This window comes from Strongylocentrotus purpuratus, unplaced genomic scaffold (assembly GCF_000002235.5).
Source record: "Strongylocentrotus purpuratus isolate Spur 01 unplaced genomic scaffold, Spur_5.0 spur5_scaffold_19, whole genome shotgun sequence".
NCBI lineage: Eukaryota > Metazoa > Echinodermata > Echinoidea > Camarodonta > Strongylocentrotidae > Strongylocentrotus > Strongylocentrotus purpuratus.
Genome location: NW_022145604.1, coordinates 6,197,789 through 6,250,628, shown reverse-complemented (window position 1 = coordinate 6,250,628; position 52,840 = coordinate 6,197,789). Strand labels below are relative to the sequence as shown.

The window sequence follows — 52,840 nt, the reverse complement described above, 5'->3', positions numbered from 1 at the left end:
TTAGAAAAATCTGAAAATTCCCGTCCATCATGAATCTTCACGACAAATACATTTTGTAACTTCTCTATGAAATATTTATAAACCTTCCTCGATAATACATCTCTAAGGAGCTTCACATTACTGTTAAACTGCATTAAAATATCATACTCTTTTACATCCACTAAACTCCAGTTATTCTTTTTCCGCTTCTCAAAATAGCTTCACCAATATTCCATACATCAACAATTTTGTTTCCTTTTAACCCCAAATGTTAAAAATGAGATATTGCCCGCATGCCATTTTCAGCAAAAATATCTTGTATTGAAATTATATTGCGTGTAAACAACGCCTCATCAAAAATCATTTTCTTTTTCGATAAGAAATCTTTATTGTTAAAATAATTGGATTATTCTTTTCTTCAAAATTCCTACAACCTTCTAACTCTTCCAATGCTTTGATCATTTCTAAATAGAACTTAGGTACTTTTACGTTTTCGATTTGTTTAGACCATTTCAATTCTTCATCTTTCAAAAGTCCTAAGCATTCGGTGAATTGAACTCTTTTGATCAAATTGCCATTTAATGTAATGGTGAAAGATTCAATTTTCTTGAGATTAGCAACGAGAGCCTATTAACATGACACAAGTTTTTTCAGTGTTAAGAACAAGACGATTTTCCTTAATCCATGCCATGACTCTGTTTAATGCAACAGTTAATTTTTCTTCCACAACAGTTGTATCATATGCACTTACGGTAAGTGTCGTATCGTCAGCATACATAATTTATCTATGATACCTTCGGTAGTACATTCAGGTAGACTATTAACATATATTGAAAATAAAAGGGGACCAAGAATTGAACCTTGTGGCACACCTAACTTGATGGTTGATGGATACGACTTGGCTCCTTTAAATTGCCAGTGGGTGACTTGTTGTCGATCCCCTAAATATGATTTGAACCAATAAATAGTCCTATTACTACAACCTATACAAGCTAGTTTATGTAGAAGTAGCTCATGGTCAACAGTATCAAAAGCCTTACGAAGATCTATGACGGCAACTCCAGAAATTTCTTTGTTATCAATATTCATTTCAATATTCAACGGTATAGCTTCCATCTCATAGATTTTTCTCCGTACAATAGTCTTTTTCACCCACATTACACGTTGGGTTTTTACAAACGAATCAAAATTAGTCATTCGTAACACTCCTTCCTTATAACCTTGACACCATAATCTCAGTCATATAGTCACACACACCCACCTACACAAACTCTCCCAAAACCACTTTGGGTAGGATTAAGGTTAACCTCTAAGTTAAGTAGACGAGCCTATATAGCAGATGAACAGGGGGCGCGACTTTCATGAATTTCTTTGTTACTCAGCCAAATCTTGGATATTGACTTTTTTACATCACAAATGCACGGGACCGAGCGCCTCTTCCCCTAAACATAAATACACCCTAGATTATACAAGCACAATCGTATCAATCAAAATTGTTCTTAATATAGAGACGGAATTTTGAGAATGAGTCGGTACCCTATGCATGGCGTGCATGATTGCATGCATGGTTTTGATCTGAACATGCAAACACGCCAATGTTAAAGGGCTACTCTAACTCACATAGCATAGCCTTTAAAACATGAATACACCTCTACTTATTGATATTCAAGTCTCTGATTTTTCCAGAAAATCTTTAAATTGACCAAAAAATAAAAATAACCATCCACTTTTCACAAATCTCACGCTTGCTGGGCTACGCCCCTCGAAAAGGGGCTAATACGGTCACGTGGCTTGATGACACATTGCGGGCATGTCCGATTTGTCCTACAACTAAAGATCTCACAATCTCATTGTAATTCATAAATGAAACGTACCGGGATTATCAAGTGCATATTATTTTTCGGATAAACGTCTTTTTTTCCCAATTAATATCATAGTTTGCCCTTTTAAAGACATTTTAATGCCGAAATCACCCTCATTTTCACTGGAGAGGCTCCTCCAGTGTTGTCATAAACTGTTGCGCAATACAGCTCCGAAACTGGGCTTTTTTTTCTGAGCGTTCTGAGTCGTCATTTTTAAAGCTAGATTCCAGAATTATTGATGATTTCTAAGAAAAATCATTGTCATGTTGGGAATCTCCGTCAAAAATTGTTCTACATGTCTGTTTTCCCCTCCATCTTTTAGCCCGTTTTTGGTTAGAGTGGCCCTTTAAGGCTGCTACGCAGCAGAAGCCTTTACATTGGAGCTTCCCTGCAGAGTATGACCTCTAGAATGTTACTTTCGATTGCACGATCTGATCTATTTTGTCACATACTGTATGGGACGAATTAGCTTAGACCTTTGGCAATTCATAGCCAATGTAAAGTTTCAGTATGATGATCACTGTACAAAGCTAATAGCCTTAATAGAGCTTGAATCAGATAAAAACATCTAGTGAAATGATACGTTTATGTGAAATGACCTTAACAGTGTCATTAATACAATTTTGTGATACAATCGGTCAGGTATGGGAAATACTTTGGACGTGAATTTGAGCACCATGGAGGCTAATTATTGACCAATCGATACATGGCTTTCAGTTGTTTTTGATGATCTACTTAGAATAGACCTTACTTAATAAGCAGAGAGTTGGGATGGATATTATTCAAACTTATGCCCACTGCACGCTAAGCATCTTTTTCGATTGTGTTGAAACCTATACGGTAATCGAGCCTATGAAAGGCCTCGCATAAAATAGGCCTCGCGCGGAATCCAAGTCCGCTCGGGTTCCTTGCGAGCCCTATACGCGGTGTTTAATGTTTTCCTTGGTTTTTGTCATTCTCCTTATATTAACCGTTTGCATATAGAATGTCAGTTACTACGGTTGCAGGCGCGTACGCAGGGGGGGGGGGGGGGGGGGGAATGTGGAGGAATGGGCTGGCTGGGCGGCTGGCTGAGTCGTTGCGAAATTTTCGGCGCGATTTTAAAATTTTAACCCCCCCCCCCCCCTTTCGAAAAAAAATCCTGCGTACGCGCCTGTACGGTTCTATAAGTATAAGGTTGATTTTATAGATTCTGGCGATACACACATTTTCAGGTAATTGGTACAATTTAAACCCGACGTTGGAATAATTTTTTTTTATAAAGGATAAAAGGATACGGGGCCTAATATTTTTTCGCAATCATTTTTTTATTAATTACCAGGACGTGTGCTTTTCGATCTCCTGTTTATAGACAAAAAGTACAGGTACAGGTGATTTTCTTTCCCTCATTTTTTTAAAAAGAAAAATAACTTCTTCGATATTCGGAGCTAAGACACAGACGAAGGGGGAAAACAGATCACTCGGGAAATGTCAATCTGGCCACTTTATTCTCTTTATTTATGGTCAGACTTCATCAGTGATTTGATTACAAAAAAGAGAAACATTGACAGAAATACATACTGGCAAATGTACTATATTAGACAGTCTTTCAAAGAAAAAATTAATTTCAAAACTTTACTTTAACTGTCATAGGGTTGTATTTTTTAGATAAATTATTATGATTCATTTATACATAATCTAATTTGTAAACAGGCATGGAAATCATCCTTTTCTTTAGTTTCATTTCATTACGATTTTAATTTTTATTGAGTCGGTTATACTTTCTCATTATTCTTCTATTTCCATATATATATATATATATATACATATATTGCATTTAACTCATTTAAAAGTAGACATAATACACCACGAAATCTTTACACTTATTACGTATAGACTGTGCTTACATCTTCCCAAACGAGTTAAAATAACCCAGACAGTGGCGTACGCAGGATTTTTTCAAGGGGGTTGGGGGGGGGGTTAACATTTTCAAATCGGGCCGAAAATTTCGCAACGACTCAGCCAGCCGCTGAATAAGCGGGGGGGGGGGGGGGTAAGAGGACATTTTTTTCCTTTTTTTGGTCCCCAAAAATTGGTCCCCAAAAAATCGCAACGACCCAGCCAGCTGCTGAATAAGCAGGGGGGGGGGGGGGGGGGGGGTAAGAGGACACGATTTTTTTTTTTTGGAAATTTGACATTTTTCTTTGTTTGGGGGGGGGGGGGTAAGGTTACCTTTTTTAGGTCAGTCATGGGCATGATTTTTTTTTTTTTTTTTATAATTAAAAAAACAAAACAAAAACAAAGGGGGGGGGGGTTAGCTAAAAATACTCACATAAAAATATCAAAGGGGGGGGGGTTTAAACCCCCTCCCCCCTGCGTATGCCATGAATATTACCCCCTTCGATTGCCAGGTACTCATGCAAACCTGAGTAAAGAGTGGGAAATGTGCATTAATATCTTTCCAAAAGACGTTAGTGCCGGGCTGGGATTTGAACGCGGTGCCTACCCATACGCCATTGTACGCCAGCCTACGCATAGCCTACGCAGGGACTACGCCGAAGCAACATTTTTGTTCATGAATACGCAGCCTAATTTCGGCGTAGTCGGTACGCCACACTACGCAACTCTACGCAAATCCAGTGTGAAAGGGGCTTAAGTCTTTGTGAAACAACCGTCTGGAGATGGAGTTGTACAATGAACAGTAAACCAGGGCATGGGTGTCGATCCCGGGGGGATGGGGGGGGGGGGATATATCCCCCCAATATTTCAGGTGGGGGGGGGGGGGTAGGCCTGTACAATCATCCCCTCAATAATTCACCATCAATAAAAAAAAAAATGAAGAGAAAAATTAAGGAAGAGAGTCCGATGAGAGTAGTTAATGGTTATTACTCGCAAGATGACCATCAATATACACATTTTGCTATCTCATTTTCATAATACATACATATATGCGAAGTAAATAAGACAACCGTATATGAGACAAGGATAAATTGAATTCTCGCTCATACGGCTTCATCAGGAATTGATGAATTTATTCAATTTGTTCAATCAACAGCATCATAGAAATGCAGTGCGCCAAATGCAAAGACGCAGCGTCAAAAAGCAACGAGCTAAATGTTAAGCGCGAAGCGCAAAAATAGCAATCTAAAATGCACATCAGACAATCCTGGACAGTGTAAACATAGATGAACTCTGTGACGATTTCGTGATGAGATCGGAGACAAGGAGAAAGATTTTCGGACATTAGTATGACTTATAAAATAGTTCTCTAGTTGTTATGTTGTTTCCGTTCACCCTTTTTAAAATTCACGTCATTGTACATGTGTGTATCTTTATTTTTGTTTTTTTCACTCATTTTATTTCCTGATATTTCCTAGAAGATTTTTCAGTGGGGAAACTGAATTCAGACAAGGATTAATATAGAGAACAGTACGACGAATCGTCTTCTTTCTCTAATAATTCAGTAAAAAAGGGTAAAGCTGTTAGGGGAAACTAAATTCAAACATGGATTAAGCGTAATGATCAAATAAAAAGGTCAAAGTACACGATACAACAAAGCGTCTTCTTTTACGAATAATTTAATGAATCCTGAAAGCTTCCGCGCTAAGCGCGGAATGGGCGAAAATGAATACAGACAAGGATTAAGAGTAATAATTTATTGAAACGTTAAAGCTCCCGCGCTTCGCGCGGTAGGGGGGAACTGAGTTCATGAAGGACACGATACAACAAATCGTCTTCCTTCTCTAATGTGAAAGCTTCCGCTCTTCGCGCAGGAATGGGCGAAAATGAATTCAGACAAGGATTAAGAGACGAGAATGGTACATAGGATCGTCTTCTTTCTTTAATAATCTAATGAAACGTCAGAAGGGGAAGGTGAACTTGATTCAAACATAAAGGAATAAGAGTTGAGAATGGTACATCGAATCGTCTTCTGTCTTTAATAATCTAATGAAACGTCAGAGCTTCCGCGCTACGCGCGGAGGAAGGGGAACTTAATTCAAACAAGGATTAAGAGTCGAGAACGGTCCAACGAATCGTCTTCTTTCTCTAATAATTTAGTGAAACGTCAAAGCTTCCGCGCTTCGCGGGGGGGGGGGGACTCCCCCTCCCTGCACGCAACCCCCTAAGGACCGCGCTTCGCGTGCTCACTATACCGCCCCCTAAAATGAAATCCTGGCTACGCGCTTGGGAGGGGTGCAACTTGCCACACGCTTCTACCTCTTGATTGCTTTGATCCATTGCCGAAAATATTTTGGCACCTATCATCCCCCCCCCCCAACCACGGATACAAATCGACACCCTTGAACCAGGGGGATGTTTCACGAAACTTGTCATCAGTGACAAATGACAGTTTTTGTTATAAGCTACTGAAATCCTTGCTTCTGATTGGTTATCAGCAGATTTGTCACTGATTTTTGTCATTTGTCATTTAAAAAAGGCTTTGTGAAACGGGTTCCAGGACAGAAATTTCATCAGTTCAGTATCGCTTTGAACAATGTATTCCACAAATAATAATACTTTTTGTGGGCAAACTTTTAATACATATGTATTCAATGTTTTGTTTCTTTTTCTTTCTTCCTTTTAATCTTTAAAAAAAAAATCAAATCAAATTCAGCAAAATAAATGTATTCCTGTAATCGTTATACAACTCAAGGGAGGGTGTGATAAAGAGAGGGATACGGAGTTGCTAGAAAATAGATGTGTTTCGAGGGAAAACGAGAGGAAGAGTAGTAACGAGATACATATAGAATACAAATAAGAGAAAAAGAAGGGTTGAAGAGTGAGTAGAATAGAGGAAGAGTAACATGTTTGGGTGGGGTGGCGATATTATGTTGTGTTTGTTCGCTCTGCCTTGAGAGCCAAATATCGATCACGTGACAAAATGAGTATGGTTTCTAAGCAACGGCACGAAGTAACGGATGCAGTCCCGAACAACGTAAGTATTTGAATTTTACGTAAGACTACGACCATCAATTATGCATTTTGAAAATTGAATTAGAGAATTTTTATCTAGTGACGGGGTACAATAGATTATGGACGTTAACATAATGCATCACTTTCCCTTTTGTTTACGCTCATGCTTAATTTATTCGACCTTGTAGGTTAAGTAATACGATGTCATGCTTGATTATCGATCGATGTTGGCATCAGTTGAATTACGTCACGACTCACGACTGAAGGGACAAGTACATCTCGCGATGCATGCAGCACATTTTTTTTTTAAAGTAAGTTTTATGCAATCATTGATTTAAGGCATAGGTGTCGTGGTCTAACGGATACGTCGTCTGACTTTGGATTACAAGGTCCGCGGTTCAAGTCCCGACGCGGCACTAATGCCCTTTGGCAATATATTAATCTACAATTGCCACTCTCCACCCAGGTCTTTACCGGTAGGAAGGAATTCATTAGTTATTGTGAGTATCGAAATCGATAGCCCAAGAGAGCTGGGATAATAATGGAGCGCCTTGAGCACCTTGCGTGGTCGATAAGTGCGCTTTGAAAATGTCCAATAATGTTATTATTATATAATAATGTATGACATCTCTATTAAAAAAACATATGATCAAAATATAAAGGCTTATAATACATGAAAAACCTATCAGTTTTAAAAGGATGATTTGAGTCTTGCAAAAGTTGCACCAATATGCTCAAGCACGAATACAAATTACTTGTTTCAACAAAAAGAATTCGCTGGCATCATGAACATGATCAAGCATTTTTGCTTGTTTACATACTAATGGTCGCTGGTAGCTTGGCTGTTGCTTGGCTTTAATTCGACACGAAAGATCAAACGTTATTTGACTCTATTTTCTTTCGAGGCTTCTCGATAGCTTACATTCTCTTCAATTGCCAGACTTTCATCATCAAATATTTGCTTGTTTCTTCTTTCAAAGTCATGTCATGGGAGCTTATGCTTTTATTGAAATGTCTAAGATCACCTGTTACTGATGTCCTCTTTTTTAAAATTTGATTTATATTTTTCATATAATATGGATAAACAGAGCTGTTGATCACACAATATCCGTTTGCTTAGGTTTATAACAATAACAACTGGTATTTCTTGTGTTACCACAAAAACGAACAAGCAAATCAGCGATTTTGTTTGAAAGTTTTTGATCACTTTTGATCTCAATACAAGAATCTTAACCTCCGAATTTTTCAGTGAGTCACTCGGTTCGAACTTTCTGACGTAGTTGCCAATAATCGGGTCGTAGAAATTCATAAATTCATAGCCCCCCCCCCCCATCCCCTCTCTTTGTTGAGAGAAGATCGGGGATGCGTTTCACAAAGCCTTTTTTCGATGATAAATGACAAAAATCAGTGACTTATCTGCTGATAACCAATCAGGAGCAAGGATTTCACTAGCTTATAACAAATTTCGTCGTTTGTCACTGATGACAAGTTTTGTGAAATTGGACCCTAGAGACTCTATAACGATCTTTGGCTAATTTGATATTGACATATTTTCCCCTCCATACCCCATGAAAAATGAATTATCACAACAAACTGTTAACAAACTAACAAAAAAATCATTAGGATAGAATTAGTTTTCATCAATCTAATCTGTTATGTACATCTCTAAAACACAAAACATTGTTTATGCGGTAGAAAGTGGGACTCACGTGCATAAAAGGTTATTAAATGCTAATACAATAATTTCAATGTATAATTTCTTAACGAATATCACTTATTATATTCCGTACTATGGCCTCATCATATGACAAATGTGGGAAAATTTGACCTTTATGTGATCATTATATTGCTACATTTTGTTCAGTCGTGCAGTATCTTGTCATTTTCAACATTTTACTTGATTTGTTTCTAGCGTTATGATTCTACTTTGGTAGTTTTTAATCAATACCATGCCAATTTCGACGTCTAGTTCCATGTAAATCGTACTTCATTTCAATTAGTTTTAATTTTATTATATATATATATATATAGTATACATTTAAATTGTTATAAAAATCGATGCCTTTGAAAAAAGATTAACTCAATCTTGCCTCAGAGGCAAATGTTCATGTAATTTGATTAAGTGGTTGAAATGATTTATTCTCTAGTTCACATTAACATCTATTTATCCCCTGTGTAGGTGGAGATAATGTTCAATATTTAGTCAGCAAAATTGTAGGATAAAAATTGAAAGCAAAGATTTTCTTAGTTTGAGCATACACAGATTTTACACAGATCAAAGATATTTATTTGCCATATATTTGGGGTGTACGTACGTGAATGCGTGTATGTGCATATCATATGAATTGCCTTATAGCAGAAAATGAACACACGTTTGATAGTCGAAGAAAACAAACTATGCAGTAATGGTCATCCACAACACAGTATTAAAATCAAGAAGTGTTCACAATTGAATTTAAGAACTGTCAATGTTATTAGATGTGCGAATCTGTTTACACCAAGCAAGGAATGTGGTCCAGTCAATGTATTCAAACACTAGTCTTTGTCGACCTGCAGAGGTGCTTACAGTTCCCTGGACCGGATGCAACTCTCAGACAATAGCGTTGACATAGACCTTGCCCTTCGTGGTCAGATTGTAGTCCTTTCCAAACAGGGACGACCTAACAGTCCTGGACCCGAAGAACAGGTCTTTGACGGCCAGTCTAAATTCCGGGTAGTGGATGGCGTAAATGAGCGGGTTGGCACACGTGTTAAAGTACGCCATCACGACGAGGACATGATAGACCGGACTGTAGAGGTAGGACCGTTCCACCCATCTCATATTGTAGGCTAGAAGAGCGACGCTATCTGCCGCCCAACAGACGATAAAAATGATGATGACCACGAACATAAGCTTGATAACCTTGTTCCGAGCGACTAGAAGCCTGTCCGATGGACCAGAAACGTTGCTGCTACTCTGGACGCCCTTTTGGAGCTTGTAGAGCCTGGACCGCAAGCGGAGGCTGCGTGCGATCAGAGAGTAAGACACGAGCATGATGAGAGTGGGGATGATGAATAGGACCAGGAACACCATGATTCCAGAAAATGTCTGAACGCCCGGGACGTTATATTTATGCATACATTTCCCATGCTCGCTGTCGACCCAGGTTGTTCCAAAAGTGCGACTGTTTATCGCGATCGCTGCTAGCCCGATAATAAGAAACCAAACTATTATCTTTCTAGGTGTAACCCAATGCTTGAACTGGAACGGGTGGACCACAGCGATATAGCGTTCTATTGCGATAGCGGTTAGAGTGAACACAGAACAGCTTATCGATATCCACAAGAAGACGGATGAATATATCAGTTTGCATGCAATCTCGCCCAAGATAGTATCGGGAACACCCGATAGCTTCGGTTGAGGAATCATAAAGATCGAGGTGATGAAATCGGCGACTGCGAGACCACCGATTAAAATATCAGTAGGTTTCCGGTATTTTCGACGCTGGAATAAAACTAGAATGACTAAAAGATTACCCGAGATACCCAAGATAGCCAAAACTAATTGGATAATTAACCACCAGGACCACGTGATCGGTGTCCACGACCAATCAGAAGTATTGGTTGAATTAACGTCATCTACGGCCGATGAAATCTCTATAGATTCGGAATGTTGCTCCATTGCGGCTTTGTTATGATTATGATTTATTCAATCTGCTCTGCTCTCGGAAAATCCTGTCCTTTTTAGCAACAAATTTTACGAACTCTCGAGTGCCCTGCGATTCAATCCTCGAAATATTGGATTGTGCGCGGCGTCCTGGCTTTTATATAGCGCTCCCCATTATGCTGGCCGTGCAAACGGGCCTCCTAGGTATTGATGATCTCCTTCAAAAAGACTAATTGAGCAGGCATCACATGCAAGAGATCTATTTTTTAACAGATAGATCTTCAAGAAGTTTAGTATAACTTAACTGTAGCCTAGGTAGAAAGCAGGTGGACTCACAACTCCAGGGGGCGTCTAACGAAAACCATAACCACGTGAACAGTAAAAGTCTTCTTACTCGAATTGCGTCGTCTCAACAATAGAACCTGTTCTAGTCACCCCTTTATAACACCTTCCCTTTCGGTCTATTCCAATTCGCCTTCCTGCACCTGGTGGAATGAAAGTGCAAAAGTTATAATGATGGATTCCTTACACAAACATATCATATTTCAGAATACACCCCTGTACCTTTTAGACAGAAATGCAAATATATAGAAGATACAATATATATTTTGCAAATGAAATTATACCGTTGACGAAAGGATGTTTGGGTTTATGTGTTTATACGTGCGTTATATTTACCCACCGCATTAATACAAGCACTGAGAGAGAAAAATAATCTGCTAGCCATACCGGATGAGTAAATTGATTGGAGTCATCCGTTAAGAAGGGCTTTGGCGGGGAAAATGAAGAAGACTTCTTGTACTATGACGATAGTCGCAAAGGCGCCACCATTCCTGCACTGTTTGACTAATTGATTATTTCATCTTTGTCATAAGGAACAATATGCTTGCCTATGTATGAAGCGAAAAGAGAGCAAACACCTTTTGGGAAAAGGGAAAAGCTAAATTTCACACTAGTACGTGAGTTCTTCGGCTTTACATCAATATTCTTGTTATTTCTATCAATTAGCGACTACCCTCCAACAGGGATGTGGGGGATTCGAAATTTCAAAAAAGTTGCTTTTAACTCTGTTGATTACAATTACAGTGATAGTAATGCCCTTTATGATTACAATAATATGTAGCGACGAGGGTAATGATGATGATAATAATTGTAAGATTTCAATTATAACTGCAACAGCAACATATATTCATTTAACAACAAAATACACACAAAAACAATAATTGGATTACTTTCATATCATTTTTCTTTCCCTCAGCCATAAGTTGGGATGATTGTACGGATCCCCCACCCCCCCCCCTCCCCCAGGGAGGAATTATTCCCCTAAACCCTCGGCTCTACGCAAATGCAAAATGCGATTTTATCGCGTGTTGTATAATGCAATAAAACATTTAAACGGTTCGTCTTTACAAATGTGTTTTCTCGCAACGTTTTATCCGCGCAAATTGTGATTGACAATATACCATTCAGCCTCGAGTGTTTCAATTCTCGATACCCTCAACTTTCCTTGCTCTGAAATGTCAATACTTCTGAGGTACAGATACAAGGTGAACAAATGTCCACCACGGATCTTCTTTAAATACTCAACCCTAGTGTCCATGAATACATAGTGTGAGAAAGAAGAAATAACGGTGTTTTTTCAATCATCATAGGAGTTAACTGAAACTTCAAACGAATTTCATTCCAAAATCTGCTATCGTTGTGCAAGCCCTATGAAATTACCATTAATGAGCGTTTGTATAATTTAGAAAGCTTAGGGTGTCAAGGAATCGATGATTGATTTCTTGCTTTTCCTTCAATCACTGTTTAGTCCATATTAGCAATTCTATAATACACCTCAACATTTATTTTGTGCCCCTCAAGCTTTGTCGATAATGCCTTTACTTCATCTTGAGAATTCGCAGAATGAGCAATCAAGGCCCTTTTTAAGGACAATGTATGTTTTTCACAAATATTTGAATTGATGGCTAATATTAGTGCTCCTAAAAAAGGTAATTGAATGATTAATTTTGAAGTAAATACAATGTGTTACAAAATAATAGATAATGGATTATTGAGTTGTAGTTTTGACAAATATAATAAATAAATACAATATAGGCCCATTACAAAAACTATTAAAAGGTTTATTTTTTTCTACAACCCTTGAATACCTCTTACCGATTTAGGCCCATGCTTAACACATCACAACAAAAAGTCATTCTCAATTTTCATTTATAATGTTTACCTGCATTTTCGATAATTTATAGAATTAGCGATTAATGCTTATTTTGATGGGCCACCCTGTATATTCCAATGACTATTTGGATTGATGGGTAGTGTTAGTGTTCCAGAAGAGATAATTGGATGATTGATGCCAGTCGTCGATGAAACTGCGGCAATTCAAGGAATGCATATGATAGAATTCAGGAGTGATGTCAACATTAATAAAATCACGGCACAGATTGTGAAAGATATTAAAGTGGTCGTAAATATCTAGCAAAGGAAGTCTTGTAAGGTAATATATTCGGGGATAATAGCAGAGGTAATGGTGAAAAATTGTTTCTTTATCGCGTAAACGTTACAGGATAACAGGCAGAGATGATGACCGTGATGTCTTCCTAGACTTCATGAGTATATGAAGAAGATGTATCCTTTGTTAAGACCCTATGACTGAAAATAGGGTAATTTCCCCTTTCACTTGTTTGTACTAAGTCAATGAGTTTATGTTGAGTTTGATATTATGTTACACCATTTGCAAAAAAACGATGGGTATTCGTTTCATCTTTGATTTCGTGACAGAATCGTGATGCCATTTGCGATTGAAACATAGAAGTACTGCACTTTTGCTGAGCTAAAGACAGACGATCGCAACTACATATTTTCAATAAAATAATCTGCTATTATACATGTTTCTTCATTTCGACGCAGATATTCGCAATTTTTCATTCAACACTTTTTTTCGTAGGCCTATTTCCTCCTTTTTCACCATTGATTCGTTTTATTTTAAGGCAAGGGGCGGGCCAGTTATAATAACCATGGGAACTAGATTATAGGATGTAATTTCATGATGCCCTCTGTATCCCAAAGATAAAATGCAGATACAATTATAGGATATGTCGTTGTTCAATTACGCACTTATCTTGAAAATATCAACGATTAAATACATAAGGACTAATCATGAGCTCTAATAACTTCACCAAAAAAACTCTCACAATTTGCTACTGGGTAAATTTCTTGAAGAAGTATTTTTCGATGAGGCAACTTTTAGATTTATGTTATATCCCGTAAAGTATGTACTGGTTTTAGATTACCTCATGAAGTGACACCATTATGTATTCATAAATGAAAATAACTACAACCGATAAGATACCCAAGGCGCTTCGGTGTCTCTTAGACTCTTACTCCTGTAAGCAATCATCGTTTCATTTATTCGAGAAACGATTTATTCAGACGTTCCTTCAAAGCTAACCTGGATCCCATACCTGTCTGAAGTGATTTCCTTCCAGGATTAATTTTATTGTTTACAAATGGCGAACACACCCAGTAACAAGACGTGTGAGAGCAATTTTAAACAGAAATTCATTAGAGCAAGAGGTTGTGTTAGCACTGGGTACTTCGTGGGTGCTACCGCTTCGTTTTAAAATCGATTAAGGGATTGAAACAAAAGAACATTTAGGATGACAGGGGGTCATCTTTGAAGTGGATGGTAGAATCAGAGTTGCCATAACCCTCTTGTCTTACAATTCTAAGCGAGTCGTCAAGATCCTACTATGGAACATGTTTATTGTGTACAATATATAAAGCTTCTCATTTTTTGAGAGAAGAACATAGTACATGAACGTATCTTAAATTAAATCCTAATTGTATTTTTGTCTTTAAAATAGTTCTTTAACAATTCACTTTGAATGTTTTTCAAAGTATTTATATTGATCATCATTTATTCTAGAACGCCCTTTTTTGTGAGGGGGGGGGGGCTAGTTTAAAATTCCTGACAAAGTTATGAATTGAAGAAGAAAAAAACAGAGGCAAGTGATTATTATCCGTTTAAGAAAAAACGTTATAGAAGGGGAAAAAGAAATGATAGCGTAAGGAAAGATAGGAAGCGAAAATAAATTGAATTTTCGTTTAAAATTTTGCTTGAATCCGTGAAGTTTTATTTTTATCATAATAGAACTCAGGATTACCTTCAAATCTTTAAATCCTCCAATAGTTTTTTGAAATATACATGATGATAACGCACGAACTCGTAAGCTTCTACGTTCTTGTTTTCGTAAATTAGCTTCGCTTGAATGGATGAAATCTTATTTTCCATCATGATGGAGTTCAAGATTGCCTTTAAATCTTAAAATCTGAAGTACAATGTGAGACTCGACAACTAATTTCCATACCCATTTTCGTAAATTAACTTTAAATCCGTTAATAAATAATACCCTGACGAATTCTTTTTTTCTTTTACACTAAATAATTAACACAGTTTTTCCATATAATACCCAGGGGGCGAAGCAGAGTTTTGAGACATGGAATTAATATGTAAATGGTTGTTTTTCAAAATACTGCTCAATTAAAATGGAGGTAATTGTTTTTTTGTTGCCAAAACAATTTTGAGCCAAAAATCATTCATTTCCTTTTAACAGAAAATGAATAGCGCAATATTACGTATTTCTCTATATTTCAAAAGTTATCATGAATAATGACTTGAAACCTTTCAGAGAACTGCCTATATACATGGATGCTCATTTTGATCCCAAAATTGAAAATTGGCTATTTTTAACAGAAAACTAAAGGTACTCTAAAGTTAACAACTTTATATGAGCTAAAATTGCACATTTAGTTGCTAAGGTCTACTTTTCATTAGCAACGTTAACATTATGAGATGTGTATTATATATCATAAGGCATTTAATTTAATAATGGCGCTTTGTGGCGAATATTTTTCAAGCTGAGTTGTCAAGTGGTATTTAGAACTGGAAACGTGATCGAATTTGATCTTTGAGAAAAATGTGATAATGATGATACTAATTATAATTATAATGATAATAATATCAACAATAAAAAATAAATATTGATAACACCAACATTAATAATACTTTTGGATCTTATAACGCATGGTGTCTCTCTGTACTGACCATAAGTTTAAATCAAAATATAGTTAATACGTATAATATAATTATTTGATAATTTTGACAAATTAATATATAACCTCAGCTCTCTTTCATCCCTATGTTTCCTAACATCGTGATTATTCGGGGGAACAAAACTTAATGTAACATATCTAAAACTAAATTTCCTGTCTACGGCTTAAATCTTCAAAATTTAGATAAGTTTGACCCGGACTATATATAGTTTTCATTTAGACAATTTTGGTTGGTATCTTCGCTAGTTTGATCCATAAATCTACTATTCTGTATACCATTTTCAAATTCGAACTAAAAAGGTAATTAATTTTACTTACTGCACTTTTCGTCATTTCTTAAAGAATAAGAATCTCAATATTTAAATGAACATACAGGTATTGTGTAATCCTGCTCGATTTATGAAAATACATTTCTTCGAGACAAGCAAATGATATTCATTCTAAAGGAAAACACGATTTCCACATGATTTCAGATTGAAATCATGAAAAAGGGAATACTGAACAACGAATATGCTGCATGAGCATAATCAGATAATCTGAGTATAATATTCATAGCATAAATATAGCTCGTGAAAATACCCATGTACATGCATGTATCTAAGAGTTTGTTGTGGATGCATAAGAAAATATCTTTGATAGAATACAATCTTTTAGTAAAAGTAAAAGGGTTCGTAAAGTTCTACTCACCATGCTTGTCGTGTGATAATGTTATACGAACACTGTAGAAACCACCATCACCGCAGATAGATAATCGTAGCTTGCTAGAATGTGTATGATGAGGGGAGGAGGGCCGGGAGGACTATTTCGATTTCCTCGGCAGCTAAGCAAACTGCTTATAGCTCATCGTAATCACGGTAATTGTACTGAGAACCACGGGAATGATCTTAACAAGCCCTGATAAGACACACGAATGAGAGGAGATGAGTGGTAAGAGGATGTAGACATGCGGGGGAAATGGTGATAGAGATGGAGAGAGAGAGAGAGAGAGAGGGAGGGAGGGGGAAAGAGAGACAGAGACACAGAGATTCGAGGAGGAGAGGCGTAGCTCGGATGTTTACGGCGGGGTGTGATGGGGACTTTCCGCCACCTAAGGTAAAGGAAAAAAAGCACCAAGAAAACCGAAGCGTATTCAAAGAAAGAAAATCGACAAGGAATTAAAGAGCTTACCTATTTAACAACTTACAACTTGCGATTAAAGGAAATAAATGTATTTGCATACGAAATTGCATCCCCCTTCTTCAGTAGATCGATGCCAATGGATAGGGGAAGTAGAAAGGGAGAGCGAGAGACAGAGAAAGGTTGTGGGTTGCGTGCGTGTGTGTGTGTGTGTGTGTGTGCGCGCGCGTGTGTGTGCGGGTGTGAGTTTGTGTAAGGGAGAGAGATGAGAGAAGGAGGGAGAAAGAGAACTAGAGAGAAAGGGTGTGTGTCTGTTTAGGTTTGGGTGTGAGGGAGGGAGATCGAGACATAAAATGTATCGTATTGTTTGTTTTTTTGGTGAGTGAGTGTTTGAGCAAGAGGTGGAGGGGGCGTGGAGTTCCTCAGGGAATTGTTATCGAGGAAGGTTTTATGAATATTTTATAGAGAAGTTACAAAATGTAATTGTTTTGAAGATTCAGGATGGACGATGATTTTCAGATTTTTCAAATGAGGTATATACGGTGGACACAATAACATGTCACCTTTACAGTTACTTTCAAAGTTATACCACGTTATGTTGCTACACACACACACACATACACACACGCAATTTCTCTCTCTCTCTCTCTCTCTCTCTCTCTCTAGTTATTCTGGTTCACGCCGTTTACCTTCCTTGGTTAATTTATTGTCTTTTTTATTAGTATTTAGTCAAGGTTTATCGATTTTAAACTTGCTACCATATTCTTTCTTTTCGTGTACGGCATCTGCCTGTATCTATCAAGAAAGTATCACAATGTATAAACATATTGGCCCGAATTCACAAAGCAAGGTTTGAGCTCAGACCAAGGTTTGAGCTCAAACCTCCTTTTATTTCGCCAAACCTCCTTTTGTTATTTACAAATAACAAAAGGAGGTTTGGCGAAACAAAAGGAGGTTTGACCTCAAACCTTGGTCTGAGCTCAAACCTTGCTTTGTGAATTCGGGCCAAACAGTTTGGCTTTTATCCCAAGAAATGTTTGCATTTTTAAATTAAATGGATTTTAGAAACCAAACTTATCAGAATAAATTATGAAGCCGTCTTCATTGCTGCTGACTTTAATTGCACACATTCATGTTTCCTTTTTTCTGTTATGTTTTTAAAAGTTTAGTAAAGATTGAAATACAGTTATATTGCCATTTCACTCATGGTCATGATAATGTATTCAATTATTAAAGTCAGTACACGTAAGCCCATATCAACAAAATGCTTACACACTTTTGAACATAGGTGAGATGTCCCGTTTGTTCCTGAGGTGTGTTACACCCACGTAGCTAGGATTTTATTTTAGGGGGCGGTAGTGAGCACGCAAAGCGTACGAATCACTTACAGAGCGCGCTCCCTAGGGGGGGGGGTGCGGAGAGGGGGAGTTCGTCCTCCTTTTGCGAAACGCGGAAGCTTTGACGATTCATTAAATTATTAGAGAAAGAAGATTCGTTGCACCGTTCCCGACTCAAAATGATATTTCATTCATTTGTATAACAGTTATACAAATTTTTTTTTTTAAGGATAACTTCAGAAATATGGATCATGCCTGTGTTAACTATATTGACGTTTAAATCAACAATCATCAAACAAAAATCATTTAATCACAAGATTTCAACAGTTGCGTGCGGGAAATATTTTAGTCATTATTTGCCACATTATTTGGACTCATTTCCTGTTTATTTCTGATATGAGAGCGAGGTTTATCTTCATACTGGCTAGCAATTCATTATATACTCTCCTCAGCTGCTCAAAATAGAATCTCTCTTTTCTCTTCTCTCCCTTTCTGTTTTGGCTGGCGTGTTTTTGTTTTTTTTTTGGGGGGGGGGCGACCACCCCACCCCACCCCCCCCCCCCCCCCATGGCTACGTGCCTGGTGTGTCAGCATTATCGTTTAATTAATAATAACAAGTCCTTGGGTTTGGCTTCATGATGATTGTTTTCGCTTTTGATTACAACCTGAAAATAAAATAATTGTGTCTCTTTACACATTTAGCATTGTTAATGACTTATGAGGAAAAATTGCAATAATAATAATAATAATAATGGGTCCTTGTAAGCGCTCATGTCATGTGTATCTAAATAAAAGGCTCTTCATCTTAGTGTAAAGAGACAAAATTATTCTATTTTTAGCTTGATTTCTTTCTGGTTGTAATTATTTTTAAACAAATCATCATAAAGCCAAACCAAAGGACTTGTTATTAATAATTAAACGAGGAAAACTTACAATGTATTGTGTATCTTCATTTCAGTTTCATTCAAGTCTTTATTACAACTTATCAATTACATGTATCATTTGCCATCTTAAAAACAAATGTAATATGTTGGATTATTCACCTAAATTTAGTTCTATGAAGGTTGAATCCTTGAATTTTATAATAGTCAAATCGGTCACAAATAAAAAATGATACTGAAAACCGTACAATTTTTTTTTTTTTTCATGTCCTGTTAATTTCATGAGACATAGGAGATACGGGAGAGTTGATGTTTCTTTTTTTTTTCCTTTTTGGATTTTAAGTTATAAGAGTGCAGCTACCGTTTTGTAATATAGGCTAGTAATTCAATTTCTAGATCATTGTGTATGGATGTATTACAAAAACATTACGATTGTAAACATCAGCCTGTTTATGTGGAGGAAAAACAACTGATGTTAGACACTACAAAAAAGAAAGTGGCTTCAAGTGTACCTAACCATATGCACCAGTCCTTCATAGTTTCAGGTGGCGGTTCAACTCCCATGAACTTCTGGCGTAATGTTGTTAAATTTGTTTTCAAAACCGTCTGTACTATTTCTACAGGTTTGGAGAAATACTATTACCAGGTGATTGAATTTGTTTTCATATTTAGCATGAGCAGGTGTCTATGTGGACTTACTTAAAATGATAAACTACAATATAATGTACATTTAATCGTTTTAATGAATTATGAGGAGAGATGCAATGTATTTGGTGTCTTCCATCTCAGCTATATTCAAATGTGTGTACCATTTTACGGTGATTACAGCATTGGTATTAATGCATAATAACCATGTCAAATTGGATATAATTTAGTATAATTTTTAGTTTATTTTTAAAGAAACACATATGTTGAATGATGAAAAGTAGTGTCTGATTGCAGTGATGTTAGGTAAAAATAATGGTAATGTACCATGTGCTAGAGTGTGCTCTGTTGTATAGGTTCCCTTCCTCATGTTGGCTATAAAGTCTCACCTCCCTGGTGGAACTATACCAAGCATGCAGGGAGGGAGTCTTACTGTAAGTATTAAAGTTACACTCCGTGGCCACATTAAGAATCTATAAGTGTAGATGTGATGACATACACTTTGAGCTAGCGCAAGCCGAGCTAGCAAACCTTTAGGTGCTGGCTGTTTTGTAGATTAATACCCCTCTACGATTTTAAATGTCAATACGTCATACCATTTCATGCAATTTACAGTGGATTAACATTGAGGACCATTTTATAAATCTGTATCCATATTGACACACGGACTTAGCACTACAATGTAATGGATGAGGGCGGCCAGACCACCATGCAGGCATGCATAGCGCATTATGCCAATATTTTAATGCTCAACCCGTCTCAACGCAGTTGGCCCTATATTCCAAATTTAGATCAAAACTGAAAGTGCATTGAATTTTTTTTTTTTTTTTTTTACAAAAATATTGAGAAAAAAAGAAATAACAAAATGTTTGACAGAGAGAGAGAAAACATTTCAGACTAGAAAAAAGGGCAGATAGCGTTAACAAAAAAGGTAAGGAAAGTCTGACAGAGAAAGAGGGGTTGATGCTATTCTAAGAAAGTGTATCAGATTTAAACAATCGGAAACAGATGACTGAGTTAATAAAAACCAATCACAGAACGGTTTCATAAACGCAGAGCGGGGAGGATTAATGGGAGGATGCGGGGAGGAAAAGAATGACACAAAAAGGATGAAGATGGTAGTGGAAATACGGACGATAAAGTAACCCTAGGGACGGGATGAAACAAATAAACGAATCTCAAAGTGGAAAATGGATAATGTGATAAAGGCTGGATCACTTGTGAAAGAAGTAGACAGAACACTTGAACAGTTAGGTTGAAAATTAGTAAAACGGTTGAAACAAGGGAGAAAGGGAGAGAGAGAGAGAGAGAGAGAGAGAACGAGAGCGGGAGAGGGAAAAGGAGAAAGAGAGAGAGAGGGAGAGAGAGAGTGATACCTAGAAACAGACAAATTGAGAATTCAAAGGCAGACTTCTAGAATGACGTCACAATCTTGTCATGTGTTATTTGAGATGTCCGGTGGATATCCTACTAGGAAAGTGTACGGTAACGATTCATCAATTACTCCAGGAGATCGATGATAACGTAATGAGTACAATGCAAACACTGGGCAATGCGCTGTGGTGCGCTTTATTCGACGCAGTGGAGGGGAAGCACAGTGCAGAATACCTAATGCTCATAATGTATTGGATAGATGAACTAGAGAGTCATGTTCTCTAGTTCTTTCAAAACGTCAAATTTAGCTTCTCAGAATCTGTGAAGCAAAGTAAACTGGTCACGAATTTCGGTCACGTTTGGAAAAACAATGCTTTACATGCTTATACATGTAGAGATAACAATTTATTATGTCGAGTATGAGTTTATTTCCGAAACAAACGGACGATTGTTTGAACAAACATCTTAGAAATCCCATCGGCCGTATTCTACTTGTTCATGATCTTCCTCCTGCTTTTACTGCACTTGTTAGTATCTTTGATGAAATCATTCTTTTAAAAGGTTTATTGGGATAGAGTACGAAAAGAACCATCGTCATCCTGTTTCAAAACCCTCTTTCTGCCTGGCCCTTCATCGCTTTAATAATAATAATAATAATAATGATGATAATGATGATGATGATGATGATGATGATGATAATTATAATAATAATAATAATAATAATAATAATAATAATAATAATAATGAAGATAACAAAAATGACAATGATGACAATAACGATATCAACAATGCTATAAATAATAATCATAATATTAATGATGATATTGATAACAATAATTATAATTGTTTAACCTGGGAAGCCTCATCAGCATCAATGCTGTTCTTTCTGAGGAACCTGCCGTGGAGAGTTTCAAATGTGAATGTATGTTTTGCCAAAGGTCAATAGCCATGCTAGCTCCGAGCTATGATTCGAACCACGGACCTACTACGATGTTCGAACCATCGGTGTTGCGCAAGGTGTTCACCAGTCCAGCCTCTGAACCGTTTCAGTGTTGCGCGCCCAATCAGCTGATAGTACAACGTTTACAGTAGACCTTGTCATTCTTCTCATTAGGGACTTTTAGATATGCACGTCGACATAGTGGACTGCTGCGTGTGACTTTCTTGTAAGGCAATGTGCGTCCAGTCCAGTATGTCGGCGTGCACATCTAAAAGTCCCTATCTGTAACCCCGATTGGGGGATCACGTGATGAGTGGAGGCACCGCGTGGGATCGATGTGTTTGGTAAAATAATTAAAATAAAAACACGGACAGAAGCTGGACTACATGTTTATCAAGCTTCTGGTCCAGTACTCGCCCCTCACAAACCGTAATATGGAACAAATTAATTATCTTAAGTGTGATTTTCGTTTATTTTTCGATGCTCAATAAATTGTATTGAACCTATGCTAACACCACTTGTAATCTTGATTTCATTTTCGTGATAGGCTGTATAGCCCTTTGACGATATATATATATATATATATATATATATATATATATATATATATATATATATATATAGGGAGGAGAATAAGGAGAAGACGACGAAGAAGAAGAAGAAGACGAAGAAGAAGAACTTGAAGAAGAAGAAGAAAAAAAGAAGAAAAAAGGGGGAGAAGTAAGGATGAGGAGGAGATGTTTGGAGATTGCAACAATTATTGATTCATACGGACGCATTGTTTATCATACAAAGATTCATTTATTCATTTATTCATTTATTCATTCAAAGTATTTATATGTCAAATGTAGGTTTAACATGAAATTTTGTTCGCTCCCCAAAATAATAAAGACTCAGACTTTGTTGGCGAAGAACGTAAATAGAATACAAATAAAATATTTATTTTGATGACGAAATAGTAATCATACATACTTGATTTTCGTTTGGATATGGCTTGTTTAGTTTCCTTAGATAACGTAATTTAGCTGTTTTCATGCATATTTCTAAATACTTTTTTTAACCACTATACAGGTAAACACAAATGAGGGTTTTTTTTAAACTGTATTGAAGTAAACCGGAATAAATTTGATAAACGAGAAAATAAAAAAATTGGTCAGTGAATTGTGACGTAGTCGCGAATAACTCTCCCATTCGTCGCGTACCAAATTATGATTAATTATGTATCTCCTAAATGCCTTTTCCCTTGGGGCAATACTCAAATATAATAATGGATATCATATTTCAGAGGTCCTCTATAGACTCTCTTGGACATTTTAGTCATTTTGTTTGTTGAAACAATGATTGTTTGATTGATTTGTATTCGCCAAGCTTCCAACATACAATATACACGAATAACAGCTCATAATTAAGTCAGCTTGAACAGGATAACGCACGAAAGCTCATGAGCTTATTTCCAGTGAGGAAAGTTGTCCGCCACTAAATCACAGAGACATTACTGATTCAGTCAATTTGAAGAGCCCATACCTATATTGATTACAACATTCAAGAATTCGTAACTTTTTTTTTTTCGATTTCATTTCAAACTGTCACTAGTCTACTTGTACGATTTTTCTGCTATCATCCAAAGTAGTTTGCTATCAAGGTCGGATTTCCCTTTGAAGGGATAGTTGAGTTTTTGTTTTAGACCGCAAGTGCATGGTTATTGCTCTTATTCTTAATTATGACATTTCTAGTGTCCTTTTAGGACCTAAAATTCCTTATGAAGGTAATGTTAGGCCCCAAAATGTGTAAAATTTAACCAATACGATCATACCAATTTAACTCCACTTTCAACAAATATGGTGACCGTTCATTAATGAATTGATAAATAATAACAATACTTGGGCCGGCTGGTTGTGTGTATTATAACCAACACGAAAAAGCCAACATCGGCATTGGCTGGAATAAAACGTAAAAGGCGCTATTTCTTTTTTTCAACGGCTGGTTCAAATTATCAAATATTTGTGGTGAAACACAAATATTATAAATGGTTATATTATAGATATTTCAACCGTCTCTAAACCGATTTGGAACAAAAACAAAGATGATTTTTGTCATTTATTTTGAGAATCAGTTCTTCCTTTTCTCACAAAAAAAATATTTTGTGTAGCGCCCTCTGCAACATAACTCAACTTTCCCTCAACTATCCTTGATATTTGATTTCAAGGAAAAACACATGTGGTCAGATCGCTTTCTGTCATCATGCTAATGCTCTTTCACATTATTATGCTACATCAAAAATAAGCGTACTTCGCTTTCTGCATTTTATAACATGCAGACAACATTTTTTTAATATTACGGTAAATAACTTAATTTTCATGCTATTTTTGAGAACTAAGGCTATCGCACTACCTATTTCTTTGACATATATACGCAGTTGATACAACTAAGTATGTTATCTTACAAAATGTATAAAGATTCACCTGGGCGTTAAAGGTAAAGACCAGTATTGGAAACGCCCAAATTTCAAAAAATGAAATGGAAGCTCTCATTACCAATCATGTGAAAGAATATGTTTTGACTAATACATGATGATAACAAATTTGCCGGGAAACCGCCTACTTATTCATAATTTGGTAAATTTGTTTCTCTCATGGTCTGTGAGAGATATAGGGTAGTCCCATATACATCTTTCTGTGTATAGTGCTTGTAACTTTACGAAGAATGGGCCAAATTTCTTATCATTTTGATGATTCCAGAACCTTGCAGATGCTAGATGCTAGATGATCAACCTTTTCTGATCGATTCCACAACGTTTCTTTCACAATGCAATCGCATGACCATAACTGGTCTTTACCTTTAATTTACATGTTATTAAAAACTTGTCTGGATCGTACCATTCTATAGGCCTATAGCAGTAATGATAATAATAAAACGCGCTTTATTTACATTCCATTTCATTGATATGCATGTATACATAAACCTACAAAATTATGTAGCGAGGAAAACCAGTCGAGAAAGTGAATGATCAGTCTAATGCTATTGACTCTATATCCAATCTACTATAAGTCCAACTCCAAATACACTAGCTAGGAAATGGATTTGACTGACAGATTTCTATGTACGCCTCCTAGCATGACATGAAGAACGAGGAGAAAGACCCACAACTTCAATTCATTGTTGTCTGGTCAAGCTGGTTAATGAAAAATGATATGATATTAATGGCCATAAAATGGGCCTATGTAGGAAAAGCGGGTATTTGATTCGAGGAAATCGAGGCTAAGGCTAAGGCTAATCAGAAAACAACAGTGACCTTCATAAATATTCTACATTAATAAGGCTGATAATTATTATGCGACCTGTCCTTAAACGAGAGTTTAATTCGTGTGATCTCTCAAGAGGTTCAAGTTTCTCGAGAGGTTTCTCTTGAATGAACATCAAAGTAATACATTTTTAATCACCGTTGAAGAACCTCTTTCGAAACATGAATTTAAGTGCGCTAAGAAAGACAGATTCCTTTCTTTAGGCAAAACCCCTTTGCTGAGATTAATTCATCTTTAGAAAGACGAATAAACTGCTTAGTTTATGAACAACTATGACTCTAAGTCACTATGAGAGATAGGAATTACAGTGTATTTGAAGAGATTGAATGATAGATTGATGTTCATATGTTGTCTATATACATCATCACAAACATATGAGTTTTATTTAACATGGCTACATAAAATCATACATAGAACATGGGGTCGTCATAAACAAAGCTTGAACGGGCGTCCTCGTCGTAAGTATAACATCTTCATACCAATTATATACAACATATCGAGGGTTCAGTGACCACAAAGACGTAACTCCATATTTTGCCAAAATGAGTATTTGATATCAAAATGTTCAGAAAAATGTGGGCTTTCCAGGAAACACAAATATTTAGCTCCACCCAACACCCCATTGACGTCAACGGCTAGTGAAACATAGACTTAACTCCTTAAGGCCCAAGTGCTCAGTGACACATAAACAACTTTTTTTTCTCAAAATGGCCAATATGGCGTTACATCTTTGTGTCACTGACCACTCGATATGTAAACAATCATAATGGAATAGCGGTTTGGCCAACATAAATGAAAGAGAGAGGGAGAGAGAGAGAGAGAATAAGAAAAGGAAAAGAATGGAAAGAGTTGCATCCAGAAAGAGTTGCATTCAGATCGTTACTCTCAAGTAGGCCTAAATATCAAGTGGAACATTTGACGTCTGTGGATACTAAACACCTTGATATTGTGTGATGTTCATATTGTTAGGTACAATGATTTATGCTATAAAATAATAGCTGCTGGTACTTCCTTGCATTAATACCGATATTACAGATAGTAAGCAAATAACTACCGTTGGTGAAGGTGATGGGACAAACTATCTCTTACGAGGCGACCTGGATGTAGCTATCTTTCCGAAGCGAAGCTGAGGAAAGATAGCGTATACATTCAGATCGGCGAGAAAGTGATAGTTTGCCATCGCCTGAAACCAAAAGGTGATTATTTGCTTTATATTCCACATCGGAAACATTTCACTTCTTTCGTCGTTTTAGAGCAACAAGTCATCAATTAACAGCTAGCAAACGGTGTACGATACGTACAGTGCATGGATGCACTACGGTGGTGTGACCATATAGTTTGCGCGTGGCCAAAGTGCGCGTACTATAACACTAAAAGTGCTTAAAGAGGAGAGCAATACGCAGCGTATAAAATGAAAGTGCGTTGCAGACATTGCGATGTGTAGATAATACTACTATCTACACAGTGCAACGAACTTTTTGCTTCTCCCAGCAATGATGGGTGAACTATCTTTCATCACGTGATTTACTTTCGACCAATCGTAGAGCAAGATTCTTAGTATGTGGAATATAAAAGCATTTATACACAACTTGTTTTGTGCTAATTAATAAAACAAGTTTAAGGCCTGGTCAGTTGCCAATCGAAAACGTCAACGACGACGTGATTTCCCAGCAAAAGCCCATCCTTCATACAAAATTGTAGGGTGGACCTCATACTTCAAAAAAAAAAAAACGCTATTGCTATCGACATCAGTCAAGTCTGGCCAGCTATTTAGTCTGCTCATGTTAAAAAACGCTTGCCTATATTAGAAAAATCTTTTTTTTGTAATGATTCCACAACGCGTGGGTCCGACAATTTCGGTATCGGGGCCTTCTGAAGAATTCGTTACTTTCTTGAGACCGACGGCCCATGAAACCGACATCTCGGTTTCTCGACCCCTTACACCTTTCTGAGGAATCTTGACACGTTTGCCGGTCTCGCAGTATGTTTTCTACTGTATGATGTCCCAAGGTCAGCGTACTAATAAACGCATCACGTTTTTATGAAAATCCCTCTAATCCCAGGGGCCATGTGTTCTAAACAAATATATTTTATGTTACAGGAAATGATGTTAATTGTCTGAACAAAGTGAATGTTTGCAGAACTAACCATTGGTGCATGTGCATACAATTAACCAATGACTTATTTGTTATGACATTTAACATCAATGATTCTTCTGCCAATAAGCTATATCTATTGATACATACGAAAATGTATAACCGTAGGTTTGTACGTCGGGTAACGGTTAAATATTGGTAAGGGCATATTTCCCTGCTTTGTCACTGTGGTCGTTGGCCTCGGTGCTTTGCTCAGTGTCCTTACTAAACAGCGATCCTCGGACACCATGCGAGCCAAAGAAGAGATCCCGGATGGCCAAACGAAACTCTGGATAGTTGACGGTATAGATGAGTGGATTTGCACACGTGTTGAAGAAAGCTACGATGACAAAGACGTGGTATAAGTGGCTGTAGAGGTACCATCGACCAACCAAATGTGAGTTGTAGGCAAGGAGCCCGGTACTATCCGCTGCCCAACAGACGATGAAAGTGATGATCACGACGAACATTATCTTGATGACCTTGCTACGAGCGGCGAGGAGACTTTGCGAGGGACCTGCGTTTTTTTGCTCCAGACGAGAATCGACTGACTTGACAGTCTGGGCTTGAAATCGTTCGGACCGTTGCCGTAGTGAGCGAGTAATAAGATAGTAGCACACAAGCATGATGATAGCAGGAAATATGAACCTGATCAAAAATACGAAGATTCCTAGAACGATCTGAATAGCAGAGTGGCTATAATTCACCACGCATTTTCCTGCAGTGCTATCGACCATCGTAGTCCCGAACGTGCGAGAGTTTAACGCGAAAGACAACAGCCATATTGCCAAAAACCAATATACCAGGCGTTTCGGTGTTACCCAAATCTTGAATTTAACAGGATGCAGGACCGCGATATATCGTTCAATAGCGATAGCTGTCAGGGTGAAGACCGATGAGCTGATAGATATCCAGAGGAATATCGACGAGTATACCAGCTTACACGCGACATTACCAAGAACAGTATCAGGTGCACCTGATAACTTCGGTTGAGGGATCATAAAGATCGAAGTGATGAAATCTGCTGCGGCTAATCCACCGATCAGGATATCGGTAGGCTTCTTGAATGACCGGCGATGGAACAGGACAAGCAGGACCAAGAGATTCCCGACAAGACCAAGACACGCCACTACAAGCTGAATGCTTATCCACCAAGACCACGTGATTGGTGTCCACAGCCAATCAGAGCTTGCCGTTTCATTCATTAATTCTGGATCCGTCATTGATGCATTTAAAGTGGCCAAGTCGCTGCTTACAGTTGTGGATTCGCTTCCCATTGCGATAAACACGTGCTTCGTTTAAGTTCGTAAAAGGAGAATCGTCAGAGTTTCGCAAAACTGCCAGCTCTACGCTTTACTTAGTTGAAGGAAGAAAGTTTATACTGGTTCAAAACTTTAGCAGAGAATTTTTTTTTTTTTTCCTTTTTTGCTGCACTTGAAGACCTAACTTGCTTGGAGATTTTGTCACGTTGGAGATCTGTTGGAACATACAAATTCAAAAAATCATTTTACTATGTAGACTAAGACACCAAAGGCAGAAACGTTGGTGTAATGTATTTTTTATTATATAACAATTCTAATCTACAAATGCAAATTAAACGAAATTTGAACTGTAGAATAATATCACGTTGTATACAAGCATTGTAAGTACAGTTTTCAGCATTTTCCTCTTGTTATGTTGAGTCGCATATAACAGTACGAAGGTATTACAGAAGATTTTGCACGTACACCCTTTCATATTCAAACGAACTATATGTTCATTTTCAAGAGATGGTCATCGGTTATGAAAAATAAGGAAAGAAAAAATGCAATGGACGTAGGACAGTTATTAATGGGGTTCAATAACTTGGCACCGCCATCGTGCAAAAATAATTTAATTATCTTCCATATCTTCCCTTTCTTCTCTGTGCGTGTAAATATGAGCTTGCCTTGCATTTTTAACAAATTCACCATACCAGTAGCAACGGATAATGAAAAGAGAACCGATGGTTATTGTCGTGTTGGGATCGGTGTCTTAGTTATTCGCAGTAGGAGAGGTACACAAATAATATGAAGAAGCAAGGAGAGACTTGTAATTCCTGAGTCACTATCAAGAGTATTTATTATCTCCAAACTTGGGAGAATCGAATCAGTCACATCATTACAAACTTCCACATATGTAAAACACAAGGTGAAGAGAGAGAGCCAGCTAGCAAGAGGGTCTTGATCTAATGGTGATCAAAACTCAACTCTCCCAGAAAACCAGAACATGTAATATTTATCCAGAAGGATACAACTAATATGAGGGTAGGTTACATTATGTCAAAGGGACAAAGACATGAATGAGAGCCGCCAAAATAATGGACTACTTCGTGGGCTTAAACGTAACAGTGGTGGTATTTCCTTGGAAAGAGATTATTGATGCACTTGGTCTTTCTATGGGGAAGGATTATAAAGATACAAAGAAGGCTTTTAAGTGCATCTCAAATATGAGGGTACATGTACTTTGGGGACAATACTACATAACATTATAGAAACCATAACCATTAAAAACAGTACGAGACAAGATGCGGGTATGAGATTCACCGCTATCTTTTTATCTTCTTCTTAATATAGTTGTTACCATATAATATGTCATAACAACTAATATAGATATGCGAGAAATTGTTATTCTTTTTTGTTGTTGATGTATTTCATTACATATTTTTTCTCCCAATTACAAATTAATTACAACATAAGAAACAAGTTATTATACTACCAATAATCTTCAAAATAAAGTACTTACATTGTAACATTAACATATTTCCACATATGCAAAGCTCGAAGACATGGCAATCCATTCTCAAAACTGATTACTAATTCCCTACAAAAATTTACATTGGAGAAGATCTTTGTCCTCTGTACATGTATAATAATAAATTATAATATTAATGATATTCAAAGAGGAAAGAAATTTTATTCATACGAGGATCTTTTTGAGCCTCTATTCCCATCTTGAATAATCTTGGATAGATTAAGTGGATGATATTTGACAGAATTAATGGGCACTTTTAAGTTTTTGTTTGTTTTTGCTTGGCTTTTGTTTTCTTCAAGTTTGTTAATAAGCCTGTCGACAGTTGTCACTTTTCGTTTTGTAAATTCTGTAGCTCTAAATTTCTGAGACTCATCTGTCCCGATGACCTGATCATAGGCCTTTATAATCTAGTAATTACACATGTGTATGGTACTAACAAATGGAGAAAATCCATCAATCAGGATACATATTTTATTTTTGATATTAAAGTCTTCGCTTTGGGATTACTCAGACTTTCACGATGCATGATTTAGAATGACATATGGAATCGTGTGAGACTAATCAGTTGAGGATCCGATAAACAATTTTATCATTTCGATGACCAGCAAATCTCTGCTTAGATAACTGTTCTAAATGGAGTGGGTAGAATATACTTAAAATTGCACAAATCTATGCCTTTGTATGACCTGTTGTTGAAAACGATGTACAGAAAGAAATCCCTTTTTTGTAATTGTTATGCTTCCCGGGAGAAACTTCAATTGTTTTATAGCTCACCCAGTAAATAAAAATCGCGTGCCAGATCTGTAATTGTGAGCACGCGATCTGTATTAATTTTACTGGGTGCAAGTCGAAAAATGTGTTAACAAAATTCTTGTTAAGATATCTATTAAACTTTTTGCTTTGATCGTAAATGTACATTGAATCATTATCTCAGTATACACTATTTTGACGAAACAATGACTTCATGAAACATTAATCGTAATCATCAAACTCACCTTCAAATGTATATGTAGTCAAGATGAAGAAACTGGAGATCAATCACTTCGGGTGGCTTTGAAGAAGTAGAAGAAATTACGAATGACACTCAGAGAGAAATGAGTTATATGTCGCGTGCAAAATGAAACCGATCTCAAATAATGTGGATTCAACATCAAGCATTTGTCAAGCCAAGGCCTTCTTATCCCCACCCGATGGAAAACAATTTAGCTTTGACAAAAGGCAAACACGATTGGTATTTCTCTATCTCGCTTTTCTTCGAATCATACCAATGTTATCTGCCTTCTCGACCGGTGAACAAACGAAGTATGAATACGCATAACTTATGATATACTCTCCATTTTTACCCGAGCCTTAAACCTCTGCCACACTGCCAAACCGAGTCCACACCGATACCCACCCGACCGATTCTTGGTCATTAGGGGTTACGTAATTTTCTGTTTGGTCACGGCGTTGGTCTGGTGTCGGCCTGTTTGGTGTGGCGGGGTCATGCTTTCAATTTCTCTTCTCCGCTGTACTTCTTTATAACCATTGTCACGTGTAATTTGTAACCTAATTTTGTTTGAATATAATTTTAGTTTGGAACATCACATGATCGTTGTTGTAAAAGTGAAGGGTTGTATTTGGTTTCATGCTATTGATGTCATGTTGGTTGTGGTTCACATGTAAGATCGAAAGTACGAATTGCATTGCAAATCACGCGCAAAAAACCATTAGCGATTAACAATGGCTCTATGAAAGTAAAGATGAGAGAGAGAGAGAGAGAGAGAGAGAGAGAGAGAGAGAGAATGGAGACGAATATAAACAGAGAGAGAATGGAGACAAATACAAATGGAGAGAATGGAGACAAATACAAATGGAGAGAATGGAGACAAATACAAATAGAGAGAGAGAGAGAGAGAGTGAGAGAAAAAGATAGGGAAAGAGAGAGAGAGAGGGCAGAGAGATCGAAAGATTCAAGATTCAAGATAATTTATTGTCATGTAAAACATACATAAAATTTGTTATTGGGCATTTGAAAGTGCATACATGTAAATAGATGTATACATACATACAAAAAATAAATTTTAACATAACGTTTAACAATCATCAAAAAAGGACAAATGGTATTAAAAAAAAGAACGCTAAAAACGAAACTTTTTACAGGTACAAAAAGGTCGCCGCAGTGCAGCGCCCTCTGTTTGATATGTAATAGGTAATTTGATTTTGTTAAGAAATTGCATGCTCCAATTAAAGAGGACAGATCTCAAGTTTGCTCCATTTTTTTTCTCCATGATTTTCTTCTGATCTCTCAGAAAGAAAGGAGAGTGGGAGACATCAGAAGAAAATCATTGACAAAAATGGGGCAAACTTGAGATCTGTCCTCTTGAATTGGAGCTTGCAATTTCTTAACAAAAATTAAATTGCCTATTTCATACCAATCCAAAATGACAATGAAAAATAGAGCAGGGAAATGAGCAACAGACCGTATTCTCGCAAAAGCATGAACTGAAAAGACTTTTTTTTTAAATCTCAGTTTTAATTTTTCCATTTTGGCCGCATAAGGTGAACATTCCTCTTTGAATTAACTCTGTCAAGAAACTTGAAGTTTTTAAAAAGCAAATCGACCCTTGTTTTAAAGATACTATGTGCCTTTTGCAGCCAACCTCAAATTCTGTAGAACTTTGCAGGAATTATGAATATGTCATGTATATCCTATCTGTAAAATTTAAACGTTAGCCGTGTCCTTATATTCAAATTATGCAAGGAAACCCGTTTACTTGATAGACTTCACTGTCAGACACTATTGTCAGTATTGAGTGACTGACTGGCTTTTTCTTCTTCTTTGGTAATAACATACAAACAAAAAGCTGTAAAGGATTTGTCTGCTACAATAACCCACTTCGTGTAATGGCCAAAATTAAACTGATTGAATCTTTGCGCAGCATAAAACGTACGACCATGCGGAACAATGGTCTGAAAATCAAGACTATTACTTATTGGCTCTATAGCTCCTAAATCGATTTGACAACTAATAGTCGTTATTTTCCCACTTAAAGACATTTTCAAACCAATTTTTTAAGGGGAGTTCTAAATTAGTATTATCTTTCAAATGCCGCTGGAATTTAACCTTTTAATTTTTAGTTTTTTTTGGGGGGGGGGCCTGCAAAAGGGACATAGTACCTTTAAGTTCATTTGTGTAAGAGAAGGAGAATTAGATAAACAGAACGGCGGAAGCTTGATATAAATCGGTCCAATAATAAGAAAGCTTTGAATGTTTGAAATATGGCATCACTAGGTCTATGCGAATATTAAATAGACAGTGTGGTAAAACTCTCTGTTTGTCGTTTACAAAAATATAATTTATTTCTTGTATTTCATTGAAGTGCCTTCTCCCTTTGGACACAACTCAAAATATATTATGGATAGCAATTATTGTTGGTCCAGGCCACTAATGAGAAAATTAATTTGTTGTTGTTGGAACAAACAGGAATGTCTGAATTCAACCACTATATCGCAGAGACACTACCTATTCACCGAATTGGAATAGCCAATTTCTATATTGATTACAACTATTTTAAATTCACAATTTTCTCATATTTGTTATCCAATTTCATTCAAACTGTCACCAGTCTATATTATTGCTCTTGTTTTTCTGCTTCGTCTAGAGTAGTTTCCTGTCATCATGTAAAAACGTATTGGATCACTGAACAGTGCGTGTTTTGTTTTGTTTAAATATGTGCCGACGATGATGTAAGACATACAAAATGTGATGTTTTAACGGATTTATAACGCATGTATAACGACATAAAAGGTGGATGGAAAAACAAACTTTTGAATAATTAAGACGAAGACCTCACGTAAGTGACGTTAAATAAATGTTAATGTAAAAATGATAATAAAATCATTTGGTTGATTTTGGATGGTATACATTCACTGTTATCATGTTTTAAAGAAAAACAAACCCATAAGAAACGTTAATGCACAGATCGACCCTAAGATGAATTTTCTGCAAAACCACTGTAATCGACAGAGAAAATCTGTTTAAAATTGAAAGAGAGAATACTCTCATTACATTAATCATTTATTTGTTTAATACCTTGGCTAGAGTAATATGCTTTGATATGATTCGTAGTAAAACGGGAGAGGGAGGCTTCTGAATCTTCGCTGATGGTGCCACTTCATATTTATGCATAACAAAATCATCCGATAGTGTACATCAACATTTTGCACGAAATATGGCATTTTACGTAAACACAGGTACAAAATAGTTTCTGAATATATAATTTTCGGCTTATCGATTACACACAAATTCAAAGTTACTATTTTCGGGGGGGAGGAGATTCCTACGCCTGCATAATCATGTTTGCAAACATGAGAGAGGAAGAGAGAGAGAGAGAGAGAGGGGAGAGGGAGAGGGAGAGGGAGAGAGAGAGAGAGAGAGAGAGGGAGTCAGGGTAGGGAGGGGAAGGGGAGGAAGAGAGGGGAGAGGGGAGGGTGTGGAGGGGGGTAGAAATAACAGAAAAAGAAAAAATCGAGAGGAAAATGAAATGAAATGAAAATCAAAAGAATAGAGCTTTTCTTGTAGAAGTAAAAAGCCTTTGCGGATATGCATTTCAATGTATTGTCTTTACGACTTTTTAAATATTCATACTTTTATATATATATATATATATATATATATATATATATATACTTTTTTAATATACATTGCTGATTTAAAAAAATGTAACCAATTTTGGTAGCTCCTGATTAAAAAGTCCTAACCAATATGACTTTGAAATTGATTTAATAATTAAGAATAAGTTATTTTATGTCCGATAATACCCTATTAATAATCTTTCTGCCATGGATGAATGAGCACCAGGGTCTTTAAAAAGTGTCGCCGTCAAAATCGCCTTGTACCGAGTTTGGGTGGGTCAGGCCATTATGAATGTGCTTCTTTGATCTTAAATCTATTTTGAAGAGCCTAATAAATTCTTGTCTCATGATATCTAAGTTCTCTTTGCTCACTTTCTCGCTGGACCATTTCACACGGGTATAAGGAGCATAAGGTGTTTATCTCAAATAGCGAATGAAACTTCAAAGGTTACTTTGCCCAAATGCAAGAAAGAACACATAATGATAATAGATATCAAAGAAATTGACAGTAAACTTTCATGAAAAAAGAAAGCATCCTAAATAAACTTTATCCATTTTTGTATCACTCAATGAGAAGGTTGCTTAAACAAGGGATTCGAATGAACTCAAGATTGTATTCATCATAACGAAGAGAATCTCATAAATGTTACTTGTATCAAGTAATTCCTTGAGTTTGAGTTATTATTAACACCTTTTTTTTCAAGTGCCTAATAGTCAATGTTAATAAATTAGCAAATTTGTAAATGCGATTACACACACATAATAGCTTTTGACCCACGTTTATTGCTTCAGCCCAAACTTGGTACAAGAGGATTTTGACAATACTTTTTTGAAAAGTCTCCTGTTCAGTCATCCTTGACAGCATACTTGTGAAAATAGTATTATTTTACATGGTATAAGTTCTTCTTCACAATGAAATTTGATAAAACTTCTCATAGCTTGTAACATTTTAATTAGAAGCTACCAAAGTTGGGTACTCTTTGTATATGCAATGTACTATAACTAAGGAAGGTGAAAACAAATATTTATAAATAGACGGACAGATGGGAGATGGTGAGAAAAGAATATATATAAATAAATGTCTGTAATAATATAAAAACTGGAAGGGAGCCATTGTTACTTACGCACAAGGTTGAACTTGAGCCACCCCTATACAAGTGATGCAATAATCGCGATTACGAAGATGAGAATAATCGACCACATGTTGGTCGAGACACCAGTCATTGAGAACGTCTTCGGTAAGCAGTTTTGTCTTTACCAAACCTAGGAGGAATCTGCAGCTCCTTGACTGATCATGCAGTAGGTCAGAATTCAGAAGAGGTGCCACACCACGACGGCAAAGGCTCAATAATGACGTTCGTACCAGGCAGCAACTTCCAGGTGTTTGTACATTAAACTAGGAAACGACAACTGCTTTCTCTCTCTCTCTCTCTCTCTCTCTCTCTCTCTCTTTGTATATATCCTTTTTTTTAATACATGTAGATCAGAGTACTTTTGCAAAGTTTTGTTCTTCTTTAGATCGTGTGAGCATGAGTGCCCGATCCCGGGTGAGGAAAGAAAGATCATGAGAGTTCAAAATAACAGGGAATAATAACAATAATAATAGGCATTTGTATAGCGCCGTCTGTCTAGACAATGCTATCCCGAGGCGCACAAGAAAAATAGAAAGAATGAGAAGGTTTGGACGAGAAAGTTCGGATGAGTGTCATAGTGCCAAGTACAGGTATTGTTTAACAAAACGATAAGATTTCAGCTTGGATTTAAAGGTCTCTAAGGATGTTATGATTCTCAAATTAAATGGTAAATTATTCCAAAGACACCCACCTAGTATTCGGCCTAGGCCTACTTTTTGAAAATGTGGGGAAAATCCCCAAACATGATCTCGCAAACAAAGTATACTATCTTTGCTGCAAGGACTACTTGTACTAGGCAAATTTCCCGATTGTCAGTCGCTGTGCACAGTAAGACTAGGCTGAGCTGATTTGATGCAGCAAGTGACTGCCAGAGCTAGACTCTACTCAATACTTTAGGATTTGTGGTAAAGTGTCAAATTAGAGTCTGTGCGTGCAGACTGGTTTCCTAGCGTGGATTCCTTGACCATTACGATAGTAAAAGATTAAGTAGGCATGTGTACAGGGGCGGTGATCCCGGGGGGACGGGGAGGGGACACGTCCCCCCTCAATTTTTTTAGGGGGGAGGATCGTCCCCCCGGTAAAATTTGGAAAAGTGCCCCCAAAATGTATAGCAAATACTGACTAAAGACTGCAACACACTTTCAGGCTCAGGAGGGCACTAGAATGCAGCGTTTAGACTAAAATAATTCCCCTCGCGTAATATCCTTCAAAACGTACAAGTAAATACCGCATTGCGTCCCCCCCCCCCCGGTCATGAAAATAAATCGCCACCCTGGCTGTGTAAGTCAAAATCCCTCCGGTTCAAGTTTAATTTGAATATCCATATCGTTGGGAATAACTATAGATTCATGTGTTAAAGTAATTTTTTCCTGTTTTTTTTTTCTTGTGCCAAATGACTGTGGCTCCCAGTCGCGTACTGACCAAGATAAGAGCTGGGGTCTCACAAAGTCCTACCTTCCCCCATCTTCTCGTGGGTATGTGAGCCGGAGCCTGAAGGGCGGTTTTTTTCTTTCAAAGTGCTACACATCCCATCCCCATCCCAAAGATCGAGTTGATATTTTGTTGTTTGTTGTTTTGATCTTGGTGTTTTCATTTGTTTAAATTGTCACTCTTTGTTACGTTAATTTGTTTGTTTGTTCTGGTTTTGCTGAATTTTCGGACGCCAGTTGTGCTCCCCATCAGCTACCTTATCCCCCCCCCCCCCCCCAGCTACACTGGTAAGATAATATTCACTAGGGAATATGAACAATTTAAACCCTTTCTATTTCACGTGAGAATGTACTTAATTGTTACGTGAAACAATTTGTTTTATTACTTCCTAAAATCATCAGGAGGTTTGTGGACCCAGGATATAACATGTTTTCCTTTTATCTTATGGCCAAGGACGTCATAACCTGTTCTGTTTCGATGCTGTGTTAAATTCTTGTTTAAACCTACAAAGTAAGTTGAATTCCTCTATGACACATGATTTTACCAGGCGTTTCAATTAATCAAAAATGAACGAAAAGGAAAGAAAAGAAAGAAAGAAAGAAAGAAGAAAAACATTGGAAGGAAGAAAGAAAGAAAGAAATTAAACTAGAGCTTCATTTTTTTAACGAGTCTCCCAGAAGTGCCAACTTTACAACGGGGAAATGTTCCCTCTTTTTCATATTTTTTAAAATCTTATAATTTTGTTATGATCGCTCGCTTCCGACGATCACACTCAACTGCAAAGCATGGTGGTGAAGCATTATCTTGGACCTTGTAAAGAGAAAATCTTTAAAATTCATCTCTGATAATGTAGTAGGAGTGTATACAAATGTTTTTACATTTTTTTCTGGTTTAAGGTTACTCTTTTCAGGTGAGCATCACAAAAAAAAGGAAATTAGTTTTCTTGGAAAGGAATGAGAAAATAAATATATCAAAATATCTTTATTTTAAAAATTGGTTAATAATGAGGAAACGTTACTGCAAATAAAATGTAATGAATCCATTAAATGACCAACCTGCCATTCCTTACTTTACTGTCTATCATCACCGATTCTTTTGTTACTTTGTATGTACAAATCTTGCATTTTATGGTCAAATAAATAAACATATTAATTAATCAATTAATAACACTAATAATATAAACAGTAATGATAACAATGGTAATAATAATGCTAATAATACTATTAGTAATGATAATCATCATCATCATCATCATCATCTTAAGAATAATAATAACAAAAATAATGATAACATCAAGCAATCTTCAATATCTTCGTGAAAAGCATTATAAATTATTTAAACACTGAGCCATCCCTTTTCCTCATTTTTAATTAATTACATCTGTTTTGCCTGTTTTTTTTTTGTTTTTTTTTGGTGTGATTTGTGTTTTAAGTTGAGCACCAGATGCCACAGATTTTAAATCCATTTGGCAAAAGGCCAGAATTTTCGCTAAATGTGTTTTTTCTTACAGCAGTGGCGGATCCAGGAATTGATCTGCCTTGCACCCCCCCCCCCCCCCCCCTCCCCCCCAGAAAAAAAAAATTGGGGCCGCATAAAAAGAGGGGAGGAGCAACGGAAAAAAAAGGGGAAAAGAAAGAGAACTAGATATGTAATACTTGTTTGTAACAAGTATAGGAGGTCTCTTCCATCTAAAATCTGAGAGAAAATAGAGCAAAATAAGCGAGATACTGCTAAAAAAAAAAACAATGTCATGTAGATTCACGATGTGAACTACATGTAATTTCACCTCCCATATGCATAACACGCAAATTAAGAAATTTCTGTCTTGTGGCCTTTAATCAAGATAACTAATAACAATTTTGACAAAATCAATAGGTGATACGTACGTATCACCTAACTAGACTTTAATTCGTCACTTTGACGAATTAGGCGATACGTATGCTAATGTTATAATGAAACATGGATTTTCACGATCTTAAATTATCTTATAAAATCCTCTTCACATTATGGCCTATCCATATGTCAATTTTCATCTGTGTAGCCTTGATCATTATGGATCTATCTTGTGCTTTAAAGGTACTATGTCCCATTGCAGGCCAAACAAAAAACGCAAAGAATAAATTCCAACTCTCAGTATACAATAATGAAAAGAAGTGCTGCTAGTAAGCGAGTTCACGGTTGCAGTCTGAGCATGAGCAGATAAAGGTCATTGCAGAACAAATTTTGAAATACACGGAGGCGATATTCTGGATACGTGCTCATGAAAGTTATGTAACATTATGTATTCATGCAAATTCAGTGCACTTCATGATACACAGGTGAAAGTATTCTTTGAAAAGAGGGGAAAATTTTTTTTATATAGCCCCTCCATCGCTGGAGGAGTGATTATTTCAAAATGTACAAAGTGGGACCCCCGCCCCCCGCCCCCCCCCCCCCCCCCCCACTCCGAGAACGGACGGACCCCATGCGTGTTGCCAAAATGTCCTTTTCGTAACAAAAGAAAAAGGTCGACCCGTATTGACTTTACACACCGGACTTTTGCTGAAAGGGGGGGGGGTGCTGAAAAAGGCTCGTATACAAAAGTAAAAGGTCGAGCCGTATTGACTTTACACACCGGAATTTTGCTGAAAAGGGGGAGTCGGTTGGAACACGCATATGCGTACCCTAACACTGAGTGGGGGGGGGGGGGGCGCCGGGTGGGACCTCTTCATGTTTTGAAGATCTGTGGATATTCGGGGTCATTGCAGTAATGTGCTAACCGTGAACTGGTCTATTGCCATGAACCAGTGGCGGATCAAGGATTTGCCGATAGGGGGGGGGGGACATGGCCGATGTATTTTCTTTAATAGGCCATTTTCGTAATGTAACCCAATTTAATTCATAAGTCTTTGTGAAGTGCCTCAATACAAATTATTTTATTCACCTGATAAGAATAATAGTATTTCAATAGACAGAATCCGAACTGCATACATTAGTTGTTGCCAGGTTGGACAAACATTAGGGCTTGACGAAAATGGCCTATTCCGATGGGGTACGAAATAGCTCAAAACGATTTGATATTGTGTTACTTTTCCCTTTAATGTTGAAATGATATAGCGATATATTGATCATATCGGCCTCATAAGACGTGAGTATTCTCGGGTAGAATCCTCAGCAGGCCAATGATATCATTATTCTGAATATGGTAATTGCTGCCTGTAATTCCCTCTAAAAATCTAATTAAACTGTGTGCGCGCGGGTGAGTGTGGAGTGTGTGTGTGTGTGTGTGTGTGCACCCCAAAGACGTTTAAATAAAATAAATAATTTCTTCTTTTCATTCCATCTCCCTCTTTCTTGCTTTCTCTTTTTTATGAATCTTAAATTTTCTCTCCCACTCTCTCTCTTTCTCTCTCACGCACACCCACACACACACACAAACACACTCCCTCTCCTCCGTCTGTCTGTCGGTCTCTATCTCTATCTCTCACTGCATCTCCCTCGTTCGCTTCCTCCACTCTTTCTCTCGTTCTCTCTCACACACGCACACCCACACACACACACACACTCAAACACATTCCCCCTACTCTCTCTGTCTGTCGGTCTCTATCTCTATCTCTCACTGCATCTCCCTCGTTCGCTTCATCCACTCTTTCTCTCGTTCTCTCTCTCTCTCTCTCTCTATCTATCTCTCTCTCCTTCTCTTTCATGTGCCATCACATCTTCCCCATTAATATCTCTATCCATGCAATTTCATTTATATATCACAATTCTGTTGTTTTCTATTTTGAATAAGCACTGTCTACCCCTGAACGAGGAGTTTTCAATAACGGACAAAATCGAACAATAATTGAAATAAGAGATTCTCCTTTATTTCAAATAGTTTTATTTAAAAGACGTCATAACAAATTTTCATGTTATACATTGTAGTTGTAGAAATTTGTATGGATTTTTCTCTGAAGTGTCGCGTTCAAGCAAGTAGTTTTTTTTTAAAGGTATATTATTTGAAATGGTTGCAATGTAGTTTGAATTCACTAGATGGCGCACTCCAACTCAAGTTATATTTCATATTCATTTCACCAACCCGACGTTGAAAATAGCACCATAAGAGTCCAATTCCGTAATGTAATCAAATATGTATGCATAAATCTTTGCTGTAATAAGTGCCTCGTTGCAAATTCGTTTCCCACTTGTTACGAATTATTTATTTCAATAATCAGAATGTGAATTGCATGCCTACATCTTGTTAAGTAGGGCAAGCTAATTTTGTTGTTGTACCTCGCCAAAACGTATGTATGCATTCGCGTTTTGACTTATTATCGAGATTCAATAATTCGTGGCAAGTGAATGACAGAATGTGGAACGAGGCACTTAACAAAGGCGTATGCATTGAATTTGATTACATTTATGGTCTAGTTCGATGCAGGCACGCAAGCATGATAGCGAGGTTGGGGTGATGCCATATGTCATAATTATAAATGTAAGGACGTATGGATTCTCCTAACCTTTTCGGCACTACCAACAAATTTAGGAACCTCATTTTCTTCTTCTTAACATCTTCTTCTTCTTCCTTCTCTTCTTCTCTTTCTTCTCCTGCTTCTTCTCTTTCTTCTTCTTCTTCCTCGTCTTTTCTTCTTCCTATATCCTGCGTCTTTTATTTGGTAGGGGTGGGTTAAGAGATTGTATGTAAACTCTGTCTGCAAAATTAAAAGTGTGACGACTTTTTTTTTCATTAATTTTTTGGCCGACTTGTGAACGTACCTCTCGAATCCCCCCTCCCCCCATCCCCATTTGAATTTTTACTAGCTAGAACCCTGATCATTCTTGATCTTGAACTTCAATCTTGAAATAGTAATCCCTTTAAAACGCTCGTCTCGGGATGATGATAATGATGTGCATGGGGTAATTGTTCATTGCTTATTGTGGTCTGAATTCTGTTGAATTGAACAATCATTTGGCGTAGAGTGGATGTAGTCGAGTGGTTCCCAAAATCTCCGGCTCGTAACAAAAGAAAAAGGTCTACCCGTACTGACTTTACACGCCTGACTTATGCTGAAAGGGGGGATGCTGAAAAGGCTCGTATAACAAAAGAAAAAGGTTTACCCGTATCGAATTTACACACCGGACTTATGCTGAAAGGGGGGAGGGGGTGCTGGGAACACGCATATGCCTACCCTAAATAACACTGAGTGGGGGGGGGGGGGGGGTTAAACACTCGAATAGATATGATAAGTTCGAGGCTTCGATCGCCGGCACGGCTTTTATGTCCTTATAAGCGAGATATTATATTTGCATTTCATCTCTCCACGCAGGTGTTAAATTGGAAGGCCTACCCGGTAGGATGCGAAAGTTTTTATAGTTTGTTTAGCATTATGAGCATCTGAATATTGGCGCCTGGCTGCAATGTTCACCAGGAAAGGAATAATGAGCATACATTTTGTACAGGCAAGCGTGAATCCGACGATCAGGTAATACTCTGTAAAGTGCTTAAAGTCGTCGTCGTTGTATCAAGCGTTACACGTGTATGTCGACCTCTGCAGGGCCAGGCGCGTAGCCAGGGGGTCGGCGGTCGGGGCCGGGTCGGGGCGGTCGCGGGAGGGAGAAAACTGAATTCAAACAAGGATTAAGAGTCGAGAACGGTACAACGAATCATCTTCTTTCTCTAATTAGTTAATGAAACATCAAAGCTTCCGCACTTCGAGCGGGGGGGGGGGGGATGAATTCAGACAAGGATTAAGAGTCGAGAACGATACAACGAATCGTCTTCTTTCTCAGATAATTTAATGAAACGTTAAACCTCCCCCCTCCCTGCTCATCACCGGCCCCTTAAAATAAATTCCTAGCGACGCGCTTGCACGGGGCCTCAATTTAACATCCTATCTCAGGGACGAAGTGTGTTCCACTGTAACATAGCCTTTGAGCTAAAGGGGAACTTTAATACACAACACAGGCTTCAGGTGTTCCCATTATGGTTAGATCTGAACCTCACGCAAGGCAGACCGCAGACGCTCTACCGACTGAGCTATGATCATCTTCTGGATCGCATCCAGGATAATATCACACTAGCCTTTTGAAAGGGCCTCGTGACTCTGGCTATTTCCGCCCCAATCAGCGGCTGAGATGAGTCTAGCCGGCGACGAAGAGAGATCTAGAGACCCGGTGTGAACGCGCGATTTATTTATTTATTTATTTATTTCACTTCTTTATTCAGGGTAGTCTGTTCAGTATACACAAAATAAAAACCTGGTCTTCCACAGAGCCCTGATTATAAAAACAGCACATGAAAAAATACATGAATTACAATTAGAACTGTACAATATAGGTTTATTAAACATTTAACACAATGTATTCATGGTTTAGATAATAATAAAAATCAACTACAAAATAAGTTAAACAAAAACATGGGAATACATTAACTGAGTATAAGATTACACAAACGAAAAACAGTTAATTAATGATAATTGTAGGCATTGTATGATAATGGAGTCAAGTAACATGACAAAACTGAATCATAATAAATAATGATAAAATCAACAATGAAAAAACATGGAAATACATTAACTGAATATAATATTACACAAAAGAACAACTGTTCATTGATGATAATTGTAAGCATTGTATGGTAATTGAGTCAAGCAACATGACAAAAACTGAATCATAATATATAATGATAAAATCAACTATGAAAATAAGTTAAACAAAAACATGGGAATACATTAACTAAATATAATATTACACAAAAAACAACAGTTCATTGATGATAATTGTAAGCATTGTATGGTAATGGAGTCAAGTAACATGACTAAAACTGAATAGATAATGATAAAATCAACTATCATATGGCTCCGTTTAGTCTCATTTCACAACGCCCCCTATCGTCAGAGCATGATCTGAGTCGGCAGCCTAACATGTTAGCCTATGGACGTTTTTTTTTAAAATCGTTAAAAATTCATTTTTTGTTTAAACGAAAAGCACATCCACCCCGACGTACGTTATCACTAGCTCTTTCATTGGAGCCCTCATGTCTCATTGACTTTTGAAAGTTCACCCACCGTAATTTTTCAAAATAGGTTGCAAGCTCGTCATTGCCTATAATACACATGTGAAACAAGTCTAACTTTGGACTCGGTTTACCAAGCGATTTGAAGATTATAGGTCGAGCACACGAAACATAAAAAGCATGAATTATCAGAGATCACTTCTGCCTATTTCATTTTGTCCATTTCATCCAACCCCCCACCGTAATTTTTCTATTTAGTAAAAGCAAACATTTTGCCGAGTTTAGCAAAACATGAATATTCATGAACGGTCAGACAATACAGCCTTTTAGTACGTAACGTATAGTGAATGGGAATGGGCGATGATCCGTTCAGGAGGTAGAGGTCAGTGGTTTGTGCTGGCAATGTTCACGCGAGCGAAAATGAGACAATCGGAGCAATATGGAAAAATAAATTAAACATTGTATGGTAATGGAGTAAAGTAACATTTCAAAAACTGAATAGATAATGATAAAATCAACTATGAAAATAAATTAAACCAAAACATAGGAATACATTAACTTAATATAATATTGCACAAAAGAACAACAGTTAATTAATAATAATTGTAAATATTGTAAGATCGAGTGGCGTTAGCCATGAGGCCTTTTGGATTCTGGCTTTTACTGCTCTGCATGAATAATTATTCATAACGTTGAATTCATTGACCATTCAGAACGGCCATCTCCCAGTTGGCTTCGTTCGTGATTCGTCCATTATCAAAACATGTAAGCAAAGGTAAAGACGTTTTGCTGATGAGATGAACGTATCAATAAAAAATACAAAATATCACATCCAAATCTATTTTACAGGCAAAATTACAATTATAATGATGATTATACATTTCATGTATAATGTTCTTTTTTCTTATAATGTGTACCATTTTACAATTCATTTTTACAATTCATTTTACAATTCATTTGCTATTTTAGGCGTTTTTTTGTGTCCATGTTGCATACGAGAATTTTAACAGGGAAGGAATGAATCATTTATGACTTCTAGCGTTCGGTGTTTGTAAACGTTCAGGTGGTGCAAACATGTGGTGGAAATAGGTGCACACTCTGCTATTTATTGGCTCGTTACTTCTCTTCGTTTTAGTGTATTTCTTCTTTTTGTTTTCCCCTTTTTCTGTATTGTACTTTATTGAACTCCAAACAATTATTTGTCAAATTACTGCCGTCTTAATTTTAATTGTGTACTTCTCTTTACGGTAAACATTTTCTGTCCCTGACTTTTTTTAAGTCTCCCAGGAACCTATTTTTTACAAGCTCTGCTTTTTTATAGGTTCCTGCACATTTCACAGTTTGTACTTTTGTCTGGCTTTCTTTTAAATGATATTAGTTGTCAAACAATTGTGATGACATGTAACTTTGTAGTCTGATTACCTTGTTAATTACAAAAATCTTTTTTTTTAATTATGAAACAATATGTATTTTATGTATATTTCGTTATCTGTATTATATTTGTGAAACATATGTGAAATGTGAAACCAATAAACTCAAACTCAAACTCAAACAATAATACAGGAAGCTAACAACTGTACGTGAGATTATTGGACTTTCCCTGTATATAAAATGAACCAGTCTAACTCGTTTTCGTTCTATGTAGAGGTCAGTGGTTTATAGTCCTTACGTCTTTCGTACTACGTAGAGTTTACTGTGTGCGTGATGGATAATATATGCTGACGTCACGCGATGGTAGGTTCGCCGATTGGACGCTACCATTTCGGTAGAGAAGTCCAGTCGGAAACACAGGTTAACATAAGAAATCCAAACAGATTACTAAAGGCTTTTTTGGCTGACGTCACTCGCTCTGGCGTTCACTCGGTTTTTCGCGATTAGTCTTTTTTTAGTCGCTCGGCGTCAGATATCATTATTAGACACGAGGTCTTGTCTAAAGGCTAATATCACACGGGATCTTTGCCTGAAATTGTTTTGATGTACCTTGACTTTACTAACGTATAAAACACCGGTGCGAGTCCTTTTCGCTTTGATGGTGAAAGACAAAACAAGTCGAGCAATTCGTTACGAAATTTCTTGTTTCTAACGGAATAGATGAACGGATTTGAACATGAATTGACAAAAGCAAGGCAGACGAAAACCCGGTAATGATCCGAGTACATGTAGGAAGGGAGGAGTTCGAGGTTGAAGAGAAGGAAACAGATTTGGTCTGGCGACCAGCACACGATGAAGAATATGACGACAATAAGCACAGTGCGTGTCATCCTTCGCATTGTCAGCGAAATTTGCTGTATGGGCTGATTTACGGTGCGTCCGTCGGTCTGAAAACTGCGCGCCTGTGCGCGAAGTGCCCGGATGATGGCAAGATGGCTACTGATCATGATGACGATTGGTATCAGGTATTTGAACATAAACAGCAGGACTCCGGCAGCCATTTGTACTTCATATCCAATGGATTCAGTACGGCAAACATGACTTTCGTCGTCGTATGTAGAAATGGCCAGAGTGTACACATTCAAAATGGCGGCTCCTAGCCATGATAGCCCAACAAGGCGAAGTGATCGCTTAACTGTGAAAATCAACTTAAATTTTAGCGGATGCTTGACAGCAACTAGCCGCTCCACTGATATCACAGTGAGTATGAACACTGAGGCCACCGCGGATATCCACATTAAACTATTCGAATACTCGATCCGGCAGTAAAGCATGCCTTTCCAGTTAGACGGTACCGAATCCATTTGGGGGCGGGGTATCATCCACAGGGACGTGAAGAAGTCGGATACGGCTAGGTTACCGATGAGGACATCGGTGGCGAACTGGGCGTGACTACGGCGGATGATCACGGCGATGACGAGAATGTTTCCGACGATGCCGATTATGGAAAACGCAAGTTGAACTATGACCCACCATGTCCATGTAAAGGGGACCCAGCCCCACTCGATATCAACAGAAACGTTCGTGTTATTCATTGCTGCTCTTGCACAGCTTATGTCCTGCAAAGAACAATGAATGAAAAATATTGTAGTGTCCAGATAGGCCAGTCTGTATAAAAGCTATGAAATTAATGCAAGTTTTATAACGCAGTCGAAATGACGCCTCAGGTGCAACGCGCCATAGATCAACGCCAGAACTATTGAATCTGCTGATACTCGCATACATTCTATGAGTAATTAGTAAAAACCCATTAACCGCTGCTAATTATACGTATGTTTAAATAAATAAATGCTACGCTAATTGAATTACGACCCCTTTAATCCGTCACCCTACGTGCAAGATACATAATGCAGGTGCGGATTCTCCCATTTTCATAAAGGTACTCTTTTACTAGAATTTGAAAGAGGGGCATTTTTCTCTTATGTAGGCCTGCTTTAGATATTACTCCCTGGTCTTAAAAAACCTCGCCCCCCCCCCCCCCCCCCCTCATCCAGTTGGCTAGACATGTAGGCTAATGTTGTGGACATTTAATTTAAACGTTGATATTGACAATTGACAGTATGCTGGAAATCAAATATTTACCTCGTTAATTCCATCACGGTATAAAATATTTCCACATTGATGGCAATCATGATTGGGTTAAGATCAATTCAATGAGCAACACTCTGTCATCGGGGGGAAAGTACGATACAGAATAAAACATGGCAATTTACAAATTTAGATTTCTGCAATTTCCTTACTAATATAGGCTTACAGTTGAAAAAAACATTATTCATACCAAGTTTAGTAATTAAAGCAGGTGAAAAATTTGATTTGTCCCGATTTATGTTTCTCGAGAATTTGATATATATAAAAGCTTATTACATTTAGAAGTTTTCAACAATGGCCCTAATTCAAACGGCCCACCTGTTACTCCTGAGTTACATTAAAAAACACCCCCAAAACATAAAAATTGTGTTTTTCGTAAGTTAGGAATGAAAGGTGGACTGTTTGAATTAGGGCCTAATGTTTTGGGGTGTTTTTTCGGAACCCAGGCTGTTTGAATTAGAGCCATTGTTCAATAGCACTATAAGTATGTTGAAATATCGATATTTACTTTTACTTCGTGAGGATAATTTGTTTATATACTCACTCAAATACAAGCGTCGTTTGACATAATTAAGGAAGACTATAAACATCAGATGCTATCTCACTTTAAACATTGTCGTGCATTTCTTACAAGTTATTCATATCGCTTGGGGCATGTATCATCCCAACTTTGCTCTATATAGCATGCACCACATCAATTTATATATTGAAATTAATAATGATCTGGTTAGTATTTCCATTAATCTCATTTTCTTCATGCATGTTTTTTTGAAAGACAGAGTTAAAGATGAAGTTGAGTTCTGGTCATGCGATTGCATTGTGAAAAAAACGGTGTGGAATCGACCAGAAATGGTTGATCATCTAGCATATAAGTATTGGTGTGTACTCCAAGGTTCTGGAATCATCAAAATGATAAGAAATTTGGTCCAGTCTTGGTAAAGTGACAAGCACTGTACACAGAAAGATGTATATGGGACTACGCGACACGTTCGTTATATCTATCAGGTCCACATAGATATAATATTTTACCAAATATATCAATTAGTAGGCGGTTTCTCGGCAAAATTTGTATCATTACGTATTAGTCAAAAGCATATTCTTTCACATGATTGGTAATAAAAGCTTCCATTTCATTTTTTGAGAGGGGGGGGGGGGCGTTTCCAAAACTGGTCTTTACCTTTAACATTGTATTATAATGTCGGAAAGCATCACGATGTGATGCCCCATGTTACACAGGTATGAGGGAGGGGTGGGATATGATGCTAGCGCTAACCCTTTACCATATAGGTATATATAGCTGATATCGACTCAAGCATTCATGCTTATTATAGTTGGCCTCTGCATTTATCTTGAATTTTTACTTACCTCCATACTTTTAAGTTTTCAATTATATATATATATATATATATATATATATATATATATATATAAGCATTTTTATATGTGTGTATTTAAGTTGTCACTTTTTATGTAAATCAATTATATTATATACTATTATTGTTATTTGAATGTTTTATATTTGATTTATCAATAAATGCAGAAAAATCTGCTTTAAAAAAATATATATATATACTGACATAAGAAATTTATAAAACCAAATATAAATCGATTCTAATCTCTATACCATTATCCTTACCTTGTTTCATACACTGATAAGTCCATATACCAACGATGTGGTCAAAACGAAAACTATTCTCCTCTCCTTCAACGTTCCTCTTTCGCAATAATTACGGATCGCATTAAGGCAGTTTCATAGACATCCAAAATGGGTATTGAGCGATTTGAGCCCTTTTTTTTATGGTTCAAAGTGACAGCTGCCCACAAAAGTCTGAAAATTGGCAAAAGTATTCACATCTCATGTCGGCGTGTTCCTTGTTGGCTTGAACTTGGAGGATTGTTGATGATCATGTAATTCTATCTGTTTTGTCACATGACATGTGGATTGAGATGGACATAATTCCTCTATATAGATGGCCGCTCCGTGGTGAAGTGCTTTCGAATGTTTACTTGTTCTGTTCCTCTTCTGTCTCATCTATCTTTTGGCTGACGTTGGAGGACAGAATTACTAATCAATGATTACCAACTCGTCTCTCTGCTTGACATGATTAAACTTGGCTAGTCTGTGGAGCTTTTTGCAAACAAGTCGAGGAGGAATTGATTACCTCATAGCATCTTTATATACCCCCCCCCCCCCCCCTCCATATCCCTCACCTCTCTCTCTCTCTCTCTCTCTCTCCTCCCCCTCTTTCTCTTTCTCCCTCTCTCTCTCTCTCTCTCTCTCTCTCTCTCCTCTCTCTCCCTCTCTCTCTCACTCTCTCTCCCTCTCTTTCCCTCTCCCTTTCTCTCTCTCTTCCCTCTCTTTCTCTCTCTCCCTCTTCCCCTCTCTCTCTCCCTTTCTTTCTCTTTCTCTCTCTCTCCCTCCCTCTCTTTCTCAGGCTCTCCCTCCCCTCTCTCTCTCTCTCCCTCTCTTTCTCTCTTTCTCTCTTTCTCTCTCTCTCTCTCTTTCTCTCTCTCCCCTCTCTCTCTCCCCTCTCTCTCTCCCTCTCTTTCTGTCTCTCACACACACACACATGTACACTCAATTTCAATTCAATTCAATGAACATATATTTCTTTCACAAAATATGTGCGTGTGTTTGTGTGTGTGTGTGTGTGTAACGACTGTAAGATGAATATGTTCTACGAATCATATTGTACCAAAAACTATTTTCTTTTTAATACTACAATGTAGAGAATAAATGGCATATCTTAATAGACTCATTTTAAAAAAAGTTCCAGCGTGTGGGAACAGCAAAACGAATATTTTTATTGAAACGAGACGATTCTTTGTCTGGGAATATAAACGTTTCTTGCAGCCTGTGTGGGATATATCAAGCAAAAAAGTGTTGCAACAATGTTCGAGAAAAAGATTTAATATACACTGTTCCGGTTAACAACTAAATTATTCATACCCCTTGTAAATGTAATGTGTTTTTATTGTGTGTTTCGTAACTCAAGAATAAAAGGTGGGCTTTTAATATATATAACCTTCTATATACCACGTTCTCGAGAAACCTGAATCGGGACAAATCATTTTTTCTCATACTTTAAAAATGACAAAAACTTAAAGGTTATGAATAATTTAGTTGTTAACTATATGATATGAAAACTTACTTATAGGTATGCGACAGTTTCTTCTCATCTTTTGATCAGCTTCAATGAAAGAATTAACCGGTTAGTATGGGTTTTAGACGGCACATTGCAGACAATTCTTTATATATGTGAAAATGTATTGCCCCACACAAGAGTGCATTACAATAGATAGGGGAGAACTAGAGAGCAATTATAAACTTCGAAGGACATTTTGAGAAAACATAATAATGGAATATATAAACTTCGAAGGACATTTTGAGAAACATAATAACGGAATCTATGAATGATACATATAAACTTCGAAGAACATTTTGAGAAAACATAATAATAACGGAATCTATGAATGATACATATAAACTTCGAAGGACATATTGAGGAAACATAATAATAACGGAGTCTGTGAATGATACATATAATTTTGGCAAATTTATTTTCAACTTAATGAATGTGTACTTTTCAAGAAAATCGGCTGTCAATACAAGCGCCTAAGAATCTGAATTGTGGAATTTCTAATTTCACAATACTATGTAGAGAAATCTTTTCATACACTCATGGAACTTCATCTGTATTGATGGTACACAGTCATGTTTGAAAGTTCTTTTTTTTTTATCTCGATACAAAATCTTTATCTTGGAATTTTCAGCCGTTCAGCGATTTCGGGGGTAAAGATTTTGTATTGAGATCAAAAACTTTCAAACAAATATTTTTCATATGAGACAGAGACGCTACGGTATTTATTCAGAGAATTTCACCCTTTCTTCAGTATTAAAAGCTGAGAAATTAAACTGTAAGTGAATAGCAATATAACAGAATTATTTTAACAAATAGGGACACGCACGTTTAAATTCTGCTACTGCTTCTTTTAAAGGAATTGAAAAAAATCAATTGGATTGCAAATCAAATATTTGATGAAAGGCCAAGCTTGTAAGTGCAAATGAAATTGCCAGTTGAAATCAATAATCAGCAATATGGTCGCCATTTCATATTGATTTACAAGGCGAGCGGTAAAATGCTTTTTGTCCGAAGAAAAGCAAACTGAATTCAGAACGTATTGATTTTATAACTGAATATTAAAGCCACACTGCACTACTTATAGCTACTTGCGCCCTCTTTGTAGCAAACAATGCCTAATCGGTGCCTGTTGGTCCCCATGATCCCCTTTTTCTTATGTTATTTGAGAGCTGATTTGATGAGATAACCACCTGTCAGTGACCTTGCCGGGAGGTCTAATCTCCCCTGGCCAAACAAGTGTAGACGGGATTTAAAGGCCATAAATAAAATTGAAGTAATTTTTTTGGAAAAAAAGTTATGCTAATCTGGATAATAAACATCATATCGTTATTATTATCATCATTATTAGTATTATTATCATCATTATTAGTATTAGTAGTAGTAGTAGTAGCAGCAGCAGTAGTAGTAGTAGTACACGTAGTAGTAATAGTATTATTATAATTATTATTAATATTATTACTATTATTAGTGTCATTATTATAATTATGATTATTATTAATATTGTCATAATTATTATTATTATTATAATAATAATTATTATTATTATTACAATTATTATTTTAATTATTATTCATTATTATTATCATCATCATCATTACCATCTTTATCAACATACTCATCTTAACAAATGGAACAGAATAGAATCTTTAAAATAGCGCTATACACATCATGAGACTTCCTACATGATTCTCACAATAGTATTCGCTATTTTTTATAGTTTTGTTATTATCGTTATTCTTTTTCTTTTTTGTTTTACATATTTGCACTCTTGCACATAAATCGAACGGTTCCTTTAATATAAATTTTGATCGGACGATGTAATTGCACAGTTTGCTGTTTGTTGAATTGCTGTTTGATTGAAATTAATCTTTAAAAAATATACACCAGGACCTATACCTGTGATTCAGGGGCGGATCCAGCCGGCGACTAGGGAGGGGCAAAATAAGGGGCCCTATTCGTTAGAAATGTTAAGCGGCGAATCAGCCAGCCGGCGAATAAGCGGAAAGGGGGGGGGGGGGGGGTAAAGA

The 52,840-nt window shown here is 37.0% G+C and overlaps 3 protein-coding genes across 4 annotated transcripts; all 3 read right to left on the bottom strand.

Moving 5' to 3' along the window:
• Positions 1-9,166: 9,166 nt before the first annotated feature.
• Positions 9,167-11,078, bottom strand: LOC587893 (kappa-type opioid receptor-like). The gene has a single exon (XM_011682512.2). The coding sequence runs from the start codon at positions 10,393-10,395 to the stop codon at positions 9,325-9,327; it is 1,071 nt and encodes a 356-aa protein (XP_011680814.2). The 5' UTR covers positions 10,396-11,078; the 3' UTR covers positions 9,167-9,324.
• Positions 11,079-26,298: 15,220 nt separating this feature from the next.
• LOC100891288 (cholecystokinin receptor type A) lies at positions 26,299-31,502 on the bottom strand. 2 transcript variants are annotated; one of them, XM_003727217.3, is made up of 2 exons: positions 30,990-31,502; positions 26,299-28,698 (listed from the first exon to the last, which is right to left on the bottom strand). In XM_003727217.3, exon 2 carries the CDS (start codon positions 28,497-28,499, stop codon positions 27,372-27,374), a length of 1,128 nt encoding a protein of 375 aa, XP_003727265.2. In that variant the 5' UTR covers positions 28,500-28,698; positions 30,990-31,502; the 3' UTR covers positions 26,299-27,371. The 2 variants fall into 2 exon arrangements, with proteins under 2 accessions (XP_003727265.2, XP_030845985.1); XM_030990125.1 differs by lacking the exon at positions 30,990-31,502 and adding an exon at positions 29,177-29,575.
• Positions 31,503-46,094: 14,592 nt separating this feature from the next.
• On the bottom strand, positions 46,095-47,117 carry LOC105446115 (alpha-1A adrenergic receptor-like). Its single transcript, XM_030990805.1, has one exon. The coding sequence runs from the start codon at positions 47,115-47,117 to the stop codon at positions 46,095-46,097; it is 1,023 nt and encodes a 340-aa protein (XP_030846665.1).
• Positions 47,118-52,840: the final 5,723 nt, after the last annotated feature.

What these genes read in the sequence shown, in the direction of transcription:
- LOC105446115 (XM_030990805.1), bottom strand. Translation starts at nt 47,117, where the DNA reads ATGAATAACACGAACGTTTCTGTTGATATCGAGTGGGGCTGGGTCCCC.
- LOC100891288 (XM_003727217.3), bottom strand. Translation starts at nt 28,499, where the DNA reads ATGGGAAGCGAATCCACAACTGTAAGCAGCGACTTGGCCACTTTAAAT.
- LOC587893 (XM_011682512.2), bottom strand. Translation starts at nt 10,395, where the DNA reads ATGGAGCAACATTCCGAATCTATAGAGATTTCATCGGCCGTAGATGAC.